The following is a 72,089-nucleotide window of genomic DNA, read 5'->3' as shown; positions in this document are numbered from 1 at the left end:
AGAAAATATAAAATAGCAGTAAATGAAGCAGGCAAAAAGGAATACAAACGTGTCAAAAATAAGATCGACAGGAAGTGCAAAATGGCTAAGCAGGGATGGCTAGAGGACAAATGTAAGGATGTACATGGTTATCTCACTAGGGGTAAGATAGATACTACCTACAGGAAAATTAGAGAGAGCTTTGGAGAAAAGAGAACCACTTGTATGAATGTCAAGAGCTCACATGGAAACCCAGTTCTAAGCAAAGAAGGGAAAGCAGAAAGGTGGAATGAGTATATAGAGGGTCTACACAAGGGAAATGTACTTGAGGAAAATATTATGGAAATGGAAGAGGATGGAGATGATAGTGCGTGAAGAGTTTGATGGAGCACTGAAAGATCGGAGTCGAAACAAGGCAGCGGGAGTAGACAACATTCCATTAGAACTACTGACGGCCATCTGGTGGGCAAGATGTATGAGACAGGCGAAATACCCTCAGAAATAAGGAAGAATGTAGTAATTCCAATCCCAAAGAAAGCACGTTTTGACAGATGTGAATATTACCGAACAATCAGTTTAATAAGTCACAGCTGCAAAGTACTAACGCCAATTCTTTACAGACGAATGTAAAAACTGGTAGAAGCCGACTTCGGGGAAGATCAGTTTGGATTCCGTAAAAATATGGAATACGTGAGGCAATACTGACCCTACGACTTATCTTAGAAGAAATTTAAGGAAAGGCAAACCTATGTTTGTAGCATTTGTAACTTAGAGAAAGCTTTTAATAATCTTGACTGGAATACTCTCGTTCAAATTCTGAAGTTGGCAGCGGTAAAATACAGGGAGCGAAAGGCTATTTACAATTTGTACAAAAACCAGATGGCAGTTATAAGAGCCATGGGGCATGAAACGAAAGCAATGGTTGGGCAGGGAGTGAGACAGGATTGTAGCCTATCCAAGATCTTATTCAATCTGTATATTGAGCAAGCAGTGAAGGAAACAAAAGACAAATTCTGAGTAGGTATTAATATCCATGGAGATGTAATGGAAACTTTGAGGTTTGTCGATGAGATTGTAATTCTATCAGAGACAGCAAAGGATTTGGAAGAGCAGTTGAACGGAATGGACACTGTGATGAAAGGAGGGAATAAGATGAACATCAACAAAAGCAATACGAGGATAATGGAATGTAGTCGAATTAAGTCGGGTGATGCTGAGGGAATTAGATTAGGAAATGAGACACTTAAAGTAGTGAAGGAGGTTTTCTATCTGCGGAGCAAAATAACTGATGATGGTCGAATTAGAGAACAAATAAAATGTTGACTGACAATGGCAAGGAAAGCATTTCTGAAGAAGAGATATTTGTTAACATCGAGTATAGACTTAAGTGTCAGGAAGTCGTTTTTGAAAGTATTCGTGTGGAGTGTAGCCATGTATGGGAGTGAAAAATTGACTATAACTAGTTTGGACAAGAAGAGAATAGAAGTTTGTGGCACAGCTTGACTAGAAGAAGGGATCGGTTGGTAGGACATGTTCTGAGGCATCAAGAGATCACCAATTTATAATTGGAGGGCAGCGTGGAGGGTAAAAATCGTAGAGAGAGACCAAGAGATGAATACACTACACAGATTGAGAACGATGTAGGTTGCAGTAGGTACTGGGCGATGAAGAAGCTTGCACAGGATAGTATAGCATGGAGCGCTGCATCAAACCAGTCTCAGCACTGACGACCAAACAACAACAACAATGTCAATATCGTTTTTGTTTCTGGCATCATAACAGAGTATGTTCTCTGTGGTGTCAAAATCTTCTGTGTTGTTTTCAGTGAATATAAATGACAAAAAGGGATAAAGTTTTATCATCACTATTTTGGTCTTAGTGAACAAAGGGCTGCATTTTACCCTTGGGCTAACTTTATAATTATTTGTAGCAGCTATTTGAGAATCAGTCCTATGTCACAGACATGACATGAGTGACCACATAACAACAGTCTATGTGTGTGTGAAGCTGAAAAAGCCAAATTAAGCTGTGCTAATATATTTATTTCCACCTGGATCAAATAACCTCTGTATGAGGTAGGACGGCTTAATATCTTTCTAAGGCATGATTAATGTGAAGTTGCCAATTTCGTTTGAAATCAATCTATTGTGCTAGAAACTCTCCAGACGTTTGGAGATTTGGAGAAAATCAAATGGAGTGTAACAGGAGAATAAAGAATTATGTCAGTACTTGAATGAGAGAGTTTCTAAAAGTGAAAAAATGTTCAGGTCATTGTTACAGCAAAGGTCGTGTGCCAAATAATAGTGATTTATATTCAGTTCAAGAAGATGAATGAGATCCTGTATCTCGTTATGAAAGGAGGAGAATTCTTCACCAACATGGTCATTTTAATCATGATTCTGGAAACTATGAAACGAAGCATTGTTTTCAATATAACCATTTGTTGCCTGTTCTAAAATTTCAAGTTTTCATAATTACATTAAATAGTACTTATCTTCATGCTTGGTTAGACTAGTTTGATTTTGTATTTCCTTCCAAATGGCTGGCCGATCACAGAACTGATTTTCTATGTGGCTGTTTGGTGGGTGACCTTAGTACGTGAATACTTAGATTGAGTAGAAACTGTGAACCATATAACGAGTTTTATCAGATATTCCTGTTAGAAGATTGGTCTGAAGCAGCACAAGACAATCTTTGGCATACTTGGTTATGAAAAATATTAATAATACTCATTTTATAAATCGTGCTTCTTTCTTTGAATGAATGGTGTGGAAAAATAAACTTTTAACAGTACTTACAATACTACTGAACTGAATTATAATTGATGTGGAAGATTTCCTCCCAAGTTGAGCCATATTATTATTCCTGGTCAGGTAAATGGGTAGTTAGTGGGTTTTGAAATTTGCTCCAAGAATTAGAATATGACAATGCTGAAGAGAATGGATGTGGTAGAAGCAACAGTAAGTTATTTATCCTAATCTGAGGCCACAGAGCAATTGGAATAATGATCAGCAGCAATGTGATACATATTGTGATAGATATGGGAACGGAAACTGCAGGAATCGGAGGAATTATGTGATTGCAATGAAAGCAACAATTTTAGGAGTGGTAATAGTGATTAGATTAGAAGACTGTTACGTCAAATCAAGATGCTAAAGAGAATGGTAGTCAGTAACATTGATAAGACAGAAATTAAAGTCCCTATTTTGTAGAAGTACGCTCAGCTTATCCACAGAAATATGTTCAAATGGGTAGCCCATAGCCCCATAGCCACATAATTGAAAACTGATGTGCGCAGCTGATTTGAGTGCTGAAAGCAGATTGAAAAATGCCTATGAGAAATTGAATATGTTGACTATTGTATGTTTGAGTTACCTATTGATAAGTGATAGACAGGAAAATCTCAATTCTCTGAAGAGTCCAATGTTTCAAATATATTTCACCTTGTGTTTAAAGTGTTGGAAGCCAGTCATCTTTGGTGAGCGAGTCAGCATTTCACAGATCTTGAGTTGTAGCTTTATGGACTATTCCTTCTTTACAGTGGACTCAAGTGAAAGGGATGATTAACAGAAAAGGAGCAGGGATGAAGGGACAAGTCAGTATTGATTTTCTTTGTCAAGGTTATAGCTTCATCCGAATTTAGTAACTGTGTGAAATTTGGCAAGTGATACGATTTTAGGGGCTGATTTCTTGTTGAAATACCAAGAAGTAATGGCCTTGGGCTGTGTTGTAGTGAGTTTTATGTATAGTGATGGTATGTTAAATCATGAGGGAAGAGTTGCCTGTTGTGACTGAGTATGGTGTTCAAACAGTCTTATTACATCATTTGCCAATGAGGTCGTTGAACTTCACAATAAATATTGAGTTGGAGTATCTGTGCTGAAGTGGTAGGTGAATTACTGAAAGGCAATTTATTTAGTTTACTGCGACATAATTCTTCAATATTTTCAGTGCATCCAGGAACACAAAATTCTTTTGAGTGTGTTGTTGCATTATGAACATGATTTCCCTGGTTGTTATCATATTTTCGATTAATTTTTGCGGTATCGCTAGCTGTCTTTTTCTACTTAGTGTCGATAAAGGGATTTTACTATGAGCCACAAGTCTAGCACAGAATTTTCGATGAAGTTTTGTGTATCAATATAAAATTGTCAGGCATAAAAAATGAAATGAATGTAGTAAAAGTGGAAATGAACATTATAAAGATGTTCAGATTGTGGAACGTGCTCTGAAGTAAAAGTGATATTTGAAAAACCTCACGACAGGTATGCAAAAATTGTCATGATTATCCCTTCATGCACTCCGCATATAGCACGAATTATTGTTTAGAAAGTGATGTACATGTTGACACTATAAGTTTATTGATCATCTGAGGTGATGTATACTGTGAGTCCATTCATAAATACTTTAATGTAAATGGATTACATGTGGATTATGCGCTGAAGAGCCAAAGAAACTAGTGCAACTGTGGAATATAGCGTAGGGGCCCACGAGCACTCAGAAGTGCTGCAACACGATGTGGTATGGAGTATGTTGAGTAATGTTCATGCCTGGGGAGTTTGGTGGTCAAAGAAGTGTTTAAACGCAGAAGAGTGCTACTGGAGGCTCTATGTAGCAAATCTAGACGTGTGGGGTACCACACTGTCTTGATGGAATTGCCCAAGTCCATCGGAATGCACAATGGGCATGAATGGATTCAGGTGATCAGACAGAATGCTTATGCACTTGTCATCTGTCAGAGTCGTATAAGAGGTTCCATAGCACTGCAAATGCACACATCCCACACCATTACAAAAGCTTCCACCAGCTTGAACAGTCCTGTGATGACGGCCAGGCATAATTTTTCCAGTGATCAAAAGTCCAATGATGTGTTTATTGGTCTACCCAAAGTGTAAAGTATTGTATCGTGCAGTCATCAGGGTACAGGAGTCGGCGTTAGCCTCCAGAAGCCCATATCGATGCTGTTTCTTTGAAAGGTTCGCAAGCTGACACCTTCAAACTATATTATTGTTTTTAAGGAATTATACTACCAGATTCCATATATGTGTGGTGTGAGAAAAGTTATGTCGCAGACAGCACTCGAACGATCTGGCAGTGCTATGTACACTGGCGTGATCGTCGCTTTCTGACAGTCTGAGTTTTCAGCTCTTTACATGAATCATGTGATTTTTGGTAGCCCCCATCAGTGAAACTGAGTTTTTGTTTTGTGTTTATAGTAATGGAACAGCGGAATTTAGAACGACGTTATTCAGTCACGTTTATTGTTAAACTTGGGGAATCAATGAGTGCGACCATTCAAAAGTTGAAACAGGCCCATAGGAAAAAATCCTTGTTAAGAGCACAAATTGTTCGCTGGCACAAATCATTTTTGGAAGGCTGATAGCCCGATGAAGATGAATCTCGCTCACGGAGGCCTTCAAAATCAAAAACCGACGAGAACGTCGAACTTGTGCATGGTCTTTCGAGACCAGACGGACATTTAACAATAATGATAATGGGTGAACTGTCAAACTTGACAACTTTAACGTTAAATCAAAGATCTGACTGAAGATTTGCACATGTGGAAAGTTTGTTTCAAAACCGTGCTGAGAAATCTCACAATTCAGAAGAACAACAATTGAAGAAACACGTGTGTTGGTGTTCTTCAGAAGACTGCTATTAACTGCGAATGTTTCATTAGTGTGATCATCGGTGTTGAATTGAGGATTATTGAGTATGATCCTGAGACAATGGGGCAAAGTGAGGAGTGGCACACTGCGACATCTTCTCCACCAAAAGAAGCTCGAATGAGAAAATCAAAGATAAAAAAAGCTTGTATTAACTTTTTTGAGTGTAGGGACATCATGCACAATAAATTTGTTCCTTCAGGACAAACTGTCAACCTTGTGTTTTGCAAGGATATCCTTAAAACTCTCAGGAGAAGATTAAATCGAGTGAGACCGACTGTACATGCAGACGAATGGACGCTGAATCGTGATATCGTTCCATTTAACACAACCATTTCCATCACGGATCTTGTCACCACAAAAGGCATTCCTGTTGTCCCACAGGAACTCTAGTCACCTGATCTGAGTCCCTGTCAGCATTTTCTGTTGGCGAAACTAAGAATTTCTTCAAAGGATGTCGTTTTGGGACTCTGGAAACATACTGAAGGCCCTAGGACTTAAAGCCATTCGGCGCTGCTGCCAAGCCTGGGAAGAATGATTCTACCGACGTAAATTTGCCGAAAGAAACTACTGTGTAGGAACCAATTCTCGAAAAACAACCTTGGTAGACCAAAAATCAGTCACATTATTTCCTAATACACCGAGGATATTTCATATTTTTCATTTAATCTCAACCGAAAAATTTAAGTCTCAGTAGTAGATTGCACTTTCTACAAAGAAGGACGTTTCCAGTATCTCCAAGTTGAGGGCCTTAGTTACACATCAGCATCTCATTAAAAAGTATATTGAGAGAAAACGTCAAAAACAATTACCGAAATGGCTTTTTATATTTTTTGTGGTGTTTATAAAACCAGCATTACACCTTATCGAAAGTGTGTAGTAATTGCTAAGACTGTGCTAAAGGTATTTCCAAATCTGGACCATGATCGCATATCAGTTGGCTTTTAAAAAGCATGTTGTTAATACAGTTCAACAACAATTAACGAATTTTTTAAAAAACTTTTTCAGGGTGATCAATGTGTCGCCCCCCATCCTCATGGTAATGCACATTATGTAAAATGTGTTGGCATTACGGGAGTTAATCAGTCTTTTAACGTAAAGTTTAGTATCTACATTCTGATAATATACCTTTTAGCAGTTCTGTATGCAACGATTAAATAAAATCTTTTTAGATATTTACCTTCGAATAATTGTTTGTGTTGCAATATTGTGTATGTGGCTTTATTGTTATTGTGGAACTAAAAAATTGGTACTCATGAATTAGATTTCTATAATGTCAAGCATGCAGTCTTCACCATGAAGTTAGCATTAATGAAACCTAGCTTCAGCATTATCACACAAACTTAATATTAATTGCTAAGTGGCTTCCTTTCCTTATGTGAGTATAAAGGATATTATTCTCTTGTTTTGCATGAGTTTATAACATCCCAAAATGAATCTTTTCAGAACACATTACAGAACTGATCACAGAATGAAATTTCAGTTAGGGGATTGGTAAGACGGCTACAGTTGTTTACAATGCATAGTAATACACAATGCATTGGATACTTACATATTGTGATGTTTACATATTTAAATTGTAATTGTTTTCTGTCCTACAGTGGTGATTAATTCCGGCATGGTGTAGCGTTGACTGACATGCCTATGTGATGTATATGTATTATTCGATTGTTTTAACCCTTTTAGTGTGTACTATTCACTGTAGTATGTATTTACAGTGCGTAAGGGAATTTGTGTTATCGCTAGTGAACCCTCTTGGCATCTAGTGGAAGTTCGCTGCACCAGCTGTAGTTTTAGTTTGTTGTGAAATACAGCCTTCAGGACTGCGAGAAGTATATATACCGACAAAAAGCGGTGTATTAATAGGTTATTCTGAATGATGGTAACCACCAATATAGTATCTGGAAGTGGCTTGGAAAATATACTTCCTGTAAACTTAATCTGTCATTTGTGGTCCTTGGTAAGCGTACTTAGCACCAACAAAGGGGTATCCAAAAACATTTAGGAACATTTCTTACCACCTCTGTCTATGCCAGACATGTTGTGGTAGTACACTGCACAAGGTGTACTAAAACTACTACAACAATTAGTTTCTGTATGTCGTGGGATTAATACTGTTGTCAGATTACATTGCTTCCCTCCTGCAATATCCTTTATTGCATCCCTTATCAGCTCGTAGCTTTATCCAGTGACAAAGTTTCAAGGATTGTTTTCACATTGTGGTAAGTTAACATTAATATCACCAACAAATATTTTCAAAACAAAATAAAAACAGAAAACACTGTTCATGATTATATTTGCGTTGAGTGGTGACACATAACAGCACTCTAAAGGAATTTGGGAAATCCAATTACAACCAAATTAAATACCTCACAAAGACGGGGTGGTGATATATGTACGAACATAGTTTTTGGTCCTCTATCTCAAAAATAAAGTTTTTAAAAATAAGTACAGTAAGTTTACCACATTCATAAAACGATAGCAAAATATGATGTTCGCTGAGGTGCTACAAAAAATGTGCCTGCGAAAGAGTTAACACTGTGTATCAGTTAAATTTTTATGACTACTCATTTACGCTCCTTCGGTCATTTATTTAATTTTCAAGAGTTGTTTTGGAGCATGTGTTGTCTGCGCTATCTGTAGCATACCTCTAGCCAATATCCCCTTTGTGAATTTAGTGATCATGTGTGATACAGATACTGAAATAATTCAGCTACATACTTGCTCTTTTTACTGTTATGTTTACCATAACAAGCCCCTTATAGAAAATAGTATAGATGACAATCCAATATGGTGAAGATATGATGCACGTGGTGGATACAACGAAGGCTATTGAAACACTTAGCAAGAAGGACACATTTCTTTATCTAGGTTCTCGACTACAGGTAAGAGGTTGAGCAAGCAGGAATCACAGTCATCTGGATCGATTCAGACACATCACTGATATTATTTGTGAGAACAAGGTGCACATCCACATAAAATAAAAGATATAACAAGCACAACGGTGAAGACAGTTGCATTATGTGATACTGAGCGTAAGCTCACACCAAGGAGTTTTCAGGTTTCACTACATTATGAAAATTCGGATGCTGAGAAGACCATTAGCCATTTCCCGCTCGGTCACAGTAACAAGACAACGATCTGACAACTAACTGGAGTGGCTCCAATCAACGAAAAGATCCAAAATTGGAGCGTTCGGTGGTATGGACACATTATATAGCACTTACTTTAGTCATCAGCTTAGCCTATCGTCTCACTGTTGAAGACCACAAGCAACGCGGAAGACCTTAACCGCATCGGATAGGTACTATAAACGTATATCTAAAATCAAGGAACATAAACCCACAGGTAGTGTTAGAACGTAAGGAAAGGTGTACATTGTCCAAAAAGGCAGACCACGCTCCAATGGGACTACGCTAAGAAGGAGTAGAAGAAGATGATGATGATGTTGGAAAAAGAGCACAACAGGAGGGTCTCGATATTAATGAGTAGAACAGGGGTCTGAACTAGAGAAATCACAAAAACAGTTTGTGAACGGCCAAAGCCTCAGAGGCGCGATAACGTTCTCCCACCGAAAAGTTTAATGACGGACAGTGAGAAGAACGAGGCAGCTGTGCGAAGAGAGATTCCCGAGGTGGCGGTACGGGTCACAATAGTAAAGGCAACTTCGGAGGTGGCTTTCGCACGTATGAACAGGGGACTTGACAACCGTAGTGCGAAGGGAGTTTAGAAGAGCGCCACCAGAAATGAGGACGCTGCATGGAAAGTTTATATGCAACGAGAGGCAATACGTCACACCAAAAGCGAGGGAAGTAATGCAGTGTATAATTAGCCTCTAAATTAGTAGAGGGAGAAATTGTAACCAAGGAATCAGAGTAGTTTCAGCTCCGCCCCGCAATGAAAGTAAGGTGAGGGGGAAAATATGGTGTGTTCTAGACAAAATACAAGAAGAGCCAACTGAAGGATCCCAGAAATACAATAGGCGTTAATCCCCTGCAGGATGGTGTCAGGAAATGGAAAACCACCCATGATCGGTAAATCAACCAGCATATGTCGTGACCACCTCAGTCGACAAGTACGTTATAGGCACAATGACTGGTATAGCTATGGCTTCTGGTAATTTATGGTGGCTTGCCCTGTTAAAATGTATGAAGCAGATGGACTGCCTCATTTGTATCTATAACAGTCTACGAAATTTTTGCACAGACATTCAGATGCAACTGGAATGTACTCGAAACAAAATCGGGACAACCGGCCGGAGTGGCCGAGCGGTTCTAGGCTCTACAGCTTCGTCCGCAGGTTCTATTCCTGCCTCGGGCATGGTTGTGTGTGATGTCCTTAGGTTAGTTAGGTTTAAGTAGTTCTAAGTTCTAGGTGACTGATGACCTCACATGTTAAGTCCCATAGTGCTCAGAGCCATTTGAAACTTTGGAACCAAAATCGTGACAGATATCACCAAAGGCCAGCTTGTAGGATGCTCTTTGCGTCCACAGTTCTGAGATGTTGGCATAGAGTCATTAATAAATCAGCTTCATAGTACAGCAGACACTAGAGGCAGCGTAGCCTACGGAGATGATATCCTAATTACAGCATCTGGCAGCACAAGCGCTAAATAAGAAGAGGATTTTAGTGAAGTTCTTGAAAGAGTAAGTAATTGGTGCCAGATAACAGTTAACCGAAATCACCATACAAAAGAGATTTTATGTTAGCCCTCTAAATTTCGGACATGCGGCCGCGCAAAAAAAATTTCTTCCACCGATAGTTCGGGTGAATATCGTCCAGCCGTCCATAGAACGTGCGGTATGGCTGACAACAATGTGCTATGTGTGTCCTTACATACTCCACAGTGGCGGTGTTTCGTATGAGGGTAACAGACGCTGGTCAGCAGCATTAAGATACGCTTATATAATCGCCGCCTGCGAAGAAAAAGTTCGGAAATTCGATTCGCTTATTAATATATGTTCGGCGTAGATGAAACCATGATGACTTCTCTGCAGTTTAATTACCCCAAGAGCATGGTTCTATGCTTTGTCCAAACAGAAACCACTATCTCCGTTTATTAAATTATTAGCTAATCTACATCGAGTAAAGTTGCAATCTTCGTGAGATAGCCTTAACACAGTTTTTCTCAAGAATATCTCAAGAATATGGCGGATCTTCGAGGACAGAGCACTCACATAGGGCAAAACAGTAATTGATCTAAAGGAATTACTATCTTCTTTCCCATCACATAGTAGGTGAATATGGATTGGGGGTAAGTAATGATAGAGGAAGCCATCTGGTAGAATTTTGCATAGAGCATAACTTAATCATAGCTACCACTTGGTTCAAGAATCATAAAAGAAGGTTGTATATATTGAAGAATCCTGGAGATACTAGTAGGTATCAGATTGATTATGTAATGGTGAGCCAGAGATTTAGGAACCAGGTATTAAACTGCAAGACATTTCCAGGAGCACATATGGACTCTGACCACAATCTATTGATTATGAACTGTAGATTAAAACTGAAGAAACTGCAAAAAGGTGGGAATTTAAGTGGATGGGACCTTGATAAATTGACTACACCAGAGGTTGTACAGAGTTTCGCGGATAGCATAAGTGAAATATTGACAGGAATTGAGCAAAGAAATACAGTAGAAGAAGATTCGGTAGCTTTGAGGGACGAAGTGATGAAAGCAGCAGAGGATAAAGTGCGTAAAAAGACGAGGGCTAGAAGAAATCCTTGGGTAACAGAGGGAATATTGAATCTAATTGATGAAAGGAGAAAATATAAAAATGCAGTAAATGAAGCAGGCGGAAAGGAATAGAAACGTCTCAAAAATGTGATCGACAGGAAGTGTAATATGGCTAAGCAGAGATGGCTAGAGGATAAATTATAAGGATGTAGAGGCTTATCACACTACGGGTAAGATAGATAGTGCCTACAGGAAAATTAGCGAGACCTTTGGAGAAGAGAGAGCCACTTATATGAATTTCATGAGCTCAGATGGAAACTCAGTTCTAAGCAAAGAAGGGAAAGCAGAAAGGTGGAAGGAGTACAAAGAGATTCTATACTTGGGCGATGTACGTGAGGACAATATTATGGAAATTGAAGAGGATGTATTTGAAGATGTAATGGGAGACACGATACTGTGTGAAGAGTTTGACAAAGCACTGAAGACCTTGTTAGAGCCAGTCCTTACAAAACCCTACCATCTGGTGAGCAAGATTTGTGAGACAGCGTAATGCCCTCAGTCTTCAATCCCAATGAAAGCAGGTGTTTACAGATGTGAAAATTACCAAATTATCAGTTTAATAGGTCACAGCTGCAAAATACGTGGGGCGTATAAGAAAGATCCACAAGTCATAATTCTTCCCGACCTACACGCTACCTGACGGGACATGGCCCATATCCTTCTTTAATGCAGAAAATACAACCAGACATCACGGACGCTTGTGAATATGGAGCAGATGTCACTCTTGAACACATCGTGTGAGAATGTGCCACTAGACAGAACGTTGCAGACTACGATAGTTGCATCTTTGATCATGAAATAGTCGATGACATAACAAGGAAAGAAGAGGTGTGGCACAAGTGGAATTTGCTGACAGCGAAAATACACACATCATGGAAAAAAAAAAAATGCTGTCACTTTGGTTCCCAGAATTCCGAACCTATACAGAAAATTGGAATAGAAATCAACATAAACATTATTTCCCTCCTTTTTATTTCTCATGAAACCCAAGCTTAGTATATTGTACTACTGTAAAGCGAGACGTTCAGAGGTGGTGGTCCAGACTTTTGTACACACCGGTACCTCATATACCCAGTAGCACACCCTCTTGCTTTGATGCATGCCTGTATTCGTCGTGGCATACTATCCACACGTTCATCAACACATTGTTTATTCAGGTTGTCGCACTCCTCAACGGCAATTAGCCGTAGATCCCTCAGAGTGGTGATGCATCTCGTCATCCATCCCTTGTTAGTCTATATCCCATACATGTTTGGTAGGGTTCATGTCTGGAGAACATGCTGTCCACTCTAATCAACCGATGTCTTTATTCTGAAGGATGTCATTCACAAGATGTGCACGAAGGATACGCTACTTGTAGACCATGACGACGAATGCCTAGTAAACATGCTGCCCATTATGGTTGCACTATTAGTCGAAGGAAGGCATTCACGTATCGTACAGCCGTTACATCTCCTTCCATGACCACGAATGGCATACGTCGGCCCCACATAATCCACCTCAAAACAGCAGGGGACCTCCACGTTGCTCTAGTCAGTGGACAATATGTCTAAGGAGTTCAGCCTGCCCAGGTTGCCTCCAAACATGACTCCGACGATTCTCAATTTGAAGGCTTATGCGACACACGACAGTGAAGAGAACATGATGCCAGTCTGGAGCGAACTATTCGGCAAGTTATTAGGTCCATGTGTACCGCGCTGCATGGTGCCGTGGTTGAAAACATGAACCTCGCGTTGGTCGTCGTGAGTGAAGTTGTGCATCATGTAGCCTATTACGCACAGTTTGAGTTGTAACACGACGTCCTGTTGCAACACGAAAAGCATTAGTAAACATGGTGGCATTGCTGTCACGGTGCCCCCGAGCCATAATCCGTAGGTCGCTGTCGCGCACTGCACTAGTAGCCCTCTCTCGGCCTGAGCGCGGCATATCATCGACAGCTCCTGTCTCTCTGTGTCTCCTGCATGTCTGAACAACATCGTTTTGTTTCACTCCGACACACCTGGACACTTCCCTCGTTGATAGAACTTCCTGGCACAAAGTAAGAATGCGGACCGATCAAACCGCGATATTGACCGTCTAGGCACGATGGAACTACAGACTATATGAGCCGTGTACCTCCTTCCTGGCGGAGTGACTGTATATGATTTGCTATCGGACACACTTCGTCTAATGGGAGCAGCTCATGTATGGCTGTTTACACCTTTAGGCACGTTTAGTGACCTGTCTCAACAGTCAAAGTGACTATATGTGTCATACGGAATCCACAGTCAACGTATGTCTTCAGGATTTCTGGGAACTGGAGTGATGCAAAACTTTTTTTGATGTATGTATTAGCATATAAACTGCAAGCATACATTGGCTAGAGACAACAAGGAAAAGGCCACATATGAAGACGACGAGTTGTACCATAGCAGAACATCCAACTACAACAACTTTTCACAAGGAGAGAGGAGATGAGCCTCGGGGATGATTCCCTGGCAGTCGCCTCCCAATCTATACAACTTGGGTGGCAGTAGCAGGGTCCCTATGAAACCTGAGCTGTGCCTCAGTCTGCCAGGGGTTACTATCAAGACAAATGAAAAATCTAGCTTGGTTGTGTGACGGGTGAGAGTAGTCTAATCTAGTGTTGTGTTAATGTAGTATAGTGCTGCGAAGTGTACTGTTGTATAGTAATGCAGTCAAAAATCACAAATTACAAAATTTTTGATGTCTCAAAGCAGCATAGTACAAAAGGCAAGTAGCATGTGACTATGGATTCCAAACTAATATACGGTTAATATCTATGTGGCAAATGGCCAAATGGTAGCCGGCAGCAGTGGCCGAGCGGTTCTAGGCTCTTGAGTCCGGAACCACGCTGCTGCTACGGTCGTAGTTTTGAATCCTGCCTCAGGCATGGATATGTGTGATGTCCTTAGATTAGTTAGGTTTAAGTTTTTCTAAGTCTAGGGGATTTATGACCTCAGATGTTAAGTGCCATAGTGCTTAGAGCAATTTGAACCATGTTTTAAGCCAAAGGTTAGAAAACAGATTTGATTTTCAAACTTATTATTTACTGAATTTCATATTTCATACAGACTTTCAATTAATATTTTATGCAGATATTTAATGTAGATTACTCCAACCTACATAAGACAATGATTGGTTACACTAACACATCTGCAATTATGTTAAAATATTACGCGATATGTTCATGTCAATACACGTGAAACATCGGGTTCACTGTTGTATTTAGATAAAAGAGTAAAGGAAAATACGAGAAAAATCACAAAAAACACATAAATAAGTGTCATTTTTGTACTGTATGGAGATGAGCAAGTGGTACTCAGCACTGGTGCAGAGCCTACTCCTTCCTAATACCACCAACATGGCAGCAGTGGTTAACGTACACAGCCGCCATATGGTGGCAACAGCAGCGCCATATACTCTCACATCATACCACTACATAATGTTTCACTTTCTAAACCTTCAATCGTGTGTGTGTGTATATGGTCTTTACTATAGAGGGTAATTCGCATTCGGGACCCAGTATTTACTACCGCATACGAATTTTGAACTGATTTGAACCGGAACTACACAGGCTACTTGAATTTGTTCTTAGAATCTTCTCCATCGTCCTGAAACTGTCATCACTGGGAGCTACAGTGCCACTTCAAACCATAACAGCCTTTTCTTAGTCTCTTTTGACGCCCAAATGATTCGGACATTATACTGATTTTTTCAAGATCTATAAGAAGGATCTACACACCGCAAAGAACCACAGATGCACAAAGTGCGTCGGCCAACAAATTTAAAAATGTCGTGGCAAATGTCTGATGCAAATATATTTAATGGAACTAGAAATTAAGTGTTATCAAAATTTCAAAAGAAGCAGATGTTTCAGATATGTGCATTTTCACAAGTAGCCCCCACCATCACTACACAGCTCATTACAAAATTATCTACCGTAACAGTAAGGTAAGCCAAAACGACGTCCTGTAGCCAGCGAAAAATATAACAATAGCGATAGTGGACTACGTGCCATTGGTTCAAATGGTTTAAAAGGCTCTGAACACTATGGGACTTAACATCTAAGGCCATAAGTCCTCTAGAACGTAGAACTACATAAACCTAACAAACCTAAGGACATCACACACATCCATGCCCGAGACAGGATTGCGACCGTAGCAGTTGCGTGGTTCTGGGCTGAAGCGCCTAGAAGCGATAGGCCACCGCGGGCGGCCTACGTGGCATTAAGAAAAACTTATTACCCCAATTCTTCGCAAATATGGTGGCAGCTGTTATCGTTTATAACAGCTTATATCACATCATCATCTTCATTTCTAGATTTTTAAAGAGAGATGATTAATAAATTTTACTCAAGAGGAAAACAATAATAATGAGAATGAACATTGCAGTAACTTATTTTGTATAGTTAGTACGATACTATTGTACTGTCAGAACAGGTCGTCGCTCTTTAGCTTGGGTACCAGCGGAATTTGTCAACAATGAAATATCCTAGGTCATCAGGCGAGCAGTTGCGTAGCAACATTGCGATTCCGAATCGTATTGCGTAAACACATTGTCTGTGCTTGCGTGATTTTCGTTGTGCTATTCGTTGTGTTCTAAAGCGTCTTCTTGGTGAGAAAAGCTCATTTACTGAGTATCTGAACAGCTTTCCGAGAACAGTCTTCCATCAGAAGAACTTCCAAAGCCAGCGTTGGGTGTGACGCAGTACGGAACCGTAAGTGAACATCGACATCTTTTCTTCTTCATCTCTTATCAAGACTAATATCCTTTGCCGTTAATGTCACTCTAAATTACTGCTGCTGAGCGCTTTAGCACACACATTAATGCGCTTAGTATTTTATTTTATTTGGATGTTTAATGACACCAGCTACATTGTAACGAAAAATGGAAAAAAACTGTTTCCAGTGATCCGACTTGAGCTTTAGCCTATGAGAGCAGTTTTGCAAAATTGTGGGTATGATTTCGGTAGCTGATGTAACCTGCTGAACTCTCTATATCCTTCAAATTCGGAAAGGTGCATATGTACATCATCAAGAGTGTTTAGGGGCTACGTGTCGGCTATATTCTGTGTCATATTACCATAATGTATCGCTTTTTATATCCTACATGTTCTACAGATTGCCAAGGCTCTTTATATTGTTTATAGTCGACGAGGACCAAAAAAGCGAGGTGAAAATTGATATTGTTGAAAATTTGTGCTAGGTGGTAGCAGGGACTGATATGAATATTATACTTAAAAGTCCAGATCGGCGAGATGTGCGCTAGAGTGTATTGAAGGGAGATGGCATGGGATGTGGTGGGGAAGAGAGGGGTTTGGGTTCAAGATGAATTTTTTATCTTAAATAAATAGAAATGAGTTGCTTCAAGCAAAAATGTATTTCTGTAATCAGTAAGCTACATTAAATTTCTATTCAGTACTCTGTAGCAGGGTGGTGGTGGTGTGTAGATGGCACACACGTGAGGGAATGTAGTTGTCTGGTATTTGATCAAACTCTTCCCTCTTCGTTAGTCTGCAAACTGAAGGGCTATCTGGTAAACCGCTACATTAGACCACGGTTTTATTACGTCGCTTTCTGGCTCTCTATTTCTCCGTCTGTCTCTCCCCCCCCCCCCCCCCCCCTCTCTCTCATACACTTACAGGCACTTTGTTGCAGAATGAGATTGAGGCATTTATTTAGCTAAGAAGGGCCTTTCCGCCAAAAGGCATATACCTAGTTTCAAATCTGTCAGCGGTGAACACCATTAAAAATTTGACCTCATTATACATTTCACAGTGGATGGTACTCTGAGGGGTCGCACGGATTCCGACAAGTGGACGAGCATGTGTTCTCCTTTAAACTGTCTGTCTGTGTATCTACATTATCTGCCCACTTTGGTACAAAAATACATTCATAGTGTAGGTAGCTCTGTGAAGTTGGTAACTGAGTAGTGAATGATGCGAAGTGAGGGCGACCAAACATGGGTTGGACGTCGGCAGCTGACCACGTACGAGCAACGAAATGAAAAGCGAAACAGATTGCAAAGTTCAGAATGCAACATGGGGGCTGGACAGAGTAAAATGAAATCCATCTGCTACAATGGAAAATAATATTCTGTGTCTGTTCGGGCACATCACATTTTGTTCCAGTAGAATCCAAGCACAAGAAACCTGTTTCGCCTGTAAATGTTTTTACAATTTTCAAGCAATCAGGGCTTTCGTGAAATCTTTTATGTTTGCAGGAAGCTATGGAAAATATTGTATGGATAATTTGTTTAGCATGTGTTTTAGGAAGCGCATCGGTGACGTTGATGTGTGTTCCTGAAGTTTTATTACAAGGAAATGGTGCACATTCGTAAGGGAATTAAGGACTACACTATTCATCTGTTGTATGGCAGTGGAAATGAGTTACCGTTTATTGCTTCTAACCTCTAAATAAGTATTTTTGGATTTTGAATTTTGTTAGTAACATTATTTGTTGACTACTGTATAGTTAATATCTATGATTACTTGTCACAGATTTTTACGTTTTTTGACCTTATGTTCAAAAGTATTCTCTATTGACTGATTATGTCTGACCTCTGGATGCACGAATAATATTAGAAATTTCCATTAATATGGCTCAAATATTTGGCTGCAGTTATTAATAAATTTTCCCCTCTTTGTCCCTCGTTTCCGAATATTTTATATACGTAACTGACCTACGAATAGTGTGGAAATCCTCACGTCTCTGAGAAATTCGCATCATCACACAATATTTCACGTTCTAAACATACAAACTTGTGTACATGTTCTTTAATAAGGACCTTAATGCTCTCAGGTGACGCAATATTTACTGCCTCACACGCATTTCGATTTTGTTTCGAAACGCAGGTGAACCTTCTGCACGTCTGTCATTGTATTAGATATATCGTCTTTTAGTATTATAGTTGCCTCTTGAAATCATTGCATCATATTAACCAGTTTCTTTCGACGATCATCGTATTCTGACTACATCTTAATTTTATTCAGGCTTTAAGAAAGGGTCATCTGCACATCGCAGTGTACCATAGACGCACTCAGGGCGTCGGTTTATAAATATCAAAATTTCGTGTTAAGTGTCTGATGCAAACATATTTCGCTGAGCTGCTTTCCCATTGTTATTCAGACTTGAAAAGAAGTGTATATTCGGATATCCTCGCATTCATAAGTAGTTGCCACTACCATTTCACAGTACATTAAAGTATGATTTCCGGTATTCCTGTGGCTAAAGAGACACGTTGTAATCATCGAGGAAAGAATTATATGATATGTGCAAGTCAGCTTCAAATTTCTTACACAGTTCTCCGGGCACAAACTGGTAGCTGATCGAAAAATTATCGGCTTCTGCCAGCATATTAGGCTCACTGTGGGATATTTTCAATATTCTTAACATTTCTCGGCCCTGTCAGCATCTGTATAAACATTTATGTTAAATTAACAACAACCTCAGATGCAATGTTTACCTAGATTTACCTTGGTTTCAGTTGGGATAACCCAATCTTCTTCAGAATGAAAGGAACTACGATTCATCCGTAATGGACAACGTCAAAAACTAAAAACTATAATATAGTAATACATCGTCTTATTGCAATAACTTATCCGTTGTTGCAGTACTGCGGTCGCGAAGTGGGGTCAAGGCTGTTTCCTATATAAGTTATAGCAATATAACGATGTATTACTATTTATAGTTTTTGGTTCTTGACGTTGTCCATTTTGGACAAGTCGTAGTTCCTTTTATTCTGAAGATGGTTGGGTTATCCCTACTAAAGTGTAGGTAAATCTAAGTAAACATTGCAATGTAGGTTGTTGTTAATTAGAAATCAATATTTTCAGTAAATGCTATTCCTTTACTTCGCTTAATAGGCAACGAAAAATTTGAGGGTGTAAGTTAAAAGCTGAAACTAACGTGGTCATCAAGGAAAGTGACAAATTTTATAGCTTATCAGATGTGCACTTCTGAACTGCCGTTGATTTGGGAATTTGTGGGCTTGGCAGATCAGTCACGTATTATACGTATGGTCAATAAACTGTCTGGATGCAGTCGGAAGTAATCGTCGATATTTGACGTAGGTCCCAGAGGAATTTATGAACATTGAAATGTCAAGCAACATTAGGTGGACAGTTGCATAGCAACATTGCGGTTTCGAATCGTATTGCGTAAACCTATTGACTGTGCTTACGTGATTTTCGTAGTGCTGTTCTTTGTGCTCTAGAACTTCTTTTCGGCGAGACAAGTTCATTAATTGAGCTTGTCGAGAAAGGTCTTCCGACAAAAAAAATTACAAAGCCAGAGTTGGATTGACGCAATACGGAACCGTATGTTATCAGTCAACACTTATCTCGGACATCTCTTATCCACGCTAACCTTCTTTGCTGTTGATGTTCCTGTAATCTACTGCTGCTGAACGCTGTAGCTCACGCCTCAGATCACTTTTATTTGGTTTTACTTTGGATGTTTAATCACACCAGCTACATTCTAACGAGAAAGACAAAAGAAATCCTTTCAAATGCGACTTGAGATTCAATTTACGAGAGTACTTTGACTAAATCGTGGGCATGATTTCGGTAACTCATGTAGCCTGCTGAGTTCTTTACATTCTTTAAATTCTGGAATTCTTTTATTTTCATTTTCGAGATGATTTATTGACTTTGTGCCGATTTTATTCTGCATCGTATTAGCATAGTGAATAATGGTATGTCTTACATCTTGTTTTTATTATCAAGATTGTGTATATTGGTCACAGCCCAGCCAACGAAGAACAGATAGGTCGAATCAAGAAAAAAATTGTTATAGTTGATATTTTAACCTTAGTAGGACTAGGGACTGACATGAATATTATACTAATGGTCTAGACAGGCGGACTGCCTGGAGAAAAAGTGCAATCCAATGTTCAGTTAAGCTGCATTATAATTTCGTAAGAAAATTGTCCTGTTCAATTCTCTGGAGAAGAAATATTCTTAGTGTTGCAGCGGTTCAAAAAATCGTAGATTATTGAAAATAATAACGGCGTTGTAAAATTAATGTTTATTGTTAAACGTAGGGGATAAAGGAACTTATTAAATGGATGTCGCTCGTCAAAGTGCAATATAACGTTGTTAAGGGATAAATTACGTTCTGGTACTGTAACAGGGTGGAGGAGTGTGGGCGGATGGTACACACGTGAGGGAACGGAGGCCGCTGGCATGTCGTCAAACTCTTCCCTCTTCGTTAGTCTGCAAACTGAAGCGCGGCCAGCCGTTTTTCCTTTCTCTCTCTACCCTACTATGTCACGAGTCATTACACTAAAAGCCGCCACTCTTAACGATGGTTGTATTAGGTCACTTGCTGGCTGTCTATCTGTATCTCTCTCTACAGTTCCAGTTACAGTGTACCGAGCTCATAGGTGGCGTTGTGAAGTTGGTAACTGAGTGGTCAATGAAGCAAAGCGAAGACGACCAAACATCTGTCGGACGTCAGTAGCCAAGTGGTAAAGAGCAACGGAAACAAAAAGGAAAAACACTGCAACCTTCACAATGCAACGTAAGGGCAGGAGAGGTTCAAAAAGTCCCACTGCTACCAAATTACATGCAAGTAAAATAATGTTCATTGTCAGCTGGCGCACATCACGTTCTGTTCCAGTAGAAATCGTGTATAAGAAACGTGTTGCTGTTATAGAAATTTTGCCCATTTTCAAGAAATCAGGATTTACCTGAGATCTTTTAGGTTTTTAGGAAACTGTGGATAATTTGTTTCAGAACGTGCTCCGATGAATTCGGTGTGTCTTTCTTATGGTTTTACTGCAAGAATATGGTGCAGAAATGTAAGGGAATTGCTTAAGGTGTCTACTATTTACATGTCGTGTTGCAGGGGAAAGGAGTTGTGGTTTACTGCTTCTTACCACTAAATAGGTATTTTTTGATTTTGGTTGCCGATAATTACATTACATACGGGTACTGTTGTATCGATAATACCTTGTGATTTCGCATCCACTAACTTATAGGTTTTCTATCATCATCTCAAAAGTATGCACCATTTATTGCTTAAGTCTTACTTTTGGGTGCATGAATAGTATTCGACATTTCCGTTAATTTGTATCGAATATCTCCCTCGTGTTATTAGTAACTCTGCACCCAGTTTCAGCAAATTTCATGAACGTAACTGACCTAGGAACTGGCTGCACTGCCTCATGTCTGTAACACTTTCGTGCCATCACGTTGTAAGTGTTCAAACATGTGTGTACATGTTCTTTAGTAAGGGTCTTAATTCTCTTAGAGAATCATTATTTACTACAGTATGCGCATTTTGATTTTGTTCCAGAACACAGCTTCACCTTCTGCATGCATTCCTCCATAATTAATTCACCGTCGTATTGAATGTGTCTTCCTTGCAAACTACGATGACCCCTTGACACCATCGCTTTCGGTTTTTAGTTTCTTTCGACGCTTACTCCATTCAGTCCTAATTTTATTCATGGTCTAAAGGGACGTATATGCATATCCTGACGACCCACAGACCAACTCAGTGCGTCGGTTCATAAATCTCAGAAGTTCTTGGGAAATGTCTGATGCAATCCTATTTCGCACAACTATTAGTTCAGTGTTACTGAAACTTCACAAGACGTGACTGTTTCGTATCTGTTCATATTCACAAGTAGTTACCACTCGCATTTCACCGCATATTGAATACAATTATGTAAGGTATCGGTCTGTCAAAAATATATGTTGTAGTCGTGTAGGTCGACGTCTTGCTTTGAAAGCAAATTTGTTACACAATTCTGTAGGCATTTGCGGGTACTGTGTGCGGCTGCACTCAATTATAAAGACTTTTATCAGCACATTAGCTTCGATTTGGGACATTTTCAACTACACATAATTCTTTTACCTTGCTTAGTAGAGAAATAATGAATCTGATTTTGAAATGTTTAATTCGATACTAACATTATCATTGATGAAGGTTACAAAGACAGATAAGCCACGTATTACCTATGGCTAGTAAAGCGCTGCGGTACAGTGAGGAGCTATCTAAGTTTTTTAGTGTGGGTCTTAGACGATTTTTTCAACAATGGAATATCATCGCACAACACGAGGGGGTAGATGAGAGGCAACATTACGATGGCGAACCGTGTGGCGTAAACATATTGTCTGTGCTTGTGTGGTTTTCGTAGTGCTATTTTTCGTGCTGTAGTGCTTCTTTTTGGTGAGAAAAGGTCATTGACTAAATATTTGAACTGTTTTTTGACGACCGTCTTTAGATATAGAAACGTAATAAGATAGCGTTTGGTGGGACACTGTACGAAATAGTAAGTAACGACCCAACATCTTGTTTCCGTCATCTCTTATCCACAATATCATCATTTGCTGTTGACGTCGAGTGTAAACTAATGCTGCTGATCGCTGTGATCTCAAATTTGAAATCGTTCGTATCCACCTTTATTCTGACGTTTGTTCGACCAGTTGTGTTATACCGAAGGAAACGATTCTTTCCGGTAATCAGATTTGATGTTCATACTTCGAGAGTAGTTTTACAGTATTGTCGGACATGGTTTCGGTAACTGATGCACCCCCTGAATTTTTTGCATTCGGTGAATGCCGATAGTTTTTTGTTTCCGTTATCAAGTGAATTTAGTGGCTAGCTGGAGACGTTGTTCTAGGACATATTAGAATACTATATCATGTTACGTACTGCATATAGTGTAGACCATCAAGGTTCTTTATTTTGTTCAGCGTGATTCACCAGCAGCAAATATATGTACACAATTTATTTTTGCTGGTCTGGAACATGGGTGTATCCTGCGAAAGAAGATGTGGCAGCTTTGCCTCCCTATGAAGAAATTGATACCCTGTATCGCCAGCGAGACAGAAAAAAAAGTCAGAATAAGTTTGAAGAAATGCATCACGGTTATTGGGTGCTGTGAGGTGAGTGGCATGGATTGTGAAGTCTGTCATGCCACAAACTACTATGAGTTGCCTACATCCTGTCCCCATGACCCTATTTTCGCAGACGTTCAACGTACACATCTGCTTTGTAGTGTAAATAAATGATATTTGATTAATTGTGTGTAAGCAGCAAACGAAGAAACTAGAATTTTGTTCATGTAATGGTTACTTCCCCGTCCAGTCGGTTTAGCTGTTGGTGAATCTTACAGCTAGTATGATCGCGGTCCATGGCTCTCCGTCCACAGGCAGCGTTGCACATCATTGATGCTCCCGATTCCGCTGCGGCTTGCAGACACAAGTGGTCAGTCGCGAAAAGTCGCGGAACCACGAATCCCTCAATAGATGTCCAAAACAATTTGGAAGATACGTCAGGAACAATAGAGTTTCACGTGCCTCGACATACAACGTGGGAGGTGCGCCAGTAGCTATTTACCATTTTATTTAACAGCGAGTACAGTTGCATGCGCTTTTTTGCTTTAGAAGAGAACTATCCTGTCTTTGACAGTATATTTTAGGGTAAGGCAACGGTTAAAGAAGATGAAAGAATTTAATTAGAGATGCTACAATGTTCGTAGATTATGAACATGCTTTTGAGAAAGACAATAGACGAGTTATTTGTTACATCCTGCCAAAAAAAGTTACCCAGTTCGTGTAGTCAACTCCTTTGAAGTTGTTACAAAGGGCCAAAAATTATGATGGAGAATAAAGATCTTGTGTAAATAAGTAACAATAAAACAGAGAATTAGACAAGTATGTAACCTGTCTCCAGCTCTTTTCAACTTCTACGTGGGTGACCTAGTCAGTGCTTGGAAAGGCAGTATCAGCTACGGCGTAAAGATCCACAGGGAGAAATGTTTTAATACTCTGCTATAATCAGATGCTCAAATGACGAGAGTTCAGTAATGAAATTAAAAACTACGGTCAAAAATTAAACGCAAAATGATTTGAGCAGGCTAAATGAGATTTTTCCGTAGTGTTATAGCGTGAATCTGGAAATAGTGCCTTACAAATGTAGAGATTAAGAATAAATTAGAAGTTGATTTAGTGGGAAAAAAAAGACCTTAACAGCAAAAGATGGCGGGGGTATGTTTCAGTACTGTTTATCTTAGCCTGCTGTAGTAAGTTGACAGCAATCCAGTTGCCAGTGATGGTGAAGTCGACTGTTAAGCACTGATTAGTAATCTCAGCATGGGCTTTCTGGGGCAGAGATGCTGAGGGCATTAGATTAGGAAAGGACACACTTAAATTAGCAAAGAAGTTTTGCTATTTCGGGAGCAAAATAACTGATGATGGTCGAAGTAGAGAGGATATAACATGTAAACTGGCAACGGCAAGGAAATCGTTTCTGAAGAAGAGAAATTTGTTAACATCGAATATAGATTTAAGTGTCAGGAAGTCGTTTCTGAAAGTATTTGTATGGAGTGTAGCCATTATGGAAGTGAAGCTTCCGAAATGTGGTGCTACAGAAGAATGCTGAAGATAAGGTGAATAGATAACGTAACTAATGAGGAGGTATTGAATAGGAGTGGGGAGGGGATAAGTTTGTGGCACAACTTGACTAGAAGAATGAATCGGTTGGTAGGACATGTCCTGAGGGGTCAAGGGATCACAAATTTAGCATTGGAGGGCAGCGTGGAGGGTAAAAATCGTAGAGGGAGACAGAGAGATGAGGGATGTAGGATGCAGTAGGTACTGGGAGATGAGGAACCTTGCACAGGATTGAGTTGCATGGAGAGGTGCATGAAACCAGTCTCAGGGCTGAAGGCAACAACAACAACAACAAAAACCACAACATACTTGCCAACGGCATTGTCGCTGTGGTTCCTGTCAGATCCCCGACGTATACTGCTGTCGAGCTGGTCTAACACTAGGATGGGTGGCCACCCGGTATGCAGAGCGCAGTTGGCAAACGGGGTGCACTTAGCCCTTGTGAGGCAAGCTGAGGAGATACTTGATTGAGAAGCAGCGGCTCGCCGGCCAGAGTGGTTGAGTGGTTCTAGGCGTTAGAGTCTGGAAGCGCAAGACCGCCACGGTCACAAGTTCGAATCCTGCCTCGGGCATGGCCTTGTGTGATGTCCTTAGTTTAGTTAGGTTTAAGTAGTTCTAAGTTCTAGGGGACTGATAACCTCAGAAGTTAAGTCCCATAGTGCCCACTGCCACTTGAACAAAGCAGCGGCTCCGGTCTGGTAAACTGACATACGTCCGGGAGAGCGGTGTGCTGACCACATACCTCTCCATATCCGCTTCTAGCGACGCCTGTCGGCTGGGTATGACACGACGGCCGGTCGGTAACTTGGTGCTTCCTGGCCTGTTCGGATGGAGTTTAGGTTTTAGACTCCTATACTTGGGTTGAGACGCGTTTATCAACTTACTGAATATCTGTATGTTGCGTTGAACTCGATTCATGGTTTCTTAGGATTTAGCTTTAACATTACATCACCAGAAAAGCACCACTTTCAAGCACGTACAGTCTTGAAACTTCCAGCATTGATCAGACATATCTGGCAAAGCAATATTAGCTCACTATCTTGTCTGGTGTGTGGCGGAGGGTACTTTATATACCACTGCCATCTGCCCCTTTTTCTGACCCAGTCGCGAATGGCCCGAGGGAACGGTACGTGGTAATCCTCCGTGGGAGGTCAGATGTATCCACTTTTTTTCCCACACGGTCATATCCTTAGGTAAACGTAGGAGAAAGCAACAGGTTTTGCTAGTAAGTTGAACATAAACTACAATAATCCTGAAATATATCATAGACTACCTTTTAATCTCACCAAAATATATCAAATCGACTGATAAAATTTCACCCACCGAAGAGAAACAAACAGAAAATAACTATTGAAACGAAAAACTACTTTTTCGTTTGCCACGTTTTTAAATCTGACTAAAAGGTATAAAACGACTTATCATAGCTCCATATAGACTGCAAGCAGCATGTAGAGAGTCTTGGAAAGTTGTGGTTACCAATTATTAATGTCTATGAAAATACTTGAAATATTTAAAACGAAAATCGTGAGTCACTCGCAAAACAACTGATGCATGAATAATTCATCTGCTGACTGACATGCAGCTGTATGACAGGTGGACCACGTTTTTCGTTTTTAACCTTACAAGAGCTACCACGGATACTAAAAGTTATCAATCACAAATTTTCAGCAGTATTCTTATAAGGATAAGAATATGTATGGGACTGTGAGAAATTATTTTACACTTTTTAGTCCTATTTAATGATGTGGTAAATTCAAAATTCACTTTTGTTTAAATAATTATTTTCCTTTAATTTCTCTAGTGAATGTGTTAAAGTTTTCAATCGATTTAAGAAATTGGTAAGATCATAGCATATGGCGTATTCCAGGTATTTTCGGTGTCAACTAATTTATTGCATTCCCCTAGATATCTCGTGATAAATCATGTGAGTACACATAGATTATTAGACGTCCTATTACACTCCCTTCGGATATTGGGTGCTAAGATATTTTCTGTGGAATATTCTAAAAACAGTATATCGTGCTGCCTTTTATTAGTCAGAACAAAGGGTCTAGTGTCCGACTAGCAATTCTACTCTGAGAGTGTCGTTTCCAAATAGAGGTAACTACTTCAAAGTTTGTAGGAAATAAAGGTGGACCTTTCACTCACTCTATCTCTATCACTCTCTCTCTCTGTCTCTCTCTCTCTCTCTCTCTCTCTCTCTCTCTCTCTCTCTCTCTCTCTCTCTCTTTTTCTTTCTTCTGTTCTCAATCTACTCGACACTTATGCACCATTGCGAGTTAGATGTACACCAGCATCGCATATTTGGTTGCATCTGCGCGTGCGTTCCTATGAGCTTGAGTGTTACCTTTAAGAGCTTTTTGGTAGCCGTAGCTGTGGATTACCTATCATTCAATGGAAGCTGCTACGGACACAAACCGTTAAAAACGAGATACGTTTTGAAGAAATTTCAAGGGGAGCATGTTAAGTTTCACCTAGCTGCTGATGTGAGCAACACATGCTGTCTAATGAAATTAATGTAACCAGGCCTCTCAATGTAGATGGAGTAATCGAAAGTCATTAGCTGCTGAATGTCAGCATTTCTCATTCCGTCCCAAGTGAAACAATGACTGCAAGGGACATTAATATTATTGCACTCTCTGCTGCTCCTCCTCCAAATGGAGGTCTTTTTGCTATCTTCAGAAAGGAGCAACGTGAAGCAACTCAGTTGCTAGTGAGCATACAACGCTTACAGTCTTAAACACTTACCATATGGTTATGAGAAACTTTAGATTTTGTGGCAACTCAAGTCTACTTGTTTACGTACTGGACAACAGAAAGGGAAACTGAGCATACAAATACGTCAGGGGTGAACTGGGCAACAACGTGACAAAAAGTCGACATTTTCTTTTCAGAAGAGGTATTTCACCTTTCTCCTCAGCATGTGACTTTAGAAAAACTTATTAAAATCTCTGGACTTGGCTGAACGGGTAATTTTAACTCTTTTAAAGCCGTATAGAGCGCAAATAACTCAATGTTACCTCACGCAACTATTCCTTCTAGTCGATAGATCAAGCTATCCGATACATGCTTTACATTCGGCCGTTTGCCACAAGTACCTTGTACACTTTTGGTGCAATTTATGGGCAAATTGGTGGTAGACTCTTTGCATGTGGAAGTGGCTTTAAAATGGCAGGGCAAAGAATTAGTGGAAATTTGTACAGAGAGCCAAATAAGTAGGGCAACAGTAACTAGTGGGAACCGTTGTTTGTCTTTGTGATATCAGTTGACGTGAAGAACAGAGAAAGAAACGGAAAAGAAAAAGAAAAAGTACAGCGTTGGTAACTATAAAGCTGTGTTCTGTCCCATGAAATTATGCGTACTGTTCGTACATTGTTCTCAAATGCAATGCGAAAACCCCCACTCTTTACATCACGTTTCATAACACTTGTTCGAAAACTGTGTAGCTGTTTTAATTGGCACTGTAAGTCCCCACAACCCGACAAGGCTTCAATCATCGATTTGGTTCATAGAACATGCTGGGTCTACATGTATTATTGTACTAACTAAAACCGTTACTTTGGTCAGAATTTGTAAATCATTCATGAGCTAATATTTAAATTTCCTAAAAACATTCCATTATCAGACATTTCGACGTTTTTGTAGGTTCCATCTACCAGAATACTGATTAGTAAAATATCTTCGTAGGGACCTCTCCCTGTTCTCATTCCAATCTTTCTGACAGTGCAACGGTCTATAATGGACACGCTGTAATTCCGTATGATCAGTACGTGACGTGATATCTATTTTTTTCATCGCAGATGTTCCGAAGGCTTTTGGGCGTGTTCTGCCTCCGGTCTCGGCGGGAGGCAGAGGAAGACTTTTATGGAGACCTGATAGACGTCGATTTAATTGGAAAGCCAGAGGTGAGGAACACCCAGATTTATTGGAAAAACAGTAATGACTCTTAGGTGTACCCACGTTTACTAAGATAATTACTGGAGACCTCTGATTACTGTAAGGCCTTCTGAATTTAGTAAAAGCTGTCTTAGTTACTCGTAGTTATAAATAGGCCATCATGGAATAACAACTATTCCTTTGTGCCTTCGTTAAACGTGCTTGTAGCTCTAATAAAACGAAATATCCTTCGGCTTTCTATACGAGTACACCCGTTTCATAGGAACTCTGTAGCCACTGGCCCGCTAAAAACTGCACTTTGTACAAGACGAATGTACTTTAAAAAGTAGGATAAGCAGGACAATAATAGTCAGAAATCGCTTAAGTTTCTGTGTTTTATTATTAGATGGAACTATTGGAAATCACAAGAGCTGCACAAGAATTTACGGAATGTGGAGAAATGTCTTCATAAACTGGTTGCTGTTGGTTCCAAAATCGGTGACAACGTAGTGTACATTACGTGCAACTACCGATAGTACAGCATTTACCACTACTGAACATTCTCTATATAATCTGATAAATTTAATGCAAGAACTGTATCAGATCTCACTTATGCATGATGATGATTCGTTAGCTGATACTTGGACCAACTGAGTAGGCGATGATTTTAGGTCCGGCTTAACCACTTGCAGGTTTTCAAGTCGTCCGTTGTAACTGAATGTGCGTACACGTGCTCGATATTTAGCGGTCTCAAAGAAGTGAGTGGATCCATTAGCTTATTCTGTTTTGCTTAAGGAGGATGTTTTGAGTGTGAGATGTTAGGTACCAGTTGGAGGTAGTTTATGTGACTATTTGTACTGCTCGTACTTGGCTGGTTCTTGTGGTCAGACGATAGAAGTTCTGAAACTAATTGGATTTTCTAGAGACTACTTATGAGGGACATTTTCACTATGTGTCGCCGTCAAGGGAGGGTTTCAGTAGGGGCCATGTTCAACATCTTAAACGTGGCGACCCACGTTTTAGTCACGTAGTAGAGAGGTGGTACCATATCGTTTTAGCTTGTTAAACTAATTTATATGCATAAAATGTAAGCTTTCACGGCCGGTAATGTCTTCACTAGAAACCACTGGTCTGGTAGGCCGTGGCCGATTTATAAAACTCTCCCCTGACGTTTCATCTCTCACTGCTAGAGACATCCTCGGAGAATATCTGTCGCAGTCGGAGACGAAATGTCATTAGTGAGTTTTGTACACTGACCAGGAACTATCAGCCCGGATGATTTAAGCGAAGATAATTTAAAAGCAGTTTGCTTCAAACCCATTCTAAGTACAACACATTAACGATCCAGACCCAAGGTAAAATACTGTCGTGTTGTTACCTTATGACCGTCTGGAAAACAATCCAAGTATGTGATACCAAAGCTAAGACCTTTCTGTCTAACTGATAAATGTTGCAAGGCTGCTGAATTTAATACACTAACAGGAGATTAATTTAACTTATGGTGCGAGTAAACGCCCACAAATTATTAGATGTTACATAAAAGATAGAAAATAAAACTGAAAATCAACAAATGGATGAATTGTGACCTTGGAAACAAATCTCCCACAGAGGATGAGCGCCGCGCGTTGGCGGCTGCGCTCAGACGTGGACGAGTTGGTTCTGCTGGCAGCGCAGGCGGAGAAGTCCCGGCCACCGCCTGCTGCCATTGATGTAGCCTGCGGCAAAGTCATCGGGAAGGTAAGGCGGCACTAAAGTCACAACTTCATTGATAACTCGCTGCTAAGGTTTAAGTTAGATTACATACAACATACCCTTTTCTCAGACCAATATAAAGTGGCACAAGTATAGTTAATACTGGAAGATAATAATTATGATCCTTGTCACCGTTAATGATTTCCCCTGAAGACTCTTCCCTTTCTTTCGATCACACACAATAATAGAAAGATGTTCTCTCTTAATGTACACTTTGTCCATACGAGTCACACTATACAATTATTGGTACTGTTGTTGCGTAAAGGAAGTCTTATGAATTTTAAAGGGAAGAATTGCTTTTGTGTGCAGGTGAACGATGGCTGGATGGTTGTGACGACTGCCGAGATCCATGAGCCGCCTGTGGTGGAGTGTGACGAGGACATCCCGCCGATCCCTCGCCGCCGGAGAGGGTGTCGGAGGTGCTGGGCGGAGAGAGTCGGGGAGAAGACCGTTGTGCGCCCACCTGGGGGCCGGGCACACCGCCTCACTACCCACTAAACGTATCCATGACGAGGACATCCCACCAGTTTCTCGTCGTCAGTGTGGGTGTTGGAGGTGCTTGGTGAAGAAAAGTCAGGGACAGGGACAGGGATAATGACTCACTAACCAATAGACATGTTCGTGAGGAACTGATTACAGTGGGTATCCCAACAATGCCTCAACGTTGGGGATGTGTTAGAGACACTGGCCAGAGAATGTCACGGCTAAGAGTCTTGGGTTACTGCAAATTGGGTGGTGACAACAGCTTTTCTACAAGCCAGTGAACATATTCATGAGTAACTTAGAACAGTGTATGAGGAGGGCATATCACCGATGCCTCATTATTGGACAGGGTGTTCGTGCTGCTGGATGGAGAATGTCATGACAGGGACTCTTGCATGTCTGCAAATTGGATTGTGATACCGGCTCACTAGCCATTGAACATATTCATGTGGAACCAAGTGCATTGGCTCAGAAGGACATCCCACTGATGCCATGTCATCAGTGACAGTGCTGGTGGTTCGGGCAGAGAAAATCAATACTAAATCTCTTGTTTGTCTCGAAAGTGAATGGGGACACCGACTCACAGATATTTAAAGTGAATGAATTATTGAATGAATTGATAAAATGAGACTTTGAAAATATCCATGTAAAAGAATGTTAATGAAGTTTTAATATCATTGAACTCCACTTAAACAAGTAATGAAATAAAATTAATAATATCTATCAAAGATGTACGATTATTTCTCTCTCTTGACATGTATGACTGCATTTAGACAAATATTTGAGAATGTTATCTTTTTTGATGCCCATCACCCACAGAAATATTATACACAGACTGCCATAACTTTCAGTACACAGAATATCCTCCTTCATCATTACAAATGACACATAATAGTGAGTTCATTTTTCTTACGACCAACTAACAAACAAATTAAACACGTAATCCATTTTACCTGCCTGCATTGATGCATAGTGCAGTTGTATTTTTACATACATGCCTTTGTTTCTGACCTAACGGAAATGAAACAGCCAAATAACATTATAACATAGCTGAGAGTGAAAGCGCGTCATTCGCTTGAATGCCTACGACAGAAAAGAAGTGAAAACAGAGGACGATCAAACTGAACATCGATTGAAAGCGGGCAACGATTTGCTTAAAACTCCATTGCTCTCCTCTCAACTACAGGGATTTCATTCTAGACATCAATAAAATTTATATTCCATACAAGTATCTAAGATAGTTTCTGATATTACAGGGTGTCTAAGGGTTACAGGAGTCACATTTTTTAATCAATCATCAGTAAATGTAGTTTCTGGTTTGGAAGTGTCGAGCGCAACTTCCAGTGTTACTCAAGACTACTGAACATTTAATAAGGACAATATTCACACACACCATATTCTGAACACGAGAAGAGTTGACGTACACAGAAACGATCCTACAGACACTTAAGTAACACCACTGTACTACGTGGCGCAATTTAATGACTGTAAGTAGATGGATTAATAAATACACACAAAGTATAAGCTAATTATGCACAGAAAAAAATATTAACGTATTAGGAGTATCCCAAGGCCATCGGCCTTATCATTATGCTCAGCTGCTCAACTTTACTGTTTGCACACCATGGATATAAATGTTGCGAGTGGGCCAGACAACAATGAAGAGCATTCGCCGGTAACAACACCAACGCTATTTTATTCAGTAGAACATTAATACAAATTCTTCTCCCTTTACTCTTACGAAAAAACTAATTTTTCCAAAATTCTTAACAAGATAAAGTTTCCCATATTAGCTAAACCTGTCTTTTGTTTATAATACTTTGGCAGTGACCGAAAATAACCTTTTTTTTGTAGACTTAAAAATTCGTTAAAGCTACTAAAATTCACCGTAAACTAGAAGAAAACACACAACAAATGCGTTACGCCCGTCGGTGACGTATGTTTAGAATGAGACGAAGCTATATGAATACAATTGAGACCTCGCTTATGCGGTGATAATGGAACAGACAGCATCGGTGGTGCAGCGCTGCCATCCACGACCGTACTGGTAGGTGGGCAGATCCCATACAAGGTCAACTACAACAGACGCAAAACTAATCTTAAGAACTTATAACAGACCACTCCATTTACAGCAAAGTAAGGACAAATTCTGGTACATAACAAATTGTAAGGCAACATAAATTGATAAAACCATATGCCCAATCACTACACACGATTATAAGCAAACTATCTGCAGGCGCAACTCAGAATTGCAATGGGTTTTACAGTCCTCTGCAACACCAAAATTACAGTAACACCAGAATTACAGTAAAAGGCGAGAAGACAAGTCATCAACGCTCCAAAATTATTTTACCATATGAATGAACATAATGACGGCCTTGAAAATAGTAGCTTTATTAAAAATTAATGTCCATATTTTTATAGGGAGACCAAACAAACTTTATATGCCCAAAAAAGATGTACTAAAGCTTGTCCGGAATAGCTTCAATGAAAAGGGTAGCTATCCTTAAGATAATCGGCACAGCTTTTAAATAGGAGACACGACAGAATTTCAATCTCCAGAAGTTTTTCATCAATAGTTGGCGATAATAACTTAAATGAAAAAAGCAGGATCTATTAAAAAAATCTTCACCAATGAAATGAGCATCAGTTATTTTGGAATGAACCGCGACAGGCAACAAGTACAGCGATACAGTTGAGGGGTACCTGGCTGGACTACCACGATGCTAGGGAGAAAAGCACGAAGTTTATCTTAACAAGCTCACCGAAATACTTCATGAATTAATAGGAAAGGGCACACAAGGTATCATCAAACTTGGATTATTCAAATTTATGGAGTTTACTATTACCCCAAAACGACGTCCTTGTACAGAACAGGACCCTAGCTGCCGATAAAGAGTTTAATACGTCAGGGCTGAAAGGCGGTAGATGAATTAGCTCAAGTGGGAGAAGTTTTGTGAGTGTTGGAACATTGTGAGGAATTTGCGAATGCATTAACGTTCCACAACAGTGATACTTCAGTTGACGTATTTGTTGACTATTGGTTTGTTCTGCAAACGTGTGGGTAATGTAGTAGAGATTCCGTTAATGTTGGATGACTTAGAGAGGCAGGTTTTGTGATAAAGTTAATGGTCACGAGTTAGGGCCGAACTTGCAGTTTTCTGACGTGATGACTAATAAACTCGGAGTCACCACCAGGATTCAATATAACATCGGTTTGATGGACGATATTCTGGTTTGCTAACGTCCATAACGGTTGCGCCACCCAAAATGAAAATTTTGTGACAGCTGATTAATGACAGGCATCGAGTCGGCGTGATACGAGTTTTCACCTCTCCGTATGCGTCGCCCATGTTTCAGGCACCGAAGGGTCAAGCCGGTAGTCAGCGATCGGCAGTTGATTATACAATTCCTAACCAAAAAGCCGTCTTAAAATCTGTACCACTCCCGGGCTTCCGTACCTGTTCTATTTCCTTTGCAGGGGCACAGTGAGATTTCTCTCATTGAGGACTGTAAACGTGCTACAGCATTTTACACCGTTTGGAAGCTGTACCAGTTCGGTAGTGTTCCTTTCAGTTTATACACCGAAGCGGCAGTACTATCATTTCTCTTAGGCTCTGTTTTGAGTGACGGGTGATTCAAATCAGTGTGCAGCAAAGTCCTTATTAGCGTGCAGGAAGTGGGTTCGACCGTTAAACCATCCATGGTAAATCTGGAACTAAGGGAGCTTCCTTTTATTAGGGCCTTGGTCTCAGCTAGTGTTGTTAAAATAGGTCAGAGAAAGAGACAAGATCTTTAGAGAAGAAGGAAATACCTCTTTTTATCCGTATCTCACATTTTTTTATTTTGTCCAATTTGCAGCCACAGTAAATGGCTTGAGGAAGAAAGGGTTGAGTCTCCAGATGGGGGAAACGCAGCACGCGGTCTTTGAGACAATTATAGTATCTTTTAGTATTTTGCATGTTTTGGATGTTACGGATTTTGAACGATCCTTCATTGTCCAAACGTGTGCTTCTAATTCTAGCGTCGTTGCTGTCGTTCTACAAAAAAAGATGGAGTGCGATCGTTTAGCTTATGGTTCCAGAGCCATGTCCCACACGTAACTGAAGTACTCCGTGAGAGTTGCGGGTCTTCTTGATTTTGGCCTTCCAAAAGTTCAAGTTCCACTTGGAGCTTTGCCATTTGTCCTCGGAGCAGACCGTCAGGATTTGATTTGGGTGCTCGCGAGATCCAGGAAGACAGGACCAATTGCGAGGTGGGTTCGAGGTAGGCTGTGTATGTTTCCACCTTTCGTTTCCTTGTCAGGCACATCCAGGGAGCAAATAATCTGGTAACAGATTCGTTTAGCCGTATGTTCCAGGAGCATGCAACGGAATAACAGCTGTAACATGATTCACTGGACTCCAAATGGGTTTCAATCGTGTTTTCTGAGGTACATTAGCTCTTTGGGAAGTTGCTGGACAAATTAGAGGCAGGAATCATAGAATCAGGGGATGAGACAAAATCCTGATACTGGGAAAGGTGTCAGGTAATGAACTGAAAAAAGAAGTATATGTTTTAAGACTAAGAGCATTTACCATGATTTATTTTCAAAGAATATTCTTAAGACTTTATTTTATTTACTAGCGATTCATCAAGAACATTAGCGTCCGCATCACGTGGTCGTGCGGTAGTGTTTTCGCTTCCCACGCCACGGGTTCCCGCGTTTGTATTCCCGGCTGGGTCAGGGATTTTCTCTGCCCCGTGATGGCTGGGTGTTTTGTGCTCTCCTTATGTTAGTTAGGTTTAAGTAGTTCTAAGTTCTAGGGGACTGATGACCATAGATGTTAAGTCCCATAGTGCTCAGAGCCATTTGAAACCAAGAACATTAACTCATTTAATCGCACTACGTAAGCAAAGAAGTAGATGCCAGGCAGTAATTGAGGAAATCATAACCAAATTCCTTTTAAGAAATATCGATTTTTATTCACTTTAATTGTGCCTAAAAGCATTTTGTTTAAAGAAACAGATTTGAAATTATGATCAGGATGCACCCTATAAATATCGAAGTTACAATTTATTCCGAGGCACAATGAAACATATTTTGACTGTATGAGCTTTCGGGCAGAGAAGCTTGCCGCTCCCTTTTGACACGGCCGTAGTTACTACCGCTCACAACAGTCTCTGAAAGACTACACTGGTGCAAATCTGCAACACACCAGATAACTTTAAACTAAGAGTTTTAACAATTTACAGACGTACACAAACTATGCACCCCCCGTAGGAGAGATGGAAGTGGTACAAAAAACTAACAACTAAGATATTAACCTTGCAACCGAAGGTGCAACTCGATTTTAACTTGTAAGGTGAAAGGGTGGCGACTTTATATACTAAAATGATCATTTAAATAAGAGCCCATGATATGGAATCTTATTTAAAATTCTACAAATTTGGCCAGAGCATAGTTAAGATGCTTTACAGTACACAGATACCTCCTCTTAAGATCATTGGCATAAATATCAAAGTTTCCAAAGATCGAAACATATTTCAGATATTAGACCATTACATTGCAACCAATAAATTCGTTGACACTCCAAATCCGACAAACATGACAGAGGTAGTTGCTGACGTACGGTAGATTGTTTGGGAGAGTACCGCCCCCAAAGCAAACGACTGGTGAATTCACCAAGAAAACATGTAGAATGTAACAAGAGTAAATCAAACAACATGTCACCAATCACTTAACTTTTAATAAACGGCGATTTCTCGAGAAGACCTGGCGCAGCACCCCCAAATCGCTCTCCCGAACCGTCCGCTGCCAGTCGCTTCAACGGACGCAGGAAGGCGCGCCGATCTCCCGTCTCACGGCGTCGCAGCTCACACCGACCAGACTCATGTCGTGGGTTGACTCCTGTTGCTCTCGTGTCGACCGCCAAGTCACTACACCGAGCTATACGCCGCGGCCCACTGGGCTCACGTGGCGACCTCACATGCGCCGACGCTCCAGACCGACAAGTCATCTTGTGTCTCAGTGTGCGACCGACCAACCGATCATTCCAACCGCCAATGACCATTGCCTGAGCAAACTCTAGCAGAATGGCGGCCGAACGCGAAGACTCAGATGCAGCAAATAAGCCCCGACCGGACGACCAGTCGTTGAGTTCTCTTAATGTCTAACAAACCCGGACGAGAGACACAGTAGCAAGCTGGAGACGAGAGACTGACCCAGACTGACCGAATGGCGAGCTCACAGCTCCCCTTAAATTCACGTGAAGAGACAACCTTTCCCCTTTCCGACCAGAGGGAGACACCAAAGCTGCGATTGCCACAGCGGCGCCACCGACACCAGAAACGGAGGGCGACTGTTTCACGCTCGCGCTGCAGCGCGCTCTTCAAAACAGCAATTTTTACCCAGGCTCAGAGCGACAGATCCTTTAAGATCTGTTTACCAGAATAACTAGTGTTGGCCATTTTTATGTATTTTGACAACCCCCTTATTGCCGGTCATTTGGAAGTGAATAAAACGGTTATCAAAGCTAAACATTATCTGTCTGGTCCACAACGAATAACGATGTACGTAAATTAGTGGGTAAGTGTGAAGATTGCAAATGCGTCAAGCCCAAATATTGTTCTACAGAAGGCTTACTTCAGTCCACGCGAGGAAGTGATCCCATGGACAAAATGTTCATTGATTATGTCGCACCAGTCCCACGGCAAAGGGATGGGAACCGTTATGGTATTGTAGTGGTGGACTCCATGTTTATTTTTTGGGTCATCAGATTTTTCACTGGTTTGGTGCGGCCCGCAATGAATTCCACTCCTGTGTTAACCTCTTCATCTCAGAGTAGTATATCCAGCCTACGTCTTCCGTTATTTGCTGGATGTATTATAATCTCTGTCTTCCCCCACAGCTCCCTCTAGTAGTATGGAAGCATTTCTTTGATATCTTAACAGATGCCTATCATCCCGTCTCTTCCCCTTGTCAATGTTTCCCACGTATTTTGTTCCTCACCGATTCTGCGTAGAACGTTCTCATTCCTTAACTCAGCAATTCATATAATTATCAACATTCGTCTGTACCGCCACATCTCAGATGCTTCGATTCTATTCTGCTGTGATTTTCCGTAGTCCATGTGTCAATGCCATACAATTCTGTGCTCCATACGTACAGTTTCAGAAATTTCGTCATCAAATTAAGGCCTATGTTTGACACTAGTAGACTTCTCTTGACCAGGAATGCCATTTTTTCCATTGCTAGTCTGTTTTTGACGTCCTTGCTCCGTTCATCATTGGTTATTTTTCTGCCTAGATAGCAGATTTTCTTAGGTTCATCTACTTCGTGAGCATCAACGTTGATGTTATGTCTCTCGCTGTTATCATTTCTGCTACCTCTCATCGCTTTCGTCTTTCTTGGATATACTCTCTGTTCAGATCCTATACTCAATAGATAGTTCATACCGTTTAGCATATCATGTAATCCTTCTTTACTTTCAATCAGGATAGCAATGTCATAAACGAATCGTATCACAGAATTTTAACTCCACTCCTGAAGCTTTCCTTTATTTCCATCATTGCTTCTTCGATGTACAGATTGAATAGTAGTGCGGAAAGTCTACGTCCCTACCTTACACCCTTTTTATTCCGGCCGCTTCGCTCTTAGTCACCCACACTTATTATCCCCTCTGGGTTTTTGTACATATAAAATATTACCCGTCTCTCTCTATAGCTTACCACTATTGTTCTCAGAATTTCAAACAACCTGCACCATATTATATTGTCGAAGGCTTTCTCCAACTCGACAAATCCTACGAACATGCCTTGGGTATTCTTTAGTCTTGCTTCCATTATCAACTGTAGTCTGAGAATTGCCTCACTGGTGGTTTTACCTTTTATAAAGCTAAACTGATCGTCATCTAATACATCCCACAATTTTCTTTTCATTTCTTCTGTATATATAAGTCTTGTCACCAACTTGGGTGCGTGATCTGTAAAGCTGATTGTGCGATAATTCTGGTTCCTCTCTGCTCTTGCACTCTTCGGAGTTGTGTGGATCATATTTTTCCGAAAATCAGGTCGTATGTCACCAGACTCTACTAAACACCCATCACTTACAGATAGCCTTCAAAACCATGTCTGAGTTACGCAGGCTCGGATAGATCTCTCAATCGCGATAGTCATGCGGAATCTTCGACGGTTTTCTGTGTCAGGCCTTTTGACAAGCATTTAGTGCGGCAATTGTAGATTTATAGGGAAGGGCGGAAACAGCGGCTGAAGGCTCGCGTGCGGCCTATCGCCTTTCAGTCCTGACATATTGAACTTTATCAATCCGAGAGTGGTATTTTGGTCAAAGCAACGTTCTTGTATAGATCAAGTCTACATCCGTCGAGGTAGAGTTTAATATGTTTTAACTGAACGCATTCACTTTCCTTTTTAATTTGATAAACTTGCAGCTTGGTATCTTTGCCCGTGATGATATTGAGTGCTAAGGGGCTGAGAGGTTTGAGCATCTGGATGTTCTGGCTTGGACCCACAAAGCGAGAGACCAACTTAGAAAATTTGGCTTCTTCACCCTAGCCTTGGCCACAAAATAGGAAATAAAAACATGAACACCAACCCTCACCCTGCATACATGGTGACCCTTATTATAGCACTGTGCCTACCTCCAATGTGTGAGCCCAGTATTCTTTCTTTTTGTTTTCCATTGCTGCTATATGACCTCAGGTGTGACTTTGCCCGGCGAAAGATCGTTCAAAGACCGTAAAGTAGATAGTGTAGAATTCAGAGTGTATCTCCACGTCAAGCAGAGGGGTGTTGCCTTACGAATCTCATGAAGACCCGTATCAAAGGCTGAGTTGAACCTTGGAATAGAAAAAGTCCACTACTGCTGAGATTCTGTGTCATACATGATCAGTGCAGTTTTTAAATTACTGTTCATTGTTTCGGCAGTAGAACGCCGAGGGCAGTACGGTAGGGTGATGAACAGAAACGCTTAAATTGACTGGACAGAAGGGATCAGTACTGTCACCAACCACTGTCTGAAGGAGGGCACAAAGTGGAGAATAGTTTGGACAACTGGCGTATGGTGGAGGCCGTAGTCATTCGACTGCACGGAACCAACTTTATACACCAGGTAATAGCGTCTCTGTAGTCTAGGTGTAGCGCGCTTGTGAAGTAATCGAAACGTTCTCGGCTCCCTGTGTGCAACCCGCAACGGGTTAAATTTTGGTTAATAATAAATATTGGCGGCCGAAGACTTTCGGGGTAAGAAGTCCCCCTCATTATGCCAACGGCCTTGTTGAAGAGGGCAGAGGAGCGGACAGAGGTTTATAACCCCACTTGTCCTCGGCGTGGGAAATACCCCTAAAGGAGGAAGAATCAGCAGTGGCCAACGGCATGTGGATGCGAAAGGCAATGTAAACCATTGCATCAGATCATGTAACGCTTATCCAGAGGACATTTGGCCTGTAACTGAACAAGTGTCTCGATGATCTCTTCGTTGGAAAAAGATTTGGGAACAGTCCCCCCTCTCCGATCTCCAGGAGGGGGAGGCCAGCACTAGGTGACCATGAGAAAAATATTGACTACTCAGATAAGGGATAAAGTTTTCGAGTCATGGCGTGGAATGTCAGAAGCTTGTTCATAGTAGGGATGGTAGAAAGTTTAAAAAGAGAAATGCAAAGGCTTAATCAACACACGGTTAGGGTCATTGTTGTATTCTGGAAAGAAGTCATGCATTTGTGGTCATATGAGTATAGGGTAGTATCAAGAACAGCAAAAAATGGTTTAAAGGGATAAGGATTCCCTATAAATAGGAAGGTAGGGCAGATAGACTGTTACTGTGATATAGTACTTCCTATCACAATCGACAGCAAACCAACACCGACAACGATAGTTCGGATATACATGCCAACGTTGCATACTGAAGATGAAGAGATAGAGAAAGTGTATGATGATATTCAAAGTGTAATACAGTACACAAATGGAGATGAAAATCTAATAGTCATGCGGTACTGCAATGCAGTTGTAGGGGAAGGAGTAGAAGAAAAGGGTATAGGAGAATATGAGCCTTGGTCAAGAATGAGAAAGGAGATAGGTTAATGGAGTTCTGTAACAAATTTCGGCTAGTAGTTATAGAATACTCTGTTCAATAATCACAAGAGAAAGAGGTACATTTGGAAAAGGGCGGGTGGTACCGGAAGATTTAAGTTAGATTACTTCATGGTTTGACAGAGATTCCGAAATGGATTGTAAGCCATACCCAGGATCAGATATAGACTGATCACAATGTAGCAGATACGAAGGGTAGGCTGAAGTTCAAGAGATTAGTCACGAAGGAACAACATGCAATGAAATTGGATACGGAAGTACTAAGAAATGACGAGATACGCTTGAAGTTCTCTAAGGCTATATATTTAGCAATAAATAAACACACAATGGGTAGTGCACTTGTAGAGGAATGGACATCTCTAAAACTGGCAACAAATAGGTACAAACATGGTAACTGAGAACAAATTATGGCTAAGAAGGAAATACTTTAGCTGATCGATGAAAGAAGAAACTATAAAAGTGTTTAGGGAAAGGCAGGTATACAAAGATACAAATGGCTGAGGAATTAAATAAATAGGAAGTGAGAAAACCTAACACAAAAATGCTGCTTCAAAAACGTGAAGAAATCGGAAAAGAAATGACTGTCAGAAGGACTGACCCAGCATACAGGATAGTCAAAACAACCTTCGATGACATTAAAAGCAATGTTGGTAACAGTAAGTGTGCACCGGGAACTCCACTGTTAAATGCAGAGGAGGGAGCAGTTGTGTGGAAAGAGTACATTGAAGACCCTTTATCAGGCGGAAGATTTGCCTGATGTAATAGAAGAGGAAACAGGAGTCGATTTAGAAGAGATAGCGGATCCAGTACTAGAATCAGAAGAGCTCAGGAAAACTTAAGATCAAATAAGGCAGAAAGGATAGATAACAATCCATTAGAATTTCTATGATCATTGGGAGAAGTGGCAACCAAAATACTCTTCACGTTGTGTTTAGTAGAGTCTGTCGACATACGACCTGACTTCGGAAAAATATGATCCACACAACTCCGAAGACTGCAAGAGCTGACAGATGCCAGAATTATCGCACAGTCAGCTTAACAGCTGGTGACAAGGATAATATACAGAAGAAACGAAAAGAAAATTTGGGGATGTATCAGATGATTATCAGTTTAGCGTTAGGAAAGGTAAAAGCACCAGAGAGGCAATTCTGAGACTACAGTTGATAATGGAAGCAAGACTAAAGAAAAACCAAGACATGTTCATAGGATTTGTCGAGTTGGAGAAAGCATTCGACAATGTAATATGGTGCAGGTTTTTCGAAATTCTGAGAACAATGGGGATAAGCTATGGAGAGGGACGGGTAATATTTCAAATGTACAAAACCCCAGAGGGAATAATAAGAGTGGGTAACTAAGAACGAAGCGGTCGGAATAAAAAGGTGTAAGGCAGGGGTGTAGACTTTCCGCCCTACTGTTCAATCTGTACATCCATGAACAAGATCGATGCTCCTGTTGATGGTGTCCATTATAATGAGGTATCTGTTAACATGGAGGGTGGGGAGTCGTCAACTGGATACACATGAAATAAAAACCTTAAATGTTTAAATGAAATAGTTGCTGGATCTGTATATTTACGATAGTTGAATAAATATTAAATAACTTGGCCATATTCATCTGTTGCATAATGGATAGCAGTAGGACGTAAAAATGAAAGTTTTGCGAGAGAATACGTGCTCTGGTAAAAATATCACACTTATTGAAGACACAACGGAATAAGCTAATAAACTAAACGATTATCAAATGGGTGATTAAATGATGACTAACTGAAATCCTCTGCTGCCGACAGGTGTTGTTGATATACCTCAATATAGACAGCTGACAATGTTTGCCCCGACCGGGACTCGAACGCGGAATCTCTTGCTTACATGGCAGACGCTCTATCCATCTGAGCCACCGTGGACACATATGAATAGTGCGACTGCTGCGACGTATCCCGTACACGCTTCCCGTGAGACACTCATTCCCAACTGTCCAAAATTCTACATACGTAATGTACGTTACAGACATTCGCCCATTCACTGGTTACTTGCGCACGCTGTGGTGATCCCGTAAGAGTTTGGGCAACCTGTGCGCAATCGTACAGACGAAAGTCAATGGCTAGGTAGCCTTTAACTAGTAAAACAACACGCTCCTAATCATAATTTCCACTCGTCTCGTGACAACACTGGCGCAGATTTCTCGAAAGCACAACAGCAAACGGCATGCAGGCAGTAGCTAATCTAGATTTCTGTTTCAAAATGAAATTTCCAAACAATATTCAAACTGTTGCTTATCTCATGGTGGAATGTGGAAATGATTTACAAAGTGTACAATGATGAAAGAGAATTTATATATAAATATAACAACTTAATCAATTGAAATCTTGACGTATGAGTCAAACTTATTGTGTTACAAAAAACTATTATGAAAAATTTATATTTCTTTCACTTTTCAATGAATACATCATATTCATTATAGCTGTCCTCCTGTTGCAATCCTGGTCCAATCTCTGTACCTTACCGAGCTCCCCAGCAACCACCTTCCACTTCATTCCGTCATACTGTAACCCCATCTATTCTCATATATCTAATTACAGTAGTGAATATCCAGAACATATTCCTAGGGATTTAGATTAATTCTTTCCACAGACACTTTTAGTGCTCATGAGGGCACTTTTTGCCTCGTAACGTTTATTATTTACACAGTTTTGCATCCCTCTACTTCTAGAGCTTCATCGAGATACTTGACATTCCAGTATACGATGTATGTAACGGATTTGGTTCCTCATAAATGGTGCTACATCAGTTTTCTTGGACCTGACACCTAGATCCTGTTTTTTGCACCAGTTTTCCGAAGTGTGTTGAAAACTTTCTGCTGTTGCGACTTGGAAAACTTTGTCGGGGAATTTGTAAATTTTCGGTATTTTATTCGTACCGCGTCCAGGTAATAGAGGCCAGCCCAGCCGATGCGGGAATTAAGTAAGGCACTGGGCGGTATTGTTGACATTATGACAAAACAGTGCAGGCAGAGAGGCATTTGCAACACCGAGAACGGCCGAGTGCATGAAACGAATTGTGAACAAGAGTGAAGTAATATTTTATTACATTTTATTACTCGTGAACGTACGTGATACCAAAAAACCTCACACTTTACATATTTAACTGGGTCTAGCAACCATTTATCACTAGAGAACGAGCTACGAAAAGCTAACGGGAAAACTAATATGAAAAAACTACTCGTCATCCTCCTACAGGTGCACATCTGAAGCAAAGCTGTAAGCATACAAATAATCGAACTACACTGAGTTGCAAAGGATGCAGACCTGATCTGTGCATCGACCTTGTTACGACCAAATAACCCACCCTCGTACTGATCAGGTCTCCACCCTCCGAGATAAAGTTTAACATGTCAGGGTCGATAGGAGGTAGGCAATCCTTAGAGAGTTTGGACTTTGTACTACAGTAAGGTCACAGGCGATGGGACACAGCATCTCGGAGGTAACGATAAAATGGAGAATTTCCCTTACGACCATTTCACGAGTGTACCGTGAATATTAGGAATCCGGTAAAATATTAATGCAAAGCTTTACGCCTCGCCTTGTCCGTCAACAGTTGGACTGATGTGGGACCCCTGGTAAGTCTAGATACAAGTCTGACAGAAGATACGTACGTAAGCATTCTGTCTGATAACATACATCCCTCCAAGTCCATTGTGAATCCCGACAAACTTGGGCAATTCCAGCAGGACAATGTGACACCCCACACGTCCAGAATTGCTACAGAGTAGCTACAGGAATACTCTTCTGAGTTTAAACACATACGCTGGCACCAACCACCTCAGACACGAACATTTTTGAGCATACCTGGGACGCCTTGCAACGTGCTGTTCAGAAGAGATCTCCCTCCCCTCTTACTGTTATTGATTTATGGGAAGCCTTACAGGATTCATGATGTCAGCTCCCTCCAGCGCTACTTCAGACATTAGTCGAGTCCATGTCGCGTCATGTTGCGGCAGTTCAGAGTGCTCCAAAGGGGCCTGCAGGATATTAAGCAGGTGTACCAGTTTCTTTTGCTCTTCAGTGTATAGGAAAGAAAAACCTCGCGCGGTTTCAGACTGAAGCGCCTAGAATCGCTAGTTCACACCGGCCGCCAATTGTCTGTGTAATCCAGTCATCTATTTCCAGGGATGTCGGCTGAACAGGACGTGACACGTTGTCAAAAGAAAATACCAAACTATTTTTCCTGAGATTTGTAGGTAGGTTTAAATCAGGGACGAAATTTCGGTTAAACACCCAAAATTCCAATTAACATCAGCACGACCAGAAGGAGCAATCAGATTACAAGGAATATGTGCAAACGCGGAGATGAACTGACGGATATCACTCAACGAAGCTCAAGTACAGCGATGTAAACACGGAATTGCAGAGCAGCAAAGAAAACAGCGTCCACTCGCTATCGCAGCTGAAAGTGAACTACCACTATACCAAGAGCTGAGGACAACCTCTTTGCTGACTGATATGTGCTGCATGGGACTGGCTCTTAAGCCACACTAGCAGATTACTTTTACCTACATAGTACACATAGATGTATTGAATATGCGTTATCGTGCTCGGACAGTTACCAAACGTTAGTAAAATGTGAAGTGAAATAAAGATAATATACCTTATAGTCACTAAAGACGCATTTAGCTGCTCAGCCTTTTTTATTTAGATTACAGTTTGCGCCCACATTTCAGGTGCCAGATGTACGTACATTAAGTTAAATGTTAAGTAAAATGACGAAGAGGCTCATGTAGAGACCCTACAATTTGATATGTTTAATGCATGTAGATAAAAACAGTAATGGTCTTAGCCCACTGCCAAACCCACGGAAACAATTCATTGTGCTGTTTCACCCCCTGTGGTTCTAGTAAATCAAACAAGTACCATTAAGAAGTGATAGAAGACTCTTCACTAGATCCTTATTACAGGCGATTTCCTCAGGCTCTATCGAGTCGAAGGTTGTGTGACTTTTGCCCGCTAAAGCTTATACGTGGTGCAGTTTCATCCTCCTCACCACTTAGTCCACTCTTAGAGAACCTTTCCTTCCGTATCCATCGTGTGTTGAAGTTTTATGAAGTTCCCCGTCCAGTCATGAGTTCTACCACGAGTTTGATCTGTTTCCTGTTCAAGTTCGACATTATAGAACTTCTCTTGAAATATGGATTCGGCAATATTGTTATGCCATATTTCTGATTTTGAGTCTTAGATCAATATTCTACGCACCCCCTTCTGATTCAACTATGTAGTTTTGATTGTACCATTGCCTTAGGTTATGACAGGTTCCGGTTCAATAAATCGACACATCGCGCCTGTCCTGGTCTTTCTATTAGATTGTTCATTGACATCAGCTCCTGAGTGACCAGGGACCCCAGTAATTTTCCCCTGTTCTTTCCCCTAGTCTCCGGAGGGCTTCGTTGCTTTCCACGATGATCTTTGATATCGTTCCAACGGCTGAAAGATATTTCACAGCTGGTTACAGTCGGAATACATGAGTAACATTCCCACTGTATTTCCGTTTCTGTGTGAAACGTAGCCCTGCTTTAATTTCCACTCTTAAAATAATACTTGTTACCAAGACTATTTCTTTACAAACTGTTATCCACCTTGAGCTCGTATGCTAACTTTTAACAAAGTATAACGTAATTTGATCTGAAATTAACTTATATTCAAGCTGTTGCCTACCTCTTGGTGCAATGTGAACAACAAACAAAAGAGAACAAAATTTACAGAGAATTCCTATAAAAATGAAATAACTTAATGAGTTGAAATTTTAATTCATGATCAGGGCATCGGGGTGGTCTTTCTCTCAGCTCTATGCAAATGCACGACTTTAACTATCTGGCAATAATCACTTCTACAAATTGCTGCAGTCATATCTGAGGCTCCTTCACTTTTAAAACAAAAAAACCGTATCCAAAATTTATATTCCTTTCAATTTTCATCATATACATCATACTCATCTTTGTTGTCCTTTACATTGCATCTTTCTTCATCTAAAATACAAAATCACAAGTCAACACAGTGATGTACTGTTTCTACGGGGTCAATCAATAAACTATTTTCCCAACCAATTTCAATAACAAGTGACAAACAGTTATCTTTAAAGGTAATGATAAGGGAAAGGATTAATTCACCCCAACGCTTCTCTTTAGATTTTGCTTTTATTGTTACACTCTTCAGTGCAAACAACAGAACAAGCAAAGAAACAATGAGAGAATATTTGAAATCGTAATACTTGCTGTATAACTTAAGAATTATTTAATAAGCAATATTAATGTAAGATTATTCCTATCAAATAAACATGTTTTTAAGACCATAAACGATAAAGATCCACGGTTAATAAAGTCCAATAAACTTGAGCAAGGATCACTTTTTCAGTCTGTAAATGAAGTCAGTAAGTGACATAGGGGATAATAGGACTTACATTAAATGTTAAACCAATAAGAATTATCACTCATTAAGAATTATAAACACAAATTAAAGAAGATCCATTTAAAACAATTAACATCAATAGCAAATAACTAAGTCACGTCTCATCAAATGTATGAAAATCAAATCTTTCAGTTCTATAACACTGTTGGATTGTGGAATACGCCGGATTTCCGACACAGAAGGCTAAAGTCTACCAAACAACAATATCTCCAAAGCTAGAACCATCTTAATAGTGTAAAATACTTAGGTTATCCAGAAATACTATAATTCGCCTTTTTTGGGCAAAACGGTGGAGTAAATAAATAACCTCTTCTTTCATGCTCCTAGAACATTGAGCGGCAATAGATACTCTGGCAACTCTTATCCAGCGTGGCTCGGGAAAGGGGATGGCTCCACCAGGAGGAGGAAACATTTACCCGAACTGGAAAGGGAACTCGTCTAATACGAACCACTAGGTTGGACGAAGACCAGATGACGAATTTTAATCATTAATCAAAGCTTGCTGGCCAGAGGACGCAAATTACAGAGGCAAAGGTATCTTTATTTGTGATCACAAGAACTGGTAACTTCTGCAAATGAGATTCCAGCAGAACTACCGCCGTAGTATAAATACGGGACTTCAGAGCTAAGGAGAGCAAGTCAACAACGGTCTCCACCCAATAGGTGTAACATTTCAGAAAGATCGAGCAACCGACATCAGTCGTGGCTAGGCGGATTACCAAATAGAAACTGTGGCACTACCATAAATGTAACTACATAGAGCACTTAAATGCCACGGGGAATAAACTCCTTAACACAAGAATATACACACAATAACAACGACTAAAGTTAAATATACCTACGTACTAAAACACAACAAATATTGGCGAACATTAACATAATCTCGCAATTCAGACATCCATAAAATTAATTGACTACAATCCTCTCTGTCTCTCCGCCAGACAATACACGGTTATTTAATATCTTACAACGTGCTTATCCAAACAGTGACCTACGCCGTCCATGGGAAAATATCAGCTTGCAGAAGGTCCGCAGCCAAAAAAATTTTCCTTTTTTTCGTTTCTTTTCTACGCGCGCTTTAAGTCAGCATGGCGTTCAAATATACGATCATGCACGGGGCAGTAACACACACGCAACATAATTTCCGATCACAAACTCAAAGCAGAGAAACGTTCCACACAGTTATTAATAGCTCCCACAACACGGGAGTTTGGCCCCGCCAGACGACGACCGTTGCACTAACTAGATGCAAAATCCTACTTTCAGTAGCGACACAACTTTCTGGAGGTTATTAGCAGTCGCCGACGGACTTCATAGCTTCCCCAGCCCATGAACGGAAACTAAACGTTGTCCACAGATTTACAGCCTCTTGTGTCCTCACAACCCTGGTTTTTGGGCTAATCCAGACTTAGCGTATAGGCACCTAGAGGGACCGAGCGTCCGGCTACAGAACGGTCGTCCAAGGCTGAACACTCATCTCAACTGCCTCCTCCGCCCTCGGCACGGCACACCGCGGCTCCTCCCAGGTGACGCGCTAGCAGCGCCTTCGCGGAGGCTCCGCAACGTCCTCTACGAGAAACTCCAAACAGGAGTAAACCAAGGGAAAAACAGGAACCGTGCCAAAAGACACGGTTCACACAGCACTACGAAATACGTCCCTCACCTACCCTACTTCAAATAATGTAGCAGAGCGCGCAGAGCCAAATACTTTGCCACGACAAGACCAAACATTGTTTAAATTGCTCTCTCTCTAAAGTGCGTATACAAAAATGAAAACGACATGACCACCTTACAAAAATAGGTGATACGATCTTTGTAGCACCAACGGAAATGCTCCTCCTTGTAAACCCAGAAAACGGGGAATTTCGCCTATGGCTATCTTCCCTCAAGATACTGCTCACTCTGTTCTACGCTGTGCCCCGTAAATTCTGGCCCCAGAGAGTTTATCTGTTTCGACCTTCTACCAGACCAGATTACGTCTCCTGCAAGGTATTGTGGTTCATTCTTCGACTGCTCCCTTCTTGCAGTTGTTAGAGCGAAAGGTTTATGAAATAGCAAAATGTTATTGTATGGTAAGTGGGCATTTCATAGAAAATTCCTATATTTATCACACTCGTTATACTGATGTGAAGTTCTCCTTATGTTAAAGGAATGAAGCAATTTCTAGTTTTTTCACTGTATGTCCCTGCCGTTGCCTCCATTGCAATCAAAAGATGCAAAGGTGGCATGTCCAGCATGGTCGCCATACCAGCAGTGGGTGTGCTGCTGATTACTCCTTTTACAGATAACCAGTACAATGTCTGTACCTTAATAAGCTCTCTAACAACCACCCTCTACTTTATTCCTCCATACTGTAGCCCCATCAGTTGTCGACTTAGAAGCCATTTTAGTGCTGCAAAGAGTGCTTTTTGCCCACATATGTTGATTCTTTACGTGAGGGACCCATGATAGTTTCGCATCCCTCTACACGTAGAGTTCCATCATTAACCATGACATTCAAGTATACGATCTGTGTGATGAATTTTCTTCTTCATAAATGGTGCTACATCAGTTTTCTTGGGTCCGACACTTAGATTCTCTTTTCTGCCCCCTTTTTTTTCAAAATGTGTAGTACACTTTGTGCTGTTGCGTCCCTTAAATGATAGGCTTGGGATATATGAACTGTTAGAATTTTATTCCTACCGCCTGCAGGCAGTAGAGGCCTGCACAATCTATGCGATAACTAAGTAAGCCACTGGACGGTATTATTACCACTATAATAAATAAGTCCAGGCAGAGGGGCGTTTACGCCACCAGTCAACGGCCAGGTGTATGGAACAGTGTAACCAAGAGTGAAGTAATATTTTATTACTCAGGAACATACGTGCTACCAAGAAACTCATACTTCGCAAATTTAACTGGGTATAGCAACCCATGCTCAGTAGAGAGCGAGCTAGATAAAGCTAACGGAACAAGTAATATGAAGAAAACCTACTCATCACGCCCCGATAGGTCTACATCAGAAGCATAGCTATAAGCTTGTAAATAATCGAACTTCGTTGCTCAAAGCATTGAGCCTGAGTTTGAACCAAACAGAATGATGTGCTTTTGAATTTCAGAGTAACCACAATACACCCTTCTTGATGAAGATCGGTTGACTACCTGCCCAATGACTGACTCATACCCTCGTTCTTCACTTCTCGTGGGCAACTCAGCATCACGGTAGCTGTCACTCATGACTCAGTTCAACAGACGTCACCAACGGGAATGGGCGTCGACGTATTACTCGATCGGCCGTGTTTTCAAGCACAAAGCGCGTCCGTGAAGACAGCTGGAATGCAGTATAAGGCTGCTTTCATAATGATCTGTCAATACTACAGTCGTTTGAGTATACGACCCCGCGGTAATCTGCCGTCTCCCTCACCATCTCACCCACCATGAAGTGCATAGGTCAGAAAAAAACCAACTGTTACAGTTGGTGTCATGAATGAGTCGTTACGCTTCACCGTAGAGTTAGCCGAGAGAAGTGGTTGTTCGGTAACACTTAAGCCCAAAGAACGTTTCTTGGAGTCGAGCAGTAAGACTGGGTAATTTAGTAAATCACATCCGAGCAGTGCTACTCGTCGTATCTCCATTTCAGTAGCATTGGCTCCTTAGAATGGGGTGCGTTGAACCACACGTTGTTTATGTTTGATTCAGTATTTTTTTCTCAGTTAAGAGACCCACAACGTCGAGTACTGGTTATATGATAAGGAATATGATAAGGTTACGTTTGCGTATTCATGTGAATCCCTGAACTTATCATTGTTTGTTTTGCAATTTTGCAGGGCACGAATTGCCATGCACTAAGGCTGTAGCAGGTACATTTTTTACATGTACACATGTTGATCATTTGGCTCTCGGTTGTGCAGATCGGTGTTGGCACATGAGAAAAGGTAACTTATAAACTTTTTCTTCAGTAGTGTATTAGTGAGTTACTTGTGTTTCTGGTACTGGTAGTGGTGAAATCAAGTGTTGGTATTACAACAGAATCTGTTGCTGCTATAACAGAGCAATTGCGGATGTTAACAGAAGAAACGTTTTACCAAGTTTTACCAAAAGTACGAGCATGAGGACCTTCTTCGTAGATTTGTGGCTTTGGAAACCTTTGACGTACAGTCACAGTCTGTCGGGGGAAAATAGGCAGAGTTGGAGATAGATTCTTCTCCTTTTGATCCAGCAGTAACCGCACTTATCAGTCCCTATCCAAATAGTACAGGCGACTCCAAGAATTTTAGTCTGACGGTCACATAGGGTCTTCCACTAAATCCGAAAGACCAGAACCTCGTTAAATCTCACTCGTGTAATGAAGAGTTGGATGGTTCACATTGTTTTGTATGCAGAAGCGTGGCTCACTGAGTAATGTTAATGGATAGTATAAGGGTTTCAGTTAGCGTAAATAATTTTGGGAGAGGAGGAGTTAATCTGTCGAAAGGTATAGTGACAATACTAAAGATGAAAACATCGATAAGTTGGGTTTGGACAGGAGCCATAAGCAAAGATTAAGCAAGAAGCTGTGTCTCTTGTAGGACAGTGATCGCACAAATATGGAAAGTGTATTATTGAAATTTATCAACATGTTTAGTAGAGATGGGGTGTTACCAGCTACTCTAGTAACACAGCACTGTATACAATTGGGATTTTTCACCATTTTACAGCAAACAGTTCGTACAGCGAGACATTTACAGTCATTAATAGAGAAGTTCATAGAACAGAAACTACGGGATGGGACCAGAATGAAGTAGCAGTCCCTGAAGTACACATGTCGTAATCATCCCTAAGAAATCATTGGATGGAACCAAGGAATACATGTTTTTTCTGAGATAGTAGATGATTATCCAATCTCTAATTTTACGAAAAATTTGGATAAGTGTTGAGTGTCGTTACTTTACTGCATGGCACTCAGAAGTTGTCATCAGTTGGAGCAGCTCTTGAGCATGGCCCAAAGACAGCGTTTACCACATCATGCGGATATTATCAATATGAGCGGATGTCATTCGGTCTGGAAAACGCTCCTCCTACTTTTCAGGGGTTATTGGACGGAGTTTTAATAGGGTTAAAGCCTAAGGCCCATACATGATCTATTTGAATGACTTAATAGTGTATTCTTCGGTTAAACCAGAACGTGTGAGACGATTGGCGGATGCTTTACTAGATTAAGTCAGCACATCTAACAAGCTATGCTGACGTTTGTCGATTTGAGCAATCGCTATCGTAAATTCATTAGGGATTTCGTGAAGACAACTGAACATTTGAACAAATTAGCTAGTAAGTTAGATTTATGTTCCATAGATAATTCTGTACAACAAATAGTAATGGTGTGTAATCAGCCATTTCACATACACATCGCCAATTAATTTGTAAATATGGCTACATGCAAATCATTAATAACTGTAAAATTTACAGATTTAAGCTCGTAACTCCTGTCCACCAACTTTTACCCCTTAAGTAGAACTTCTTTTACTGAACAGAAGTGTCAACAAGAAACTTTTTTAGATTGTTTTCGAATTTTATTTTACTGTCTGTCGGAATGCTCAGAATGCTCAACTACATAAACAGATGACTGTAAGATGATCATAGGTGACCGCCACATATCATTCATACAGTAGGTTTTTGAACAATGAAGTGTTAATTGTTTCTCTTTTAAAGATGAATTTCCAAAGAACATTATCCTATTTGACTTCACTGAATGAAAATATGGGGTACATAGCATGTTACTGATTTGAATCTCCCCGAGATTTGCAATGTTTCTAATTCAAAAACTGTCTGAACTATGTTGTTATAGGAGTTCCAAAATGCACTTATTTCAGTGTAAATGCTCGTCAATATTGACACATGATAAAAGTTTCACCCTATTCACTATTTCCTTACTACTTGTTACCTTAACCACTGATGTAGAACCTATAGATGCGCAGCACTGAATATATTGTGTATTGTGCCTTTTTAAAATTGAGTGTGAGATAATTCGCAGATAATCAATGCTACTTTTAATAACATCGTTTATCATTTCTTCTGTTTCTTGCGTAAGCTTGGACTGATTACAATACTAGTGTTATGTGCAAAAAGAACTATTTCTGCTTGTTGCGTATCAGACCACAGATCGGTTACTTATATAGGGAACAATAATAGACCTAACACTGGACCTTGAGGAATCATGTCCTTGGACTATACTGGTTGACATATATAGTACAACCTTTTGTATTGATTTGATTACATATGACATTATCGATAGATTTTCTGTGTCTCCAGTCTCATGAACCTGCAATTTATCTAGGACTGTAATGTGATTCACACTGTCAAACGCCTCAGACAGGTCGCAGAAAATGCCAAATGGTGCTATTTATCATTTAATGCTTTTAAATTTTGGAGAGTTAACATGTAAATGGCGTTCTCAGCAGAGTAACTCCTCTGAAAGCCATACTGTGATTTGCTCAGGATATGATTATTGCTAAGGTGAGATATTATTTCACAACAAATCACTTGATGAAACTTCCTGGCAGACTAAAACTGTGTGCCCGACCGAGACTCGAAATCGGGACCTTTGCCTTTCGCGGGCAAGTGCTCTACCATCTGAGCTACCGAAGCACGACTCAAGCCCGGTACTCACAGCTTTACTTCTGCCAGTATCTCGCCTCCTACCTTCCAAACTTTACAGAAGCTCTTCTGCGAACCTTGCAGAACTAGCACTCCTGAAAGAAAGGATATAGCGGAGACATGGCTTAGCCACAGCCTGGGGGATGTTTCCAGAATGAGATTTTCACTCTGCAGCGGAGTGTGCGCTGATATGATTGGAAGGTGAACACGAAGGCTGTGTTATGGCAATAATCGCCGAATAGGCTAATAGGCGAACTACCACTGTACCGTGTATGGCACTGGGTATTGGTCACTAATCCCAGTGCGCCAGAACGATAGACGAAGAAAATCTTGATCAAATATCACAGACCATATCTGGTCGTGGAGATGAACTCGTCGATTAGCGGGAAGGTGCAGATTCCTACGTAAATGTGTGCGTGCACATCAGTCGGGTGAAACCATTTAAGAGCATTCTGGATGCTGTGCCACAGTTAGCTGTGTACCCGGTACGATAGGCTGGAGTAGGCAGAATGAGAGAACCTCATCCGTTAGACAGTTCGAGGCACAAACATGCCTAATACTTCGAGGTCACATAATTAATTATGTTGTTAGATTATTTCCTGTGCTATGTTAGTGTTAAATTTATACTTGGTATTTGTGTTGTATTCTTTGTATTGTGTGGTATTCGGGTGGATTTAGGGTTTCCGTATAATTACAGCGTATATTTTTCTTTTATCACTATAGTGTTACAGTCAGGTTCTTGTTACTATTGTTTCTTCTTTCTGTTGTCCTTAGTTACTCTCTTTGGAAGGAAGGCGATGATGGACGGTTTCTTTCCTCAGTTAACGACTTTGTAATGTCATCCTGAATGATGGAATGGTCCTGGGTTTGTCATACGTTATCGGGAATGGAGCAGAACGCTTATTACAACGAGATTAACGCCGTTAACTGCTTACAGGCGTTGACATACGTCAGCTGGAACAGATGAAAATGTGTGCCCCAACAGGGAATCGAACTCGGTATCTCCTGCGTACATGGAAGACCCTCTATCCATCTGAGCCACCAAGGAGAAAAAGGATAGGGCCACTGCAGGGATTTATCTCTGGCACGCCTCCCGCGAAACCCACATTCTCAACGTATTATCCCGCACTACATTCGTAGTGCCCCCCGCCCATTATACTCAATACTCTCGGTGCGTTGCCGACTCCCGTAAGAGTTCGGGCACTATTTGTGCATTCGCACAGAAGAAGAAGATGGACATGTGGCCGGAGATTGGTTCAAATGAATCTGAGAACTATAGGACTTGAAATCTGTGGTCATCAGTCCACTAGAACATAGAACTACCTAAACCTAACTAACCTAAGGACATCACACACGTTCAAGCCCGAGGCAGGATTCGAACCTGCGAATTTAGCGGTCACGCGGTTAAAGACTGAAGCGCCTAGAACCACAAGGCCACACCGGCAGGCAAGTGGCCGGTGAGCCTTAACTATATACAGGTTGTTACAAAAAGGTACGGCCAAACTTTCAGGAAACATTCCTCACACACAAAGAAAGAAAATATGTTATGTGGACATGTGTCCGGAAACGCTTACTTTCCAAGTTAGAGCTCATTTTTTTTACTTCACTTCAAATCACATTTATCATGGAATGGAAACACACAGCAACAGAACGTACCAGCGTGACTTCAAACACTTTGTTACAGGAAATGTTCAAAATGTCCTCCGTTAGCAAGGATACATGGATCCGCCCTCTGTCGCATGGAATCCCTGATGCGCTGATGCAGCCGTGAAGAATGGCGTATTGTATTACAGCCGTCCAGAATACGAGCACGAAGAGTCTCTACATTTGGTACCGGGGTTGCGTAGACAAGAGCTTTCAAATGCCCCCATAGAAGGAAAGTCAAGAGGGTTGAGGTCAGGAGAGCGTGGAGGCCATGGAAATGGTCCGACTTCACCAATCCATCGGTCGCCGAATCTGTTGTTGAGAAGCGTACAAACACTTCGACTGAAATGTGCAGGAGCTCCATCGTGCATGAACCACATGTTGTGTCGTACTTGTAAAGGCATATGTTCTAGCAGCACAGGTAGAGTATCCCGTGTGAAATCATGGCGGTGAATCGAGGAAGTACAGTACATACTGACGAAACTAAAATGAGCTCTAACATGGAAATTAAACGTTTCCGAACACATGTCCACATAACATCTTTTCTCTATTGGAGTATGAGGAATGTTTCCTGAAAGTTTCGCTGTACCTTTTTGTAACACCCTATATATATATATATATATATATATATATATATATATATATATATATATATATATATATATATATATACCAAGATGGTATCTGGTCTTTCGAACAAGTCCGATGTACAAAATCGTTATCACAAGGTTATATCGATAATTATTGCATCTATCTGCTTCTACTAGGAATTTGCATATTTTATTTCTGTAGTAAAAGCAGAAGGGGACAGAGTTTACAGAACAATCGGCACACCAGTTTCTAGACGACTGGTTAACCGGCATAGGGTATGGAACAACTGCCGGAAGTAGAATCTCTATACTAGTTAGCATAAACATTAGACTGAGGACTGTATTGTAGTTAGGTCTTGGAAACCGCTCTTTGAGAGTAAGTTTATAAAGGAGAAACTCATATGGGACATCTCAGGGCTGCAGCTGGGTGTTGCCATCAGCAGAGCACAGAATTCTTATGGTTAAGAGTAATTTTAATTAAAGATTCGTCTTGGAAGATTCGGGAGATCTTTCGAAAGAACGGAGGTGTGAAGGAGGCGGAAAAAAAAGTTCGGTGTCCCAATTGTGATTATTTTAAACGTTTTATTTTAACATCTACATCTACATGACTACTCTGCAATTCACATTTAAGTGCTTGGCAGAGGGTTCATCGAACCACAATCATACTATCTCTCTGCTATTCCACTCCCGAACAGCGAGCGGGAAAAACGAACACCTAAGCCTTTCTGTTCGAGCTCTGATTTCTCTTATTTTATTTTGATGATCATTCCTACCTATGTAGGTTGGGCTCAACAAAATATTTTCGCATTCGGAAGAGAAAGTTGGTGACTAACATTTCGTAAAAAGGTCTCGCCGCGACGAAAAACGTCTATGCTGTAATGACTTCCATCCCAACTCGTGTATCATATCTGCCACACTCTCTCCCCTATAAAGCGATAATACAAAACGAGCTGCCCTTTTTTGCACCCTTTCGATGTCCTCCGTCAATCCTACCTGGTAAGGATCCCACACCGCGCAGCAATATTCTAACAGAGGACGAACGAGTGTAGTGTAAGCTGTCTCTTTAGTGGACTTGTTGCATCTTCTAAGTGTCCTGCCAATGAAACGCAACCTTTGGCTCGCCTTCCCGACAATATTATCTATGTGGTCCTTCCAACTGAAGTTGTTCGTAATTTTAACACCCAGGTACTTAGTTGAATTGACAGCCTTGAGAATTGTACTATTTATCGAGTAATCGAATTCCAACGGATTTCTTTTGGAACTCATGTGGATCATCTCACACTTTTCGTTATTTAGCGTCAACTGCCACCTGACACACCATACAGCAATCTTTTCTAAATCGCCTTGCAGCTGATACTGGTCTTCGGATGACCGTACTAGACGGTAAATTACAGCATCATATGCGAACAGTCTAAGAGAACTGCTCAGATTGTCACCCAGGTCATTTATATAGATCAGGAACAGTAGAGGTCCTAGGACGCTTCCCTGGGGAACAGCTGATATCACTTCAGTTTTACTCGATGATTTGCCGTCTTTTACTACGAACTGAGACCTTCCTGACAGGAAATCACGAATCCAGTCGCACAACTGAGACGATACCCCATATCTCCGCAGCTTGATTAGAATTCGCTTATGAGGAACGGTGTCAAAAGCTTTCCGGAAATCTAGAAATACAGAATCAACTTGACATCCCCTGTCGATAGCGGCCATTACTTCGTGCGAATAAAGAGCTAGCTGCGTTGCACAAGAGCGATGTTTTCTGAAGCCATGCTGATTACGTGTCAATAGATCGTTCCCTTCGAGGTGATTCATAATGTTTGAATACAGTATATGCTCCAAAACCCTACTGCAAACCGACGTCAATGATATAGGTCTGTAGTTAAATGGATTACTCCTACTACCCTTCTTGAACACTGGTGCGACCTGCGCAATTTTCCAATCTGTAGGTACAGATCTATCGGTGAGCGATCGGTTGTATATGAGTTCTAAGTAGGGAGCTATATTATCAGCGTAATCTGAAAGGAACCTAATCGGTATACAATCTGGACCTGAAGACTTGCCCGTATCAAGCGATTTGAGTTGCTTCGCAACCCCTAAGGTATCTACTTCTAAGAAACTCATGCTAGCAGATGTTCGTGTTTCAAATTCTGGAATATTCCATTCGTCTTCCCTGGTGAAGGAATTTCGGAAAACTGCGTTCAATAACTCCGCTTTAGCGGCACAGTCGTCGATAACAGTACCATCGGCACTGCGCAGCGAATGTATTGACTGCGTCTTGCCGCTTGTGTACTTTACATAAGACCAGAATTTCTTCGGATTTTCTACCAAATTTCGAGACAATGTTTCGTTGTGGAACCTATTAATGGCATCTCGCATCGAAGTACGTGCCAAATCTGCGCGTCTGTAAATTTTAGCACATCTTCGGGTTTCGCGTTCTTCTGAACTTCGCATGCTTTTTCCGTTGCCTCTGCAACAGCGTTCGGACCATTTTTGTGTACCACGGGGGATCCGTTCCATCTCTTACCAATTTATGAGGTATGAATATCTCAATTGCTGTTGCTACTATATCTTTGAATTTGAGCCACATCTCGTCTACATTCGCATAGTCAGTTCGGAAGGAATGGAAATTGTCTTTTAGGAAAGCTTCTAGTGGCACTTTATCCGCTTTTTTAAATAAAATTATTTTGCGTTTGTTTCTGATGGATTTGGAAGAAATGGTATTGAGCCTAGCTACAATGACCGTGTGATCACTAATCCCTGTATCAGTCGTGATGCTCTCTATCAGCTCTGGATTGTTTGTGGCCAAGAGGTCAAGTGTGTTTTCGCAACCATTTACAATTCGCGTGGGTTCGTGGACTAACTGCTCGAAATAATTTTCGGAAAATGCATTTAGGACTATCTCGGAAGACGTTTTCTGCCTACCACCGGTTTTGAACAAGTATTTTTGCCAACATACCGAGGGTCTGTAGAGGCCAGCCCGGCCGATGTGCTAACCGAGTAAGATTTTGGATTGCACTTTGGACATTACGCTAAAACTTCCTGGACAAAAAGGCTTAACACATTGACTCAGGAGGCACATAAGCCGGCCGGTATGATCGTGTGGTTCTAGGCGCTACAGTCTGGAACCGAGCGATCGCTACGGTCTCAGGTTTGAAACCTGCCTCAGGCATGTATGTGTGTGATGTACTTGGGTTAGTTAGGTTTAATTAGTTCTGAGTTCTAGGCGACTGATGACCTCACACGTTGTGACCAACAGTGAAATGATACATTATATCTACATCTACACGGATACTCTGCAAATCACATTTAAGTGCCTGGCAGAGAGTTCATCGAAACACCTTCACAATTCCAATCTCGTATAGCGCGCGGAAAGAATATACACCGATCCCTTTCGGTACGATTTTCCTTATTTTATCGTTGTGATCGTTCTTCCCTATGCAGGCCGATGTCAACAGAATATTTTCGCATTCGTAGGAGAAAGCTGGGGATTGGAATTTCGTGAGAAGAATCCGTCACAACGAAAAACGCCTTTCTTTTAACATTTACAGCCCAAATCCTGTATCATTTCTGTCACACTCTCTACCATATTTCGCCATAATACAAAACGTGCTCCCTTTCTTTGAAATTTCTCGATGTACTCCAACAGTCCTATCTGGTAAGGATTCCACAACACGCAGCAGTATTGTAAAAGAGAACGAACAAGCGTAGTGTAGGCAGTCTCCTTAGTAGGTCTGTTACATTTTCTAAGTGTCCAGCCAATAAAACACAGCCTTTGGTTAGCCTCCCCCAAATCATTTTCTATGTGTTTATTCTAATTTAAATTGTTCTAATTGTAATACCTAGGTATTTAGTTGAATTTACGGGTTTTAGATTAGACTGATTTACCCTGTAACCGAAGTTTAACGTGTTCCTTTCAGCACTCATGTTGATGACCTCACTCTTTTCGTTATTCAGGGTCAACTGCCACTTTTCGCACCATTCCGATATCCTTTCTAAATCGACTTGCAGTTTGTTTTGATCTTCTGACGACTTTATTAGTCGATAAACGACAGCGACATACGCAAACAACTGAAGACCGAACTTGAACAGGATGTCTTGCAACGTCCGCAACGACCAAACACGACGATCAATAACGAACAAAATAAAAAAAAAGTGGTAATCGTCGTACATTCCAAACTTATAGTAGCGTGTTCGCGTCCAACTGTATTTTTTTTTACCACATTTCGCTCTAAAATTATGACTCTGATTGAACATTGAAGATAATTCGCGTAACATTCTACCCACCAACAATAACATGTATTGCAGAAAACATTCCGCAGGACAGGTCGTCGCTGCGTCGCGATCATAACAGCTCACGCTCGAGCGTTTCCTTGCGCTGCAGCGGCTACCGGCCACCGGCCAGACGCCACCCGCCGTCTGAAATCCGGCGCCGCCCATGTGAAGGCGGCGCCACGCTGTCAGTGTATGTATCAACTGTCATTATCGAATTTGAAGTTCTAGTTAGCATCTTGAAGCTAAGCATTGGATTTTGCATACTTGAAAATCATGAACTACCGTTAAGCATTGTAAAATTGAGTCGCAGGTGGAAAAACATGTAACATCTGCAACACAACGTTAACTTGTGCTATAACAGAGGCGTGAATGCAGAGGAGGCTCCTAGAAAGATTTGAAATGTGTGTGGAGCGAGTACTTTTGGGAAAAATACGCCAGAAAAAGATATTCTTGTGTCAACAAAGATCGCTCTGGCATGAATGGTTTTCCCCATTAAGAAAGTCTCGACTATTGATATATGTGATAGATTACCGTTTTACCATCATGCGACATTTGCATTCAACAGGCAAAGTTCAGAAGTCTGGGGTAGGAGTACTGCAGGCTCTAATTTGAAATAACGAAAATCAACGGAGTGACTATTTGTGAAGGTCAACAGGTCGCTCATTGAGCATTCCTATGCAGTACTGTTACTGGTGACGTATTATGATGGCTTTATCGTTAACTTCCTAAGAAGTAATGAAAGGCTAAGCCCCACCAAAAGACGTAAACTCGAGCAAAGAGTAGTGTAAACACAATATTTGACATCCGATAGCTCCAAAAGTGTATTTTGGGCTACGAATTCTGCCCCAAGGGGTGTGTGCAACACAGCTAGAATTTGTTGCCAACAACTGAGACACCTTTCGGTCGCAGTGTAAGAAAATCGAGCAACAAAACTACATCAGCTGTGCTACTGCATGATAACGCACTCTGTTGATTTGAGAAACAAAACTATCCAGGAGATTGATAGGAAAGTCATCTCTCAGGCGCTTGTATTGATAGGGAAGTCCTCTCTCAAACTAGGTTTTACATTGAAGGCTCTGAGGTATGTGAGCTCTTCTTGCAAATTATCTTTATTGAATATACAGCACGCCCTGTGCACTAAGGTGTTAAGGACACCTGTTGTCTGTGACGGGCGATGGAATCTACTGGAGTGTAGATATTGATTTGTATGTTTTGGTTTACAAGATACATCATGACCTAATGTGCGATCAACTTTAGGGCGGACGACAACATCCTAATAAGGGAGGCAGCTATCTTTTTCTATTTCCATACTAAATTTAATACTAGCATGATAGAATTCAAATGCTCAGAAAATCGATGTAATTAATCCTTCTCGTGCGGCCGCACTACAAATGGGTCGCCCACGTACCTAGGAATACCAGTGGTTCAAAACTTGCTAAGTCCAGCGCCTTATCCTCGAAGTCTTCCATGTATAAATTAGCCACCAGTGAGGAGAAGGAGCTTCCCACAGCAACTCCATCAATCTTCTAATAACATTAACCATTAAACTGAAAATAAGGTGACAAAAGAACATAATCAAGCAAGGTGGTGATGTTCTTACCAAAAAGTTGGCCGATAAGAGATACAGAGTCGTTTGAATGTACTTTAATATATAATGGTACAACGTCAAAACAAAAGAGCATATCCGTACTATTTAGCATGACATTGCTAAGTCTCTGAACTTAACTCATAACATTAAATCCATGGAATTATATCCATAGAATTACAGATGTGATGTCGACATTTTCCTACCATTTCTTATAATAACGATGCTAAATATTTGGCAGAATAATGCGTTGGTGATCCAACAATGCTCGTTATAGGCCTCATATTGTCATTTGGTTGGTAGGATCTTTGTTAAGTTTCCGGTATTCACCAGAACTAAGTTGACCACATATATTATCTTGTGGACTTCATGAAGCAAAGGAACGGTGGCATTACCTTTATCAGCACGCAGCACCACTGTGTCAGCATCCTCACGCAGCTTTTATACTGAAAATCTCCCTTCCCTGGAAACATTACATCTTTGTGGGCTGTGCTTCCTAATTGTTCGGCAGCTTTCACGTCTGATTTCTTCAGCTGAATCATCTGATAGCGTCGACAGCTTCTTCACTGACGGAAGATGATATCAAGAAATTCTTTGGAAAGGGGGCTTCTTTAGACTAAGAAGATCGTTAAAATCGATTGGCCCCACAACCAGAATAAATGACCAACACATGTAAAGAAAAGTTATATTCAGGTACCTTTTTTTAAACATGGAAGAGTAGCTTGATTTCCAGGTAGATGTTGATATCGTCTGCCAGAGAGACATTAAAATCCTGCACAAAATAAGTACAACAGGTCAAAGAAATTTTCATATGAACTTAAGTGCAGTAACAACGTACCAAAAAACAATACTAACGCTGTTGTGAGGTACAGGTTAAGTGTTTGGGCTCGTACAGCCAGAAAGTTAAAGACACCCACACTCTACGGGAAGCACAGGGTGACGTGCTTCTATGTCTTAGAGTTTTTTATAGAACAATACCGAATGAGGCACTCCTGGTGATATTGGACTTGCTACATCTGAACACAGCCACAAGAAAGTAAGGGATACCGTAGTGGCTCAGAAAGGGACAATAGTAAACAGTAAAAGAGATACTCGGCACAAGAGCCACAATGAATAAGGAAATGAAGACATACACCGATACAAAATGGCAATATTTCTGGGACGAGGCAAAAACAGGAAGGAGAACTAAACATTTCCAACCTAACATCTAAGAATAATTCACATATCATAATTCATCCCGACCAAGGAAACTACACACTACCTAACGGGACATGGCCCATACCCTTCTTAAATGCAGAAAATACAACCACACATCAGAGGCACTTGTGAATATGCAGCAGTCGGCACACTTGACACATCGGCTGAGAATCTACCACAAGACAAAATGTTGCAGACTACGATAGGATCATCTTTGGTTATGGAACAGTCGATAACATAATAAGGAATGAGGAGCTGTGGCACAGGTGTAATTTGCTGACAGCGAAAATACACACACACACACACACACACACACACACACACACACACACACACACACACACACACACACACACACACACAAAAAAAAAAAAAAAATTGCGTCACTTCGGTTCCGAGAGTTTCGGAAACTGTATTGAAAATTGGAATAGAAATCCACATAAACATTATTACCCCCCTTTTTATTCCTCATGAAAATCTAGCATATTGTACCACCTTACAGCGAGACGTTCAGAGGTGGTGGTCCAGACTTCTCTACACTCCGGTACCTCTTATACACAGAAGCACATCCTCTTGCGCTGATGCATGCCTGTATTCGTCGTGGCACGATATCCACAAGTTCATCAACGCACTGTTGATTCAGGTTGTCGCACTCCTCAACGGCGATTTGGCGTAGAACGCTCAGAGTGATGGTGGCTCACGTCATCCACAAACAGCCTTTTTCAGTCTATCCGCGGCATGTTCGGTAGGGTTCATGTCTGGATAACATGGTGGCCACTGTAGTCAAGCGGTTTCGGTATTCTGAAGAAAGGCATTCACAAGATATGCACGAAATACGCGCTATTTGTCGTTCATGAAGACGTATGCCTCGTAAATGTGCTGCCCATAATTATGGTTGCACTATTCGTCGGAGAATGGCATTCACATATCGTACAGCTGATACGTCGCCTTCCATGACCACCAACGGCGTACGTCGGCCCCGCTTAAACCACCTCAAAACAGCAGAGAACCTCCACGTTGCTTTAGTTGCTGGGCAGTGTGTCTAAGGCGTTCAGCCTGACCACGTTGTCTCCAAACATTTCTCCGACGATTCTCAGGTTGCAGGCATATGCGACACACATCGATGAAGAGAACATGGACCCAGTCTTGAGCGGTCTATTTGGCATATTGTTGGACCCATATGTACTGCGCTGCATAGTGTCGTGGTCGCAAACATGAACCTCGCGTTGGTCGTCGTGTGTGAAGTTGTGCATCATATAGCCTATTGCGCACAGTTTGAGTTGTAACACGACGTCCTGTGGCAGCAGGAAAATCGTTGTTTATCATGGTGGCGTTGCTGTCAGGGTTTCCCCGAGCCATAATCCGTAGGTCGCGGTCGTCCACTGCATTAGTAGCCCTTGTTCGACCTGAGCGGCGCATATCATCGACAGCTCCTGTCTCTCTGTATCGGCTGCATGTCTGAATATGTCGTTTTGTTTCACTCTGAGACGCCTGAACAGTTCCTTTGTTGATATTGCTTCCTGGCACAAAGTAACTATGGGCACACGATCAAACCGCGGTATTGATCGTCTAGGCACGATGGACCTACAGACTACATGAGCCGTGTACCTCCTTCCTGGCGGAATTACTAGATTTGATTGTCTATCTGACCACCTTCGTCTAATAGGAGCTGCTCATGCATGCCTGTTTACACCTTTGGGCGGATTTAGTGACATCTCTGAACAGTCAAAGGGACTGTACCTGTGATACGGAATCCACAGTCAACGTCTATCTTCACGATTTCTCGAAACCGGGGTGATGCAAACTTTTTTGATGTGTGCATTAGCGTATTAACTTCAAGCCTAATTGGCTAGAGACAACAAGGAAAGGGCCAAACATAAAGACGACGAGTTGCACCATAGCAGAACATCCACCTACAGCAACCTACGTTCATGTCAATTCATGTACAACATCTGGTTTACTGTTGTACTTAGATAAAAGACGACAGGAAAATTCGAGATAAATTAGTGATAGCAAATAAATAAAAGACATGTTTGTACTGCATGGAGATGAGCAGATGGTACTCAGCACTGGTACAGAGCCTACTCCTTCCTAATACCACCAACATGGCAGCAGTGGTTAAAGTATTCAACCGACAGACGGTGGTGAGCACAGCGCCGTATACTCTCACTTCATTCCACTACATAATGTTTCACTTTCCAAACCTTCAGTCGTGTGTGTGTGTATATGGTCTTTACTATAGGGGGTAATTCGCATTCGGGACCCAGTATGTACTACCGCATACGAATTTTGAAACTGTTTTGAACCGAGCTACGCAGGCTACTTGAATTTGTTCTTAGAATCTTCCCCATCATCCTAGAACTGTCATCATTGGGAACTACAGTGCCACTTCAAACCATTACAGCCTTTTCTTAGTCTCTTTTGAGGCCCGAATGTTTCGGATATTATACTAACTTTTTTCAGGATCTATAAGAAGCATCTACACACCGCAATGAACCACAGATGTACTACATCGGCCAACAAATCAAAAAATTGCGAGGTAAGTGTCTGATGCAAACATATTTCGTCGAACTAGAAATTAAGTATTATTGAAACTTCAAATTTGTGCATATTAATAAGTAGCCCTCACCATCACTACACAGCTCATCGTAAAATGATCTACCGTAACAGTAAGGTAAGCCCAAACGACGTGTTGTAGTCAGCGAAAAATAAAACTATAGCGGTAGTGGACTATGTGCCATTAAGAAAAACTTATTACCCCAATTCTTCGCACATATGGTTGCAGCTATTCTCTTTTATTATAGCTTATATCACCTCATCAGCTTCATTTCGAGGCTTTTCAAAGAGAGGTGATCAATAAATTTTATTTAAGGGTAAAATAATAATACGGAGAATGAACACTTCAGTAACTTATTTTGTATAGTTAGTACGGTACTATTATGCTGTCAGAAGAGGTCGTCGCTCTTTAGCTTGGGTACCAGGGGAGCTTGTTAACAATGAAATACCCTACGTCATCGGGCGGGCAGTTGCGTAGCAACATTGCGATTGCGAATCGAGTTGCGTAAACACAGAGTCTGTGCTTGCGTGATTTTCGTTGTGCTATTCGTTGTGTTCTAAAGCGTCTTCTTGGTGAGAAAAGCTCATTTACTGAGTATCTGAACAGCTTTCCGAGAACAGTCTTCCATCAGAAGAACTTCCAAAGCCAGCGTTGGGTGTGACGCAGTACGGAACCGTAAGTGAACATCGACATCTTCTCTCCGTCGTCTGTTATCCACACTAACATCCTTTGCCGTTAATGCTGCTCACTGCTGCTGATGAGCGCTTTAGCACACGCATGAAATCGGTCGTATTTGATTTTATTTGGATGTTTAATGACACCAGCTACATTTTAACGAAAAAAGGGAAAGAAAATGCTTCCAGTGATCCGACTTGAGCTTCAACCTATGAGAGCAGTTTTACAAAATCGTGGGCATGATTTCGGTAACAGATGTAACCTGCTGAACTCTTTATATCCTTGAAATTCAGAAAGATGTATATGTTCACCATCAAGAGGATTTAGGGGCTACGTGTCGGCTATATTCTGCGCCATATTACCATAATATATCACTGCTTATGTATTAAATGTTCTGTAGATTGCCAAGGTGCTTTATATTGATCTTAGTCGATGAAGACCAAAAAATCTGGGTGAAAATTGATATAGTTGAAAAATTTTGTGCTTGGTGGTAGCAGGGACTAATATGAATATTATACTTAAACGTTCAGACCGGCAAGATGTGAGCTAGAGAGATGGGATATGGTGAGGAAGAGGGGGGTTGGGTTGAAGATGAACTTTTTGTTTATCTTAAATAAATCGAAATGGGTTGCTTCAAGCAAAAATATATTCCTGTAATTAGTAAGCTACATCAAATTTGTTAGGAAAATTTTCCTGTTCAGTTCTCTGTAGCAGGGTGGTGGTGGGTATGTGGATGGCACACAAGTGAGGGAATTCAGTTGCCTGGTATTTGACCAAATTCTTCCCTCTTTGTTAGCCTGCAAACTGAAGCGCTACGAGGCGATTCTCCTCTCTTTCTAATCTTCTATGACACCAGAAGCTACACTAAAAACCGTCGCTATTGACCCCGGTTTTATTAGGTCGCTTACTGGATCTCCATCTGTCTGTCTGTCTCTCTCTCTCTCTCTCTCTCTCTCTCTCTCTCTCTCTCTCTCTCTCTCTCTCTCTCTCTTTCTCTCATACACTTACAGACATTTCGTTGCACAATGAGAGCGAGACATTTACTTTGTTAAAAGGGCCTTGGCGCCAAAAAGGCATATACCTAGTTTCCAATCTGTCAGCAGTGAACACCATTAAAAATTTGACTTCACTATACATATTACACTGCATGCCACTCAAAGGGGTCACACACGTTCCGATAAAGTAGACGATCATGTGTTGTTCTCCTTTAAATGGTCTGTCTGTGTATCTACATAATCTGCCTTCTTTGGTACAACTTCACTCCTGGAAATGGAAAAAAGAACACATTGACACCGGTGTGTCAGACCCACCATACTTGCTCCAGACACTGCGAGAGGGCTGTACAAGCAATGATCACACGCACGGCACAGCGGACACACCAGGAACCGCGGTGTTGGCCATCGAATGGCGCTAGCTGCGCAGCATTTGTGCACCGCTGCCGTTAGTGTCAGCCAGTTTGCCTTGGCATACGGAGCTCCATCGCAGTCTTTAACACTGGTAGCATGCCGCCACAGCGTGGACGTGAACCGTATGTGCAGTTGACGGACTTTGAGCGAGGGCGTATAGTAGGCATGCGGGAGGCCGGCTGGACGTACCCCCGAATTGCTCAACACGTGGGGCGTGAGGTCTCCTCAGTACATCGATGTTGTCGCCAGTGGTCGGCTGAAGGTGCACGTGCCCGTCGACCTGGGACCGGACCGCAGCGACGCACGGATGCACGCCAAGACCGTAGGATCCTACGCAGTGCCGTAGGGGACCGCACCGCCACTTCCCAGCAAATTAGGGACACTTTTGCTCCTGGGGTATCGGCGAGGACCATTCGCAACCGTCTCCATGAAGCTGGGCTACGGTCCGGCACACCGTTAGGCCGTCTTCCGCTCACGCCCCAACATAGTGCAGCCCGCCTCCAGTGGTGTCGCGACAGGCGTGAATGGAGGGACGAATGGAGACGTATCGTCTTTAGCGATGAGAGTCGCTTCTGCCTTGGTGCCAATGATGGTCGTATGCGTGTTTGGCGCCGTGCAGGTGAGCGCCACAATCAGGACTGCATACGACCGAGGCACACAGGGCCAACACCCGGCATCATGATGTGGGGAGCGATCTCCTACACTGGCCGTACACCTCTGGTGATCGTCGAGGGGACACTGAATAGTGCACGGTACATCCAAACCGTCACCGAACCCATCGTTCTACCATTCCTAGACCGGCAAGGGAACTTGCTGTTTCAACAGGACAATGCACGTCCGCATGTATCCCGTGCCACCCAAGGTGCTCTAGAAGGTGTAAGTCAACTACCCTGGCCAGCAAGATCTCCGAATCTGTCCCCCATTGAGCACGTTTGGGACTGGATAAAGCGTCGTCTCACGCGGTCTGCACGTCCAGCACGAACACTGGTCCAACTGAGGCGCCAGGTGGAAATGGCATGGCAAGCCGTTCCACAGGATACATCCAGCATCTCTACGATCGTCTCCATGGGAGAATAGCAGCCTGCATTGCTGCGAAAGGTGGATATACACTGTACTTGTGCCGACATTGTGCATGCTCTGTTGCCTGTGTCTATGTGCATGTGGTTCTGTCAGTGTGATCATGTGATGTATCTGACCCCATGAATGTGTCAATAAAGTTTCCCCTTCCTGGGACAATGAATTCACGCTGTTCTTATTTCAATTTCCAGGAGTGTATATAATCACAGTGTAGGTAGCTCTTGGATTGGATTGTGAAGTTTGTAACTGAGTAGTGAATGACGCGAAGTGAAGGCGACCAAACTTGGGTTGGACGTCAGCAGTTGACCACCAACGAGCAATGAAAAGAAAAACGAAACAAATCCCAAACTTCACAATGCAACATTAGAGTTGGACAGAGTGAAATGAAATGCTTCTGCTGCTAAGGAAAATAATGTTCATTGTCTTTTCGCGCACATCACATTTTCTTCGAGTAGAATCCATGCACAAAAACGTGTTTTTGTTGTACTTGTTTTGACTATTTCCAAGGAATTAGGGTTTTCGTCAAATATTTATGAATGTAGGAAACTATGGAAGATATTGTATGGATAATTTGCTTATAACGTGTTTTAGGAAGTGCTTGGGTGATCTCGATGTGTCCCACTCTGTCCCTCGGTATACGTAACTGACCTACGAATTGTGTGCAAAGCCTGACGTCTCTAATAATTTCGTATCATTACACAATATTTCACATTCTACACAAACAAACATGTGTTTATATGTTCTTTAGCAAGGATCCTAGTGATCTCAGGCGGCCCGATATTTACTGCCGCACACGCACTTCGATTTTGCTTCGAAACGCAGCCGCACATTCTGCATGTTTGTCATTGTATTAGATGTGTCGTCTTTGAGATTTATAGTTCCCTCTTGAAATAATCGCATCTTATTTCTTAGTTTCTTTCGACGCTTGCCCTATTCGGACTCCATCCTTATTATATTCAGGCCTTAAGAAAGAGTCATCTGCACATTGCAACGAACCACAGACGCACTCAGGGCGTCGTCTTATAAATGTCAAAACTTCGTGTTAAGTGTCTGATGCAAACATATTTCGCCCAACTGCTTTCCCAATGTTATTCAAACTTGAAAGGAAGTGAATTTTCTGATATGTTCACACTCATAAGTAGTTGCAACTATCATTTCAATGTACACTAATAAATAATTTCAGGTACCCCTGTGGCCAAAGAGACACGTTGTAATCATCGAAGAAAGATGCATTTATGTGTAAGTCAACTGCGTGGCCTTAAAGCAAAATTGTTACATAGTTTTCCATTTACCAAAGTGTGGCTGATCGGAAAATTAGCGGCTGCTACCAGCATATTAGCTTCATTTTCGGATATTTTCATTATTTTCAACATTTCGTGGCCCTCTCAGCATATGTATAAATATTAATTTTAAATGAACAACAGCCTCAGTTGCAATGTTTACCTAGATTCACCTAGGTTTCAGATGAGATGACCCAACCTTCTTCATAATAAAATGAACTGCGATTTGTCCATTAAGTACAACGCCAAAAACTAAAAACTATAATATAGTAATACATATTGCAATAACTTATCCGTTGCTGCCGTGGTGCGGTCGCGAAGTGAGGCCAAGGCTTCCTCCCAGATAAGTTATAGTAATATGACGATGTATTTATAGTTTATAGCTTTAGACGTTGATCATTATGGACAAATTGCAGTTCTTTTTATTCTGAAGAAGGTTGGGTTATCCCAACTAAAGTCTAGTTAAATCTAGGTAAACATTGCAATGTAGGCAGTTGTTAATTAGAAATCAATATTTTCAGTAAATGCTATTCCTTTACCTCGCTTACTAGGCAACGAAAAATTTGAGGGTGTAAGTTTAAAGCTGAAACTAACGTGGTCAGCAAGGAAAGTGCCAAATTTCATAGTTTATCGTACATGCCCTTCTGAATTGCAGTTGATTTGGGAGTTTGTGGGCTTGGCAGATCAGTCACGTATTACACGTATGGTTAGTAAACTGTCCGGTTTCAGTCGGAAGTAATCGTCACTATTTGACTTAGGTCACAGACAAGTTTGTCAACAATGAAATGTCGCACAATATTAGGTGAACAGTTGCATAGTAACATTGCGATTGCGAATCGTGTTGCGTAAACATATTGACTGTGCTTGCGTGATTTTCGTAGTGCTGTTCTTTATGGTCTAGAGCTTCTTTTTGGTGAGACAAGTTCATTAATTTAATATCAGAAGAGCTTGTCGAGAAGAGTCTTCCGACAAAAGAACTTACAAAGCCAGCGTTGGATTCAGGCAGTACGGAACCGTGAGTGATCAGTCAACATCTTCTCTCGGTCATCTCTTACCCACGCCTGCGTCCTTTGCTGTTGATGTCAATGTAATCTACTGCTGCTGAACGCTGTAGCTCATGCGTCAGATCGCTTGTATTTGGTTTCATTTTGGAGGTTTAATCACACCAGCTATAACGAGAAAGACAAAAGAAATACTTTCAAATGCGTCCTGAGATCAATCTACGAGAGTACTTTCACTAAATCGTGGTCATGATTTCGGTAACTGATGTAGTCTGCTGAATGTTTCTTAGGACGTGCTTCCATGAACTCGGTGTGGCTTCTTTTATGATTTTACTGCAACAAAATGTGCGTATATGTAAAGGAATTACTTAAGGTGTCTTCTATTTACATGTGTTGCAGTGGAAAGTAGTTATGGTTTACTGCTTCCTACCACTAAATACTTATTTTTGGATTCTGGATGCTCATAATTACATTATTTTGGTAATTTTGTAAGAATATTATCTTGTGATTTCGCGTCCACAACTTTTTAGGTTTTCTGACATTATATTCAAAACTATGTACCATTTATTGGTTAAGACTTACTTTTGTTGCCATGAAAAGTATTCGACATTTCCGTTAATTTGTTCAAATATCTCCCTCGTGTTATTAATAACTCTGCAACCAGTCTCAGCATATTTCATTTACGAAACTGACCTAGGAACTGCGTGCACTGTCTCATGTCTGTAACCCTTTCGTACCATCACATAACTTTTCAC

The sequence above is a fragment of the Schistocerca gregaria genome, chromosome 6 (assembly GCF_023897955.1).
Source record: "Schistocerca gregaria isolate iqSchGreg1 chromosome 6, iqSchGreg1.2, whole genome shotgun sequence".
NCBI lineage: Eukaryota > Metazoa > Arthropoda > Insecta > Orthoptera > Acrididae > Schistocerca > Schistocerca gregaria.
This window is presented reverse-complemented; position numbering follows the sequence as displayed.